This window comes from Bidens hawaiensis, unplaced genomic scaffold (genome assembly GCF_021521415.1).
Source record: "Bidens hawaiensis isolate Kalapana, Puna unplaced genomic scaffold, B.hawaiensis_p1.1 tig00015891_1, whole genome shotgun sequence".
NCBI lineage: Eukaryota > Viridiplantae > Streptophyta > Magnoliopsida > Asterales > Asteraceae > Bidens > Bidens hawaiensis.
The window spans coordinates 1-57,448 of NW_027492423.1; the positions used below are offsets into that span (position 1 = coordinate 1).

The 57,448-nt window shown below is 33.7% G+C and overlaps 4 protein-coding genes and 2 pseudogenes across 5 annotated transcripts; 2 read left to right on the forward strand and 4 right to left on the reverse strand.

Annotated features, from left to right (window-relative positions):
• Positions 1 to 4,897: 4,897 nt before the first annotated feature.
• Positions 4,898 to 5,394, forward strand: LOC143549995 (ethylene-responsive transcription factor ERF062 pseudogene; annotated as a pseudogene).
• Positions 5,395 to 6,934: 1,540 nt separating this feature from the next.
• On the forward strand, positions 6,935 to 7,737 carry LOC143550003 (uncharacterized). Its single transcript, XM_077040754.1, has 2 exons — positions 6,935 to 7,487; positions 7,550 to 7,737. The coding sequence occupies exons 1-2, from the start codon at positions 6,935 to 6,937 to the stop codon at positions 7,735 to 7,737; spliced, it is 741 nt and encodes a 246-aa protein (XP_076896869.1).
• A 4,328-nt stretch (positions 7,738 to 12,065) lies between these two features.
• On the reverse strand, positions 12,066 to 14,407 carry LOC143549990 (putative calcium-binding protein CML22; annotated as a pseudogene). The gene is made up of 5 exons (XR_013138242.1): positions 14,253 to 14,407; positions 13,770 to 14,012; positions 13,478 to 13,677; positions 12,322 to 12,497; positions 12,066 to 12,230 (listed from the first exon to the last, which is right to left on the reverse strand). The product of XR_013138242.1 is annotated as a putative calcium-binding protein CML22 (transcript).
• A 174-nt stretch (positions 14,408 to 14,581) lies between these two features.
• Positions 14,582 to 19,128, reverse strand: LOC143549991 (protein PHR1-LIKE 2-like). Its single transcript, XM_077040746.1, has 6 exons — positions 18,858 to 19,128; positions 17,439 to 17,515; positions 17,284 to 17,338; positions 17,103 to 17,181; positions 16,928 to 16,997; positions 14,582 to 15,131 (listed from the first exon to the last, which is right to left on the reverse strand). The coding sequence occupies exons 1-6, from the start codon at positions 19,042 to 19,044 to the stop codon at positions 14,745 to 14,747; spliced, it is 855 nt and encodes a 284-aa protein (XP_076896861.1). The 5' UTR covers positions 19,045 to 19,128; the 3' UTR covers positions 14,582 to 14,744.
• A 16,022-nt stretch (positions 19,129 to 35,150) lies between these two features.
• LOC143549992 (putative pectinesterase 29) lies at positions 35,151 to 37,723 on the reverse strand. The gene is made up of 5 exons (XM_077040747.1): positions 37,248 to 37,723; positions 36,530 to 36,689; positions 36,239 to 36,451; positions 35,797 to 36,044; positions 35,151 to 35,570 (listed from the first exon to the last, which is right to left on the reverse strand). Exons 1-5 carry the CDS (start codon positions 37,499 to 37,501, stop codon positions 35,399 to 35,401), a joined length of 1,047 nt encoding a protein of 348 aa, XP_076896862.1. The 5' UTR covers positions 37,502 to 37,723; the 3' UTR covers positions 35,151 to 35,398.
• A 1,672-nt stretch (positions 37,724 to 39,395) lies between these two features.
• On the reverse strand, positions 39,396 to 50,047 carry LOC143549996 (26S proteasome non-ATPase regulatory subunit 1 homolog B-like). The gene is made up of 13 exons (XM_077040749.1): positions 49,782 to 50,047; positions 48,508 to 48,571; positions 48,253 to 48,358; positions 47,969 to 48,080; positions 44,667 to 44,835; positions 44,099 to 44,547; positions 43,635 to 43,770; positions 43,290 to 43,535; positions 42,332 to 42,552; positions 41,994 to 42,252; positions 41,607 to 41,839; positions 40,466 to 40,967; positions 39,396 to 39,924 (listed from the first exon to the last, which is right to left on the reverse strand). Exons 1-13 carry the CDS (start codon positions 49,940 to 49,942, stop codon positions 39,598 to 39,600), a joined length of 2,985 nt encoding a protein of 994 aa, XP_076896864.1. The 5' UTR covers positions 49,943 to 50,047; the 3' UTR covers positions 39,396 to 39,597.
• Between the last annotated feature and the right edge of the window lie 7,401 nt (positions 50,048 to 57,448).

The window sequence follows — 57,448 nt, forward strand, 5'->3', positions numbered from 1 at the left end:
AGTGGTATAATGTCTCATGTTACATATGTAAAATAATAGGTTTCGAATCATTGCATATGCAATGTTTGGGTGATTTTAAGTGGAAAATATTTGTTCAAGAAAAATAGAGGCCTACAATTTTTGTAATTATTAATTTTAATGGTTGATTAGAAACTCATTATATCACCATGTTGCTTGTATAGCAAGAATAGTTATTTTTTAATATTATTTCTTTGTTAATTTTAATTTTAATGGTTAATGTCCCGTTTGTTTATATTATTTCTTTGTTATTTTTTTAATATTTTTGTTCCTTTTTATTATTATATTATAAAAGAAAGTGTGACATCCGTCAAATTTGAGTCTCGCGTCGTTTTCGTTTTGTAAACTTTTATTACGTGAACCCGACTCAACATTTTTTTTAGAACTTTATTTATTTATTATACAATATTATATTATATATTTTAATAACCAATAAATCGATGTTTGTCATATTATAGAGTCGTCAAATATACGTAAGTGTTTCAAACTAATTTTCGTTAAGTTGTTATAAGCTTTTAGAACTTTTAAACTCGTTTTAAACATTGTTTAAACTTAAGGGGGTGTTTCTGTAAATATGTATATATTTATATAAAACTTAAAATACCTAAACCTAATTCACAACACACAGCCGACCTCTCTTTCTTCTCACATGTCCGGCGTCGTTTTCCGGCGACCGGCGAGCTCCAGCGACCCCGATTCCAACCATCATCTCCCCCGTAACCCGACACCACCACCTCCACCACAACCAAACCTCCTTTCTTCTTCTCTGGATTTCCGACCACCGCCCCCTGACGGCTCGTTTTTCCGGCGATGCCGATTCCGGCCACAACCACCACCTCTCACCGCACACCACCACTCTCCGCCTCCCTGTAACCCAACCGACGCCGGCCACCCCGTTTTTCCCCTTCTCTGTCGTTTTTACGGCGACCGAAGATCCGGCCGCCGGTGTACCGTCGGTGCTCCACCACTCTCTTCTCTTTCTCTCTATCTCGCTATCTCTCTCGTCTCTCTCACTCTCTATGTTCGTCTCTCTCTCTCTCTCAGCCGTCTCTCTCTCTCTCTCTGGCAGTTTCGACTCGCGAACCTCTAAAGGTATATAATTTGGGGCTTTGGTATTATGAGTTTTTCATAAATTGATCTCCAGATTTAAATAGTTAATAGCGGGTTGTGTATCGGTTATAGTTCTTGCTTCGGGTCGGATGGATATGGAGTTATTTTTTTTATTTGGGGAAATGGATATTGTATTTTTATTATGGGTTTAAATTAACGATTACTATTTTGGTTCGGCCGGTTTATACGTTAGTTAATAAACTAGAGGTCTCGGTTTCGAAACTCATCCTAGACCGGTTTTGATATAATTTTTATACTTAACAAATTTATTGTTAATAATAGTATTATATCAATATATAAGGGTTATTAATAGTATTATTACATGTAACTTACTATTATATTTATTAATTGATAATATTATTACTATTATCATTATTATAAATATATAATTTGTTATTAATATTATTAAAAATCATATTATCATTATCTATTAAAATCATATTATTATCATTAATTATTAGCATAATATTATTATATCTATTTTATGAACTCGTTTAGAAATCGAACCCATTTCGAGTATGATATCATTATTACTAAATATTATTTACTATTATTACCATTTTTTTATCAACAACATTATATTTAATACCAAGATTTCTATTCTATAACTATTATTATTAGTATTATTAATAATAATTATTGTTATAATTATTATACTATATTAGTATTATTAAAAATAATTATTGTTATTATTATTAACATCTTTATCTTATATATATATACATATATATATATATCTATCATATCTTTTAAAATTATTATTATCATTAATAATATCATTATAAACTTTATATCAATTCATTATTATAAAAACCGAACCCTTGATTTAAAACCCGTCTTGTCTCTTTTAATATTGGTTTAGCTATTTAAAAGCCCAATAAAATAATATTATTTTTATTCTAATTATTGATTATTGTACGAGTCCCTAATCATTAACAAACTAACCGATAACCCGTTTAACAACCGAACCGTCTCGTCCAATGTTTCAAATGTAGTTTCAATTAAAGTTCAAGTTCATTAATATATTTTATTTATTCATTTTCAATTAGCTTTCAAGTCGGATTCGTTCGTTTCGTTTACAAGCTTTCTATTTGTCGATCATTTATTATTTCCCGATTCGTCAATCGAGGTGAGTACTTTCATAGCCCTTTTTCCATCTTTCGTTTTGGGGTGACATTTCATACTTATCAAACTAAATGCTTTAATTATTTGCATCTTAAACCCACAAACGTGATTGTATACCTTACTTGAATAATTGCTCGATTTGGTGTTGTATGCTTATTTGACTATGTGTTTACAGCTTTTGGATGATGAAACTATAAATCCTATACCATTTGGCAATGGCAAGGTGTCGTTAACGTATGCTATTAACGATAACTATAAATCCTAGACTACTCGGCATCCCCTTGTAGCTAGGTGGTGCTAATGTAAGCTTATTAGCAACTGTCATAAAATCCTAGACTAATTGTCAATAGCTAGGTGTCGCTAACTTGTTTAGCGATAACTATTTATTCTAGTTTATAGCTCTTATTTATTGTTTTGTATACAAGTTTTGTGGATTTTCATACTATACACTTATATGCTCAAACTTATGAATTGCTCACCAACCTTTGTGTTGACAAACTTTATTTTATGAAATGTTACAGGTTTGACTTTTGTTGACTAGAGTGCTTGACGGAAAACGTTACCAAGACCTTTAGGATATTAGCAAAACGAACAAAATAATTATTACTTGTATTCAGTTTGTTTGTGTAGACGAGAAGTGTTGTTTATCGATTTGTTGAAATAAAATGAGTTAAATGAATATTGTCACTTTAAATAGTGTCTTGTGTATTTGTCCAATCACGTTGTACCCCGGCATGTTCGCCTCTGGTCGGGGTGTGACAGAAAGAAACGTTTATTTTTATCTAATAATATAAATAATTGATAAATATATATAACTTTATTATTTTAAATTGAAAAGGGTGAAAGCAGTGGCGTTTGTGGATGTCAACTACCTTCCCAAAATTGGCAATCAACATATGAATGCCCCAAACACATCTCAAAAGCCATCTAACCAATAAGCTTAAAGATAATTAAGGATAATGACACCCAATAATCACTATTTAATTGTAATATTATAATAGGAATAGAGAGCATTATTAGCACGAAAATGTACAATAATAATAACCTTGAACAAACCTTTACTCGACACAGAGTTAAATGGTTCAGGTCATAGCGTTGACAAATTTTTTGACACAGTTAGAAAACACAAATTTATGACACGGTTAGAAAACGTATCTTAACAAGTTAAACCCGTTTAACTCATTTATAACAAGCGTAACATGTTTTACTCAGCGTATTAAATAGTTTATTACGCCAACATGTTACTTTATAATCTTTTTATCAAAATACTTAGTTTTATAAATAACTAAATATGAATTGTAATTTTTTGTTAGTTTTGTTTTGTCACGTTAGTTAGTTATATCTTTTTGTTATTCTTCATGTTAGTGAGTTATGCCAATATTCGTGCTAAATATATCACGCCATTCGTGTTATTAAAATGGTTATATTTAATCGTGTTAAACATTATTTGTCATGCTATTTGTGTTATTATTAACTACATTAACCGTGGTAAATGTTTAATTTCGTGTAACACGTTTATTAAACATGGCTATGTTAGTGTTTAAGAAAATATTGAATTTGTAAAGTTGCAATCTTGTTTAAGGATCCAAATTAGATTTCATATCATTCAACTCATTATTGATGTAGGGGTTTTGTTTTCCCTTAGTCGTGATGCTTATTTCTTATATTCAATTGATATAAAATCGAAACAAACCTATATTTATATGTTTTTTGGAACGGCGACTTTCTTGTGTATTAGGCTACCAAGTTCACCATTTTGGGGAGTCTTGTTGCTTCACTCTGGCCATACTATGTTGTCTTAACCGGGCCAATGATGACTTCAAAGTTTGGTTTGGGCGTTCCCCAGGAAACCATATCGTCGATTGCCACTTGACAGTCGTGTCAACACAAGAGTAAAACTCTCTGGCAGTCTGGCGTAACAAACTTACAAACAGTGGTATGAAAACTCGGGTGAGCTTGGGATTCGAACTTACAACCTCGCAAGACCTAGCTCAAATCCCTCATTGTCGATATTCACCAAAAGTGACACAAGTGAAGTTCGAACTTAAGTCTCCACTGGAGTACGCAAGCCTTCTACCACTAGGTCAAAAGTTGGGTATCGAAACATAAACATAAACATAAACATAATAATAATAATAATAATAATAATAATAATAATAATAATTAGGTTTTCATCATTAAAAAAGGTTAATTAAAGTAACCAGAAATTACATATGAAAACAAATATGTAAACATCATGACATGTCACATAAACAAATGATACCTAGACGTTACACAACGAAATTAACATTAATATAATCAGATGATTAGCGTACTCGCGGCCTCATTAATATTTAGTTTTCCTCGAACTTTATATAAACCTTAAAGTCCTCATCATCATTTCACACCATTTGATAATCCACACATTAATTTCTTCCATATTATTCCAATGGAGGAATATCACCTACACCAAATATGTTCTTATAATAATTTTTGTACGTCACAAACTTTACCCAATGTTTCTAATACTAATTTAGTGTTACCGGTGTTACCAAGCCCGAGTCCAGTACAGCCAGTGGCGGATTGGCTAATGTTTAGCCGAAAACTGACTAGTCGCTACGCGGGTGATCATTTTCGGTCGAGTATATGTACCCAAACCCGACCTATGAAGTACACGGGACGAAAGTTGTTTAGAGGAGTAAGACAAAGGCATTGGGGGAAATGGGTGGCGGAAATCCGGTTACCGCGTAACCGGACCCGCGTATGGCTCGGGACATTTAACACGGCCGAAGAGGCCGCGTTTGCGTATGACACAGCCGCGTATATTACTGCGCGCATTTAAATTTCCCGAATTTGAAAAGTCAGTTGAAGGTGAATTCGGGGAATGGGAATACCGCGGCTTTGTTGGAAGCGAAATTGAATGCGGTGTCGAAGCGGGTGGTGGATGTGAAGGTGGATGATTGGGTGGTGGATGTGAAGGTGGATGATTTGGGAGTACCGGTGGTACCGGAGGTGGGTTTGTTGGAAAAGGCGATAGGGGGTGGACCGGAGGCGGAAATGGTGGTGCCGCCGACGGTGGTCGGGGACGGGTTGCCGCTTAGTAGAATGCCGTCTTTGGATATGGATATGATTTGGGATGCTCTTCTTGTTTCTGATCCATAAGTATATGATGTTAAAACGTTATTTGTATGAATGAATGAATATATTCGACAAATACCAAAGTGACGAATGTTCAAATCTCATGAGTGACAAAAAAAGTCGTTAAAAAAATATATTCGATAAATAAAGAGAGATATTTGATTTAAAAATGTGACATTGTTACACTACTAAATGGTCTAAGGCAATAAATGTTGATCGGAAGGACTATTGCGCGGCATAATGGTGCCCCCCCCCTTTTGTTCTCTGCAACGTAGTTTTATGCGCTTTCATCTGAAATTTTTTATACGTATTGAGTCCTCCCACGAATTTTCGTCCAAGCTTCACCACTTACAACTAATATTTGATTAGTTAGTTGATACGAATGGTTTAAGGAACAAACAAGGCAGTTTAGATTTGGATTAACTTCTTCTCTAGGTTAACCGGGGATTACTTAATCTTTGCAACCATGGATCGAGAGAATCTAGAATCCACCTCGTGCAATCTTCGATCCAGAGAATCTAGACTTCAACCTTGGATCTAGAAAATCTAGTAAAATGTTTGGTTCCCACAAATTATATTTTGTGATATTGTTGATGTGAATCTTTTGCTGTGAATTGTTGTTGTGAATCTGCATGATGTTGTTTTTAATTTGTCATATTTGTTGTGAATGTAGGATATTCTTAAAAGGCTTATTGTTTAATTGATATATTGTTGAAGTAAATCTGCATATACTTGTGGATGTGTAATATTATTTAACCTCTCCTTGCTGCTATTTGTGGCCAAAAGAGCATATATTTTCAATGTATACTTCAATTTTAATAGAAGCTATTATTTAAATGTTTTAGTTTAATCTAAAATTTATATAACCCAAGAGTTGGGGTTAGAAATTTGAATATTAATGTTCTATAAATAACAATTAGTTAGTTATTGACTAGATTATTTAATATAATTAGTTTTTTTTAAATCAGTTAGTTATGTTATTCTTATTTGCTATTTTCTTTAACTCAATTCAGTTTTAGACCTGACTAAAAGTTTTCACTCTATTTGACCTGGTCCAATTTTCTTACACGGCTAAACTTTGTTCATATAACAAAATTTTCTGGATCCATCCCTTTACGCAATGTGTTACTTCATAGTTGATTCGTATAGAAATAGTTGGGGCAGTAGATGGCATGATTCTAGACAAAGAACTATCCATACTTTCTTGGTTCATTAACCAAAGGAGAGATCATTAATTAAATATGCTGATGCACATATAGTGAGCATGACCGGCCCAAAGGGAAGGCAAGAAGGCGACCAACCCGGGTCTAGTTTTTCGAGAGACTTATGAGTAATAACTGCTAAAAATATTATATATAATTTTGCTTTAAACAAAAGCTTACAAAATGACTTTTTTGGTGTGATAGAAAGAGTGTTAGTCCATGGAATCAAAGGTCATGGGTTTCAATTCCGAAGAATGTGTCTTGTTTGTTTTTTTTTTGCTTTGATCCACATTGGGTTTTGGAAATGCGAAAGTGATAAAATTGTCAAATTTTATCTCTAAGGCAGATCTCACAGAGTATAAATGGGCGGAAGCAATTTCACGTATATGTCGGATGTGGGTTTTAAATTCAGCAAAATTGATCGGGTTTTAGTATGCCATGAGTTCTTAAGCAAATGGTCAACAGCTTCTCTTTTAGCACTTCCCAAGTTATCTTCGGACCACAGGCCTCTGCTTCTATCATGCACAGATCTCAAGTTTGGTCCACGCCCGTTTAGATTTTTTAATTCATGGCTCAGAAACAATGATCTAATTGAGGTGATTACAAATGCCTTAGCGCAATACACACCACATGGTCCACCAGACTTTCGTTTAGCTACCAAATTGAAAAGGTGTAAAACATGGAGACAAAATGAACAGCAATTAGAACTGGGCAGAGCACGAGACCTGGGTAGATTATTGGAAGAACTTGACCTTAAAGCTGAAAAGTCAGCCCTAACCGAGGAAGAGATCAACACCAGACAAAAGAGTAAAATGGAATTAGCAGAACTTCATAAATGTAGATTATTGGATCTTAAACAAAGGGCTAGAATCAGATGGGCTATTGAGGGTGACGAGAACTCGTCTTTCTTCCATGGTATTATTAATTGCCACAAAAAAATTAATCGTTTGAACGGATTATTTTTTTAATGGTGACAGCGCCTGATGATTTAAAAGAAAATATAAAAAGTTTAAGGAGTCGTCTCGGGATAGACCAATATATTTCAACAACAGATTCTCAAGCTGACGCGGAGTCGTTGATTGAACCTTTTAGTAAAGCGGAGATAAAGCGAGCAGTATGGGATTGTGGTGGGGAGGACCAGATGGCTTCTCATTTGCTTTTATAAAGAAATTCTGGTCTACTTTTGAAAAAGATTTTCATACCAATGGCAGAATCAGTTATGGGTGCAACTCAAGTTTCATTACTCTTGTACCAAAAATGGGGGGACCCACAAGAGATAGAGAAATTCAGGCCCATTAGCTTAATTGGTTGCATACCAAAGGTGATATCCAAAGTGCTTGCTAATCGTTTACGATTGGTTATTGGGTTGGTTATTGACGAAGTTCAATCAGCGTACATCTCGGGTAGGAATATCACGGAAGGGGTCCTTATCTTGAATGAACTCCTATCATGGTTGAAAAAATCGAACAAACAGGCTATGGCTTTCAAGATTGACATCGATAAAGTCTTTGACTCGGTAAACTGGCGCTTTCTTGACTCAGTTATGTCACAAATGCGTTTCCCAAACAAATGGAGGTCCTGGATAATTGGTACATTAGCCACAGCAAGATCTTCGATCTTGGTAAATGGTGCCCCGACTTCCGAGTTTGACATTCAAAAGGGGGTTCGCCAAGGAGATTCGTTATCTCCATTCCTATTTCTAATCGCCATGGAAGCTTTAAATGTGGCTATGAAATCAGCATGCTCAGAAGGTCTTTACCATGGTATTCAAACTCCAAGGAATGGTCCGCTAATCTCTCATCTTTTCTATACCGATGACGCTGTTTTTGTGGGAGATTGGAGCGATACGAATTTCGACAACCTTAAACGCATCTTAAGATGCTTTTACCTTGTCTCTGGTTTAAAAGTAAATCTTCATAAAAGCATGTTGTATGCTGTTAAAGTGAATGATGAAGAGCTGAAACTTAAAGCTCAAGTGCTTAATTGCAAAGGAGGTAAAATACCATTCTTATACCTTGGCTTACCAATTGGAGCGAACATGCGCCATAAAAAACATTGGCAACCGGTTTTAGATAAGTTTGACTCCAAACTCTCTAAGTGGAAAGCGAAATCATTATCCTTTGGTGGTAGACTAACACTTATCAAATCGGTGTTAGGTAGTTTGGGCACATATTACTTCTCACTTTTCAAAGCACCGATTAAAGTTTTAAAAATGTTGGAATGTAAACGACGAAAGTTTTTATGGGGAGGAAATAATGAGAGACAAAAAATAAGTTGGGTTGCCTGGAAAAAACTTATATGTGCAAAAGATCGGGGTGGCCTCGGTGTTGGTAGTCTTCATGCTGCTAACACAGCCTTACTATCTAAATGGTGGACCTTATTTAAAGGTAACAGATCTTCCCTTCGGGTAAAGACGATATCAGCTTTGCATAATGGGCCTCGAAAATGGGGTTGGGTACCTTTTAAATCGACCCTTGGTGGTACTTGGAAATCGGAACCTGACCTTAATTTAAACTTCAAGAACCGATTAACAGTCCGTGTGGGTAAGGGAGATAAGACGTCGTTTTGGTTGGACCAGTGGGTTGGAGCGAACTCGTTTCAGGAAACCTTTCCAAACCTGTTTGCTTTAGAGTCCAATAAAGAGGTGCTCATAAAGGACCGACTCCTAAAGATAAATGGAAAGACAGAACCAATTTGGGGCTGGAAAAGGCAGCCTACCACAACCTTGGAGAAACAACAGCTTGAAGGGGTATATACTGTATTTTCAAATGTTCTTTTATCAGATGATATGGATAGTTGGTGTTGGAATAATAGTGAGAACAAGGCTGGTCATTTCACGGTCAAAAGTCTTAGATGGGAAATCGATAATGTTGGAATTCCAGAGATCGCTTTCAAAAGTTGGAATAACTGGATTCCTAGCAAAGTTAATTGTTTCATTTGGAGGGTCCTTCTAGATCGCATTCCTACTAGAATAGCTTTGAGTAGCCGAGGCTTAACAATGGAAGAGGTGAATTGCGGACTTTGTGGTTCCTTTCCAGAAACCGTAGAACACCTCTTGGTAAACTGCTGCTACGCTAGAAACATTCTTTCGGTTATTATGTCATGGGTGAAGTTATCGTACGCAGGAAATTTGGGCTCGATTCAACAAGTTCTAGAACTTCCAAAACAGCTTAAAGTCCCTAAGGAGTTAGATCAGATAATACGGGCCATTCTCGTGGTCACGTTTTGACTCATCTGGAAAGCAAGGAATGAGAAGATTCATGACTTTAAAGAGTGTACGGTTAATAAACTGATAAGTGACATAAAGTTGGTTTTCTATCTTTGGGTGAAAAATAGGAGCAATCAGGCCAGCTTAGAGTGGGACAAATGGTGTCAATTCAACTTTGAAAATTTCCCGTTGTAGTTTTTTGTTTCAAGTTTTATTTTTCCTTTTCTGTTTTGGTTCCGGTTGTATTTTCTTTCTTCTTGTTTGTTCGGGCTTCTAGCTTCTAGCTAGAAGGTTCCCTTTGTTTTCTTTATATACGAGCCTTTCAAAAAAAAAATAAAAAAAAAAGTGATTTTTGGGTCCTTTATTTCACTCGTCTCAAACCCTGAAATTTTAAATGATTCTTAAAGTCGGCGTGATTGAGAGTAAAGCTGAAAATTTGTGTAATTTGTTTAGGATTGAAATATTGGTTCTAATGTTCATATCAACAAATTACAAGGCTGAAGGAATATTACAATGTGAGTGATATTCATTGATTTGTTGGTCTCCATGTGCACCTCAAATTATTAACTTAAATGATACTAAAAGCTATTGGAAATTATTTCATGTGGCTGAATTGCTGACACTTGATGAGTGTTTGTATCTTACTACAAATAGCATTTAAATTGGTTGATAGAAAGACATGGTTGGACACAAATCATGGTTACTCATTTCGGTGCATTATTCATTGTATTGAAAAAGCTTAGGGCATCTCGAATGGTGAGTTTTTGTTAGGTTTTTGTTTGTTTTGAATCCTAGGTGGCTCCTAGGTGGAAGAGAGAGAGATGAGAGAGAGTGAAAGAGGTTTGAAATTTCAATACACTTGTTAGAGTATATATGAGAGGGTGAAAGAGAGAGAATGGGAGGAGAGAGAATGGGAGTGGGTGATTTTATGTGGCTTGTACAAAGCTCTCCAAACATTGGAGATGCTCATAAGGTGATTTGTAATTGTGGCTTATATGATCATGATCTTATTTGCTACTAGTCACCTCTAATACTAATAAGGTGATTTGTAATTGTTAAAAGCTTAGAAAATATGAAACATTTTGGTAAAACTGTTTTATAACAGTAAAGTTAGTATATCGAGTTTTATGACTTTTAGTTTTAAATAGAGACAATTAAACAGACAGTTAAAAAGCATGCGTAAGGTTATAAATAGAGACAGTGAAATAAAGTAAGAGCTTTAGGCCGCTATTTTTCTAAGGCCTCTAAATAATAATAAAAAAAGAAAATACTCTATGTAGGTAATTTGGGCTTTGGGCTCATTAGCGGACTAGGAATGGAATTGTGGTCTATAATTATGCATACCGCATAAATTAGAGGTGTCCAAAACCGGTTTCTGGGCCAGACCGGTTCGATTTATCAACCGGTTTAGGAGTAAACTTGTTCGAACCGATTAGATCGGTTCGGTTTGTAAGCCGGTTAACTATTAAAAAAACCGGGTTGAAGTAAAAAAACCGGTTTTTTATTCAAAATCGGGTCAGTTTAAAGCCGGTTTGGTTATTCATGTCCGAACCGCTATAAGAACTGTCGGTTTGGAAACCAGATTATTCCAAACCGGTTTTAGTTGATACCAGGTTGGGTTCTAAACCGATAAACGGGCTTGAACCGGTTTTCTTGTTCATCTCTTTCTTAGATGATATAAGAATCATATGGTCGAAAGCAAAATATTTTTCTTCTTTTTTTTTTATTTTAACTAAAGGGCCACAATCTTAGTACCTGCTTTGGGCCTCCGACCCTGGACTTGTGCATGTGAACCAGAGGCGCACAAATCGGGTATTTTTAGGAACCGGAACCGGGTAGGAACCGGTTCCGGGTATGGTCAACAAAAGTCAAAACCGGGTCGAGTAAGAACAAGTTCTGGGTATAGTCGGGTATTTGAACGGGTTTATTCGTGTTTCGGGTAGGGTCGAGTTTTGACAGGGTATTTCCGGTTCCGGATTCCGGCAGGTCCAGGTCGGTTCCGGTTTCGGGTACGGCTCCTGAGAGAAATCCTATACCAGGTCGTACTCGCGGATCAGGTACAGGTAGAAACCGGTTCCGGATCAGGTAATCCGGGTATTTTGTGCACCTCTAATGTGAACTATGAAGAAATGCATAATGGAAGGAAAAACATTAATGAAAATATGTAAAAATTTCCATGTAAACACATCCACATATACACTGAAAACCATTACTTGATTCATGTAAATATATAAACAAATCTTTCTTACATAACTAACAAACTTCACAGAGATACCAACTTTAAAACAAATGATTTCACAAAGCTAAACATTGCATATATTACATACTGACAATAACCTCACTCATTATCACCACTGCTTATATATCATGATCAATTCCAACCCAATCAATCAAAGAGAACAAGAACTCTCTAAAGCTCACCTTACCATCCTTATTCCAATCCATTTCTTCTGCATTTACAAAACAAAAACACCAAAAGCTTGTAACTTTTCGGTTCTTTTCATTCAAGAAAATATTTAATATCAAAATCAAGAAAATTACTGAATCTGGTCTTGGTGATACGTGTAGGTGATTTCTCCGTTGGGAAGTCCTCGTTCATAGCCTTCATCATGTCCGTCTTGTTTAGCTTTCCATCACCATTTTTATCAAGAAATAAGAAAGCTTCAATTATGGTATCAAATGTTTGCTTTGAGCTCTGGAGATCCCACAGTTGGTGTCTGTAACAAGATTTCGTTTACGTTGGATTTTGTTTACAAATTTTATTAACTGAGTTGAAAAAATGGTCAAAAGGTGGTTTGTGTTAAAACGGGTCATTTTGTTATGAGTTGGGTTGACCCATAGCGCGTCCGTTAATGTTTTAATATACAATTAGCGTGTCTAATATGATTAGAAAAACTATATTATTTCAATAATAATTTGTTTGATATGTTTTCCTTTTAGCTAAATCTTTTTCTTTACCCGTTACAGATAACCATTCAAAAGCAAGGATGCCAAACGGGTCGTGATCGTGACTTGGCGGGTTCCCAACATGAAACTGAAAATCATGTCAGACAATAGACATATGAACCCATACACGACACTAGTATTCGCGGGTTGAAAAGAACATGATTCGTTAAACTCTTTTCTATTATTTTTTGCATATTAGTACTTTTAAATTGCAATTTTATAAAAAAAAATGCAAATGTGTATAAAACAATGATACTTTAAATATAAAGCATTGTGTCAATTTCTATTATTTTGCCATAGAAAACTAATCATTCTTTTGCACGAAACACTTTTTTTATAGATAAACGGGTTAAACAGGCCCAAGAACCCGACCTGTTTAGCTATGTATACCGGTGGTTCAACCCAAAACTTTCGTGTATGCAAAGCCGCGAATCTGTGTTAGGTACGTGCCATGACTCATGTAAAAAATTTACAACCTTATAATCACAGGTAAATGGGAATAGGGTAAGTTTTTATATGGGTTAGGTTGACCCAAAACATTTTTTGTCAGTTTATAATTTTTTGTTTAATAAACGACTAGTATCGCTTATAACTTAGAGATTTATGTAATTTCAATAGAAATATAGTATCTTATATAGATTGATTTAGACAGTTATATGCATTCAAACTTGACCTGTTATTCTTTACCCACAGGTACCAACCAACCCGAACCAACCTATTCATATATAAATAAGTCAAAATGAGAATTTACCGCATGAGATGAGGAAGGACCGGCTAAAAGATAAATAAGGCACAACAGAACAATGAACTCGTTAAATTGTATCCCGTTGCTACCATCTATGTCACAAGACACAAAAAGATCTCTAACTTCCTCCGTGGTACAATCAAGCTGCAATTTTTGTAAGCATTTCTTTAACTCCTCATTATCAATGGTTCCATTTGAATCTTCATCTACAAAGGTGTCAACTTTTAGCAGTCAAGAAACTTTATAACACATGAAAGAAAGTAGCAAAGTAATAAATTAACAATCTTGTTAAGCGTACCGTATAATTCAAACACACTTTGAATTTCCTTTAATCCTTCTTTAAACCGAGGAAACCTCAATATTATGCTGTTCATGGACCGGAAAGTGTTGTGTGTTTGTTTGCTGTTGTTCTTGGCCTCCAGCATTTTTCTTTGAAGCCTGTTGTCTAGCCGTTCGTACCGGTTTGGTGAGTTGCAACAACATAATATTCCTCCAACTTTGTTGGACAGTGACTTGAGTGAAGAGCATGTGTGTGGTGTACCTTTAAAAGACAAAATTCATAAATCATCATATGGAAAATATTGAGAAAAAAAAAACAAACTTGAATAGTAGAACATATTCATTTGACTGATAGCTAAGAAACCAACATATGAGTCAATGATTTTAAGCAGAGATCTTTGAACCACAAATGATCAAATTTGTTGATTTTAACATATGCAGAGTTTCAGTAGGTTCATGAAACTATAAGATCAAACAATTAATTTTGAAATAAAAAACTTACCCATTGAAGCTTTGATGATTTCAGTAGAGGATGTATTAGTTTTGGGCCAAGAACTGCATACTTATCAGTTAAAAACTAAAAAGAAGAAAAAGAGACAAAGCTGAGTGGAATCTGGTTCTAGAAATGTGAAATGACTAGAGACTTGAGAATTAAAGATTGTTCCTTTTAATAATCTTGAAGGTGGATGGCTAAATGATAGGTAGATATAAAAAGGACCCACCTCTTCCAAGGAAAAAAGTTTGCATTTTTAGGTTGAAATTAAACAAATTTTACACCTATTTAGCTTTACATTGAGATTTAGATCTTACAAAGTGCAAAAAAAAATGTTAAATAAGTAAACAACAGCCCAAATTGATAAAAGATAATCAGTTGTTTTGCAATTTATATTTCACAAAACTAAAAGGCTACAACAGTTGGTTGAGAATGATCAATGATCACAAATTAACAATAAATTTTTAAAAAAAAATGACATCTTTACGACACGATTTCGCATCAAGATATCCAAACATCATCCATTCGGCTAGCCTGGCCCGTTGGGCTACTGAACACGGCTCGTTGCCTCTTTTTAAGACCAACTGCTTGTGGGCTCATGCCCGCAGGTGAATTCACCGGGCTATTATTTGATGTTAACCAACTGTCAACGCTGGGTGCGAACACGTTTTCAAAATAAGATGCAACTTCAGGAAGTGAAGGGATGGGAATGCCAGATGGCGGACAGTCGTTGGCTACCTTGATTGCAAGCTCTGAAAGCTCTTCCCTAGCTGCCTCTAACCCTGCGGTTGCAATTGCTTGATCATTTAGAGCTTTACATGCTTTTTCCAAGATTGACTGAAGATATTTGCCTTGTGCTTCTATTCGAAGCTGGAGACGACGTTGAACCTGAAAACCGATTGGTTGTTAATAAACAATAACTTTCTTTATGAAAATGTGAAATCTTGAACCAAATATGTCATATTTTAACAAATAATTAGAGTCTATGATTATACAAATATATTTTTTAATAATAATTATTATTTTGTAAAAGCTGTTGATAAAAAGGTAACATTTTTTTTTGGAAATCTAAGATCTTGAACCCAAGAATGTCAGCATTTTGCAAATAATGAGAATCAAATTTGATTATACATAGTATTTTATATATAATAATAGTTTTGTAAAAATCATTAATGAAAGATAACACTTTATGAAAATGTAAAACCTTGAACCAAAAAATGTCAATATTTTGCTATAATTAGAGTCAAGTTTTTTTTTAAGTAAAAACAAAATACATATAGAGTCAAGTATGATTATACAAATATATTTTCTCAATAAAAATTAATATTTTTTAAATATTTTACAAATTATTAGTCAACAGTTGATCCGTTTGCCTGATTTCTAATGTGCGAGTTTGAAGGAAATTTAAAGGTGGCAAATGCGTGTACAGGTAGAGGTGCACAAATCGGGTTTTCTAAATACCCGGGTTCGGGTATGACCGGGTATTGGTAATAATCGGGTAGGGTTCGGGTCGGGTATTGTCTCTAAAAATCATACCCTATGCATCGGGTTCGGGTCGGGTATAGAACCGGGTATTTGAATACCCTATTATCGGGTATTGAAAAAACTCTATTTACGGGTTTTTTCGTGTTTTTTTCCGGTATTTTTTTTATATAGATTGGATTTTTTTAAAAGTTTACACTTTTTAGGGGTATTATTCAGGTATTTTTCGGGTATACATCGGGTATTTGAAATACCCGGTTTCGGGTATTGGACAACCTTGGTTCCGGGTTCAGGTATTACCGGGTACAAATCGGGTTTTCGGGTATCACCGGGTACAAATCGGGTCCGGTTCGGGTTCGGGTTTTAGTGCCAAAATGCATACCCTATCCGTACCCTACGGGTAGGGTCGGGTTCGGGTATTAGAAAAACCGGTTCCGGGTATTTATTTCGGGTCCGGTTCCGGGTTCGGGTTTTTTGTCCACCTCTATGTACAGGTGGTCAAAACAAGTACTTTGTAGGGAAACGGTTGTGTTGACCCAAAATACTTATCATCCCGTCTTTCTTATTCTTTATGAATAATTATGGTCAAATGCGATAAAGAAAATATATTGTTACAATAACAATATACTTATTTCAATAACACGATTTAGCATGTCCTATGTCATCAAAAATACATTCTTGGTGACTTTCAACTTGTTTAAGCCGTTCAAACATCCAACTCGCTTGACCTTTTTTCCTTTTTAGCCTAACTGGCTAACCCTTCGAATTTTGTCCGTTTGACCCATTAGAAACTAAACATAACCCGTATCAAAGAATTCTATGGGTCAAGAAATGCCATCTTTCATGAAAATCTTGTAATTTTTAAAACCATTGGGAGACACGAGAAGCGGGCCACATTAATGTTAAACGTTATAAAGAAAATATAGTATTACCATAATAATATACTTCCTTTTAATAACACGATTTAGCACTCGGTGTGCATTAAATGTTCATTTTAGATGACTTTCAACTTGTTTAACCCGTTCAAACGTCCAGCCCGTTTGGCATGTTTCCTTTTTAACCTAAACCTTTTGATTTAGCCCGTTTGAGCCATTAGAAACTAAACATGACCCGAATCAAACTACTCATAAAATGGGGCAAAGTTGCCACCTTTGATGAAAACTTTTGGCAGACACAAGAAGCGGGTCGGTTAATACACTAACCTCTAACTGCTCATGCAATCTTCTTTGGACTTCCATTTGCACCCTCAAAGCTTCTGTAACTTGGAACCCACTGTTGGAAGTAACAATTAAAACAAGGTTATTAAACATAATCTCATATGACACGTTTATAAAAAAATTATTTTTAACTTTTTAAAAATTCATAAATTGAACATACTCATTTGAATCTTGTGGCAACATTCTCGTTGATGATGTTGTGGATGAACCCATGTCTTGACTTTCAGCAATACATGATGCTAAAATTGGAACAAGAATTAGTAATAAAATTAACAAAATTTGTAATAAAAATAGTAATTGTCAAATTTATGCATCATTCTCGTATGTTGTAAGATGATTACCATCTTTGGAATTCTCGGTTAACTCTTTGCAAGATTGTTTCCCCAACCGATATTTCTGCAAGAATATATACACAATATAAATTAAAAATTACAGACAAGAATTGTCAAACGGTGTTATAATTACTTATATGCCCTTATTTATAAAAATGACTAACCTGAAGATGTGACTTCAAATGATAAAGTGTGAGCCCTTTTACTCCCATAGTCCTCATAATTGTCTTTGGAGTTGCTTCTGAAATACCGTAAAAATAAATTTATTATCAAATAATAATCAACAACTATCACAAAATATCATCACTTGACAATCAAACATAAGATATTAAACGTCACGAATCATTTAAATAACCGTAGTGATGTAAGAATTTAATAGAGTAACCCTTATAAGTTATAATCACATGTAAGGGATGTTTGGATACGCGTTGAAATTAGTGGTTATCATCTATCTGACTATCTTATTATTAATAGCCAAAATAATATGATTTCATGAGTGTTAAATTACCTTACCTAACTTTAAGCACCCAACTATCTGATTAATAATTACAATTTATCTATTTTGGGACTCTTCTTCTTTTTCTAGTCACAATAATCACTTTAAAAACTAGCATCCATAGTCCAAACACAAAATGACTACTTCTCTGACATTTGATTCGAGGCGGCAACTTCCGACACCACAGGAACACGACATGGACATAATCATGTTTTTGGTTGGAATATCCAACACACATAAAATAGCAAGTTGTGTTCGGGTTGACCTAATTAATTTAACATGTCATGTTCAGGTTGACACAACCTATTTAGTAAACAAGTCAACCCACTAGCCCATCCATTTATGACCCGTTTAACCCATTTTTTACAACCCACTCAAAAAGTTTACAACTTGGTTGTAACCGCCCAACCCGCAAACTCGTTTGACGCATTTAGATAAATTGGTTGAACGGGCCCTGTTCGGGTTACATCATTTTTAAGTGTTTGTGGGTTAGAATTAAAGATCAATGTTTTTGACCCGTATACAAATACAGGTCATGTCCGGGTTGAAAAATTCAACCCGCCAACCCAACACGATTAATATTAGAGGTGAGCATAAAACCGTTAAAACCAAGATGGAACCGAAAAAACCAAAAAAACCGAACCGAAAAAACCAAACCAAATTAGAAACAGGTAGTTCGGTTTTGAACTTTAGCAAAAACCGAAATACTGGTTTTGGTTCGGTTTTGTATTTTGTTGAGAACCGAAAAAACAGAACCGAAATAACCAAAAACCGAAAACTGAAAAAACCGAAACCGAACGGTTTTAAAAAAATTATAAAACCGAAAGTTTGGTTTTCGGTTCGGTTTTAGTAAAAACCTCACCGAACCGCACCACGCACATCCCTAATTAATATCCCCATTCTGATGCCACTCCTAACCCCTACTGCTTTAATTGCTTTCCAAAATAAAAAAATTGAATAATAAAGATCAATTTACCATACATGTATCAAACATAATAACTAAATATTTAAACCCACAATCAGTTTCCCAAAAAGGTACCATCTTGATCCCAAATTAACTAATTTAAAGATAATTAAAGAAACTAACTGTCAGGTCCACCGAGCTGAGTAACCGCATCGACAAATCTCTCATGGAGCTCCGAAGTCCACCGGAGTCGGGGCTTCGGATCCGTGGTCAACACGAGACATGGATCCCCAACGAAAGTGGTAGCATCTAACTGACCCGAGAAGTCGCCGTGGGCTAAATTAGTTATGGAGTGGATCCCAGAATACATTTCGAAGTTCAGATGAAGAAGAAGAGTTGAAGTTAATTAGGGTTTGATTTTGAATGGTTTAGTGTTTAATGAAAGAGAAATAGAGAGAGAGATGTCGTGTTGTTGAGTTGTCAAAATCAGGCTGTCGCTTTTGTTGTAATATTATTTTAGTTAATATATGTATATTGAAGAAAGAAAGACACAACATGCTATGAGGAGTCCTGTTACTTTCTATACCTAGTAGTAAAACAATATGATTATTATTTTTTATAGACTTTTTCTACCTTTTAAATACATTTTAATTTAATTCTTACAATGATAATAACAAGAACATGAATATTTGTTTTTTTATTTATATAGAAGTATAGGTGACATAAAAGACGAGGGTAGGACGGGTTAGCGTGTCAGAACATATTCAAATCAGGATGGTTGTTTTGGTTCGGGGTAGAACGGGTTTTGACAATAATGGATAAGGGTCAAATTCGTGATCTATAAGCAATATATTGAGAAATGTTAAGGCAGACAAATAGCAATTCTGGTATGATCTTACCCATATAAAAGGTGATGATAGTACTTCTATACTACAAGATGAATGGTATGATCTGGATAAGACATCTAAGAAAAAATAATGTGAAAGCCTACTAAATTAAGAGCGATGCAAACACTTAATATGATGAAAGAATAAACATCATCAAAGCATGAATAGGTTTGTTAGCTTGTGAAACGCTAAAGTCGAAATTGAGAAGAGAACGCAACATATTGATCGAGAAGCAATAAGCTAGAAGATGGTGAGACGTATATATGTGGCGCTTGAGTAGGTCCGGTCATAAATTGCAAAATCAAATATTTGATTACTTATCTAGTTTTAGTGTTCACACGATTTATGTAAAACCACATCAATTTTCTCATGTTTAACTATGGTACGATAAATTCATTCAAACAATCATACAAGAATAAATATGATTAGTGTGATGCAACACAATAACATTCAATTGTACAAATAAAAAAATCAATTGCAAAACTTGAATAATCAAAATTTAACTTAAATGTTTAAAAAACCTCTTACTTAGCATAAAAAGAGAATAAACATGAGAATGTGTGTCTTGACAATCAACATGTATTTATACATTTTGATCTTGACACTTTTAATTTCATCATATCTTAAGTTGTGAAGTTACTTAGCCAAGTTTAACAGGATATGCATATGTTATGATTTCAAGATCTATCAATGTGATTTAAAAAAAATGATTTTATAATTCAAAAGGGGATAGTAACACCAACACAATTTGTTACCCATTTGCTTCTGTTTCGAATTTCGATTTAATCACTATGTTTAGTTAATAAATCGAATGAACAATATTTGTCGTTGTTTAAATCTTCATAATAATCTTTAATAATATATATAAACGAAAACCCAAAAATCCTACGTGTCGCGATGTTGTCGCTCCCCCCTTTTTGGAGTCACCAGATTTGCTTGATTTATAAATGGTGGCTTCTCATGCATTTGACCCGAATTCATGGGTATGGGTCTTACCAAACCCAGATATTCCTTAAACGGATTATAACATCTCCATCAATAAAAAATTATTCTCACCAAATTATTGATGTAAAAATACTATAAAATAGGATATACTAAAAATTAATATCTTATTTATTTTAAAAAAAGTATATATATTATTTAAATTTAAAAAAACAATTTTATAGTAAAAAAATAAACGGGTCTTGGGTCTCATCAAACCATAAGTATATTATTAACTTTCATAAATATTATTTATAACTAATAAACCAATTTTATAGTAAAAGAAATAAACGGGTCTTGGGTCTCATTAAAACCATATAGCTTTTAAATCGGGTTATAACATCTCATTTATTTGTGAAACAATTTATCACCAAATCATAAGTATATTATTAACTTTCATACAATAAAAAAAAATATAAATTCAAAAAATAAATAAATATTAGAATAAATAATATAAAACAACCCCGTAATACGGGGGATTAAAACTAGTTAAATATAAAATAAATCCTCTTTTTCATTTTTTCTTTCTTTAACGTAGTTCTCTTTTGAGTACAATTGTTTGTCTTTTTTTAGTCCCGAGCCAACCTCTATATTCCTTTTTTTTTTCTCCTAGAAAACTGTTGGCCAAAACAATCATTAATAGTGATGCTAGTTATTTACTATTAATTTTTTTATACAAACAACTAACACTTCTAATTTTGTAACAACATCGGTAAAATTTGTTCTTTCAAGACGTTACCCATGATCTTCTTATGAAGAAAAATCTTTGAGAAAATCTCCATGACCACCCCCTAAAATGGTGATGGCTATTTATAATTAATTTTTTTACATATTAACGTGATACTCTATTAGTAAGAACAGAAGAAGAAAAAAGATGATACATAATATAAATTTTATCAACGATTTATAATAAAATGTGATACAAAATTTTAACTGAATTTTAAATGATAGGCTGTTATATTTATATGCATTTTTAATGGTGTTATATTTAATCATGTGATAATGACATAAGGATATTATCAACTACACATATTTTTTTTTATAAACAAACTGATAATGATGTAACGAAACATACCTCTTAAGAAGCATTAGCCATTATGTATTACCTTATAAATATAAAAGTGGTGGACAAATAAAATTGTTGGGTAGCGAGAAGGCGTGTTCATTCACAAAAAATGCTTATTTTTGATGGCTTCATTTTGATTAATCAAAATTTACTTAATATCAAAGTATAAACATGAATAAACATTAATACGAGTTAGAATGTTTGAACTACACACTCATTCAATACTGCATTGATTTAATTACTATTATGTAACATTTTTCTTTTTAATTTTCAAGGATCGAACCTCATATACCAAAAGGTAGCTTGTGGTAAGTTACTTATGATACTAGTGATAACTTGGATCAATGGCAGTCATGCCTAATTGTGATAGTTATGAACATAAGTTATTGTCGATGGAGTTCGTGTTGACTGATCTTTCTATTGATGTAATTGCAAAAATGTCGATAGTTATAAATTTTAACCATCGGCTGAAAGTTTTCAATTTAAAAGTTATCTTAATATGACTGAAAGAGATAATTAAAATATTTATGAATTATTGAACCTACATTGAACATAAGTTTTCATATTGGCATAGGTTATTCACACACTTTTTTTGATATTCATACACCTTTTTAACACACATTTTATCTTTTATGTACATCCTCTCTAAAAAAACAAAGAGTGTATGAATAACAGTTCCCTTTCGTATTTTAGATCTAATGACATAATAACACTATGACAGGGTACGTCATGTCCTTGATATAAAGGCATATGTCATGTAGACTTGCAAAGTATTTCGTGTCACCCCTTTTATCTTTTTGTATATGTCACCTTAGTTTATATTAAGTTGAATCTCTTTATGTGCTCAACATGTGAAGCTAAAGAACACGATATGACTCTTCCTTTATGAATACCAGAATTCTTTTTAAAATACAGCACCTTTTACACATAATCATCATGTTCGTATATGTCCCATACTTATAACACCTCTTACCAAAATTTTAAATTAGTTTCATTATGCTTTTGTACAATGATATAATCATAGTGTCTATGCATCCGGCTTATAACTTGATTGCTTGAGTATTTTGTACGTCTTTAATTAGTGCAATGAAACAACTCAAACTCAAACACCACAAACAGACTGAAACAAAATATTACTGCATCTAACACAATCGCCTCCATTTCTAAGACGATAACTACCATGTGCTAGGATTTTCTAGAAACTGTAGAAGAACTTTAGGTATTATTAACGTTGTCTAGTCCTGTTGGCTTTGATTCAACGATTACAATGAATGACGTATGACCCACCAAACGTGCCTTGGTTAGACGATGTGTTGATGATGAAAACAATATACACAATTAGATGATTGGATTATAAGTACAACCATTGTTTTGTGTAAATCAAGTTACATAAGTAAAATATGGATTTAAAATACATGCACTTAAGTTTTATGGATTATTATATTAAGAATCAAGTTATTCTACAAAGTGAAATAAAAATGAGAAAGATGAGAAGCCATAATTAATTAACATGTGTCAAGTAGGAACCAAATGAAAAAGATATAAAAGTAATATTACACATTTTCTTTCTCCACATTCAAGTCACATGTTAATTCCCCCATCATTTTTAAACGTCTATAACTTTTTCATATGATATTTAGAAAAAAAAAAAATTCACCACAATAACAAACGTTTTTTTTACCTTTAATATGAGTATAATTTTGTCATATAAGAATAAAAAATAATTTACGTAAATGTGTCTTTTTGCTTACCATTATTTCTTTTTTCGTCATTGTGTCTTTCTGTTTATTATTGTGTTTTTTCGCCATTGTGACTTTTAACTGATCATTGTGTTTTTTTAAATACTAATAGCACCGCTATGTAATAATATATATATAATGAAAAATACCAACAAATTATCTAATACATAAAACGCATTGATGAATGCATATTCCACAATAACATGAAACGTAAAACACAATAATGAATACATATATTATAACAACACAATGGCCTGAAACGTAAGACACAATGGTAAATACATATAACACAGTGACTTTAAACGTAAGACACAATGGTAAATACATATAACACAATGGCCTGAAACGTAAGACATAATGGTAAATACATATAACACAATGACCTTAAACGTAAGACACAATGGTAAATACATATAACACAATGGCCTGAAACGTAAGACACAATGGTAAATACATATAACACAACGACCTTAAACGTAAGACACAATGGTAAATACATTTAACACAATGACCTTAAACGTAAGACACAATGGTAAATACATATAACACAACGACCTTAAACGTAAGACACAATGATAAATACATATAACACAATGACCTTAAACGTAAGACATAATGGTAAATACATATAACACAATGACCTTAAACGTAAGACACAATGGTAAATACATATAACACAATAACCTTACACGTAAATGGTAAATGCAATTTTTTCCATACCTCTGTGTAAATAACCCAATATTGGTTCACAGTCAATAACATCTTCACCATCTAGAGTAACAATGAGTCGAAGAACACCATGCATTGATGGGTGGTGAGGTCCCATATTTACTATCATGAGGTCTTTTCTTGTAGATGGTACAGTCATGGGTTTTTCCTGATTCATTCTTCCATGAATTGCTGAAAGCGAAAAGAAGTTCATCAAACTTTAAGCGAAGAATTCAAATTAACGAGTTTTTCTCTCTCGAATATCCAACCGCCCTATTAATTCTTTATAACGCGCTCTATTTTGTTTTGACAAAAAAGCCAGCAACCGTTGACGTTTTCCCAAAATTTTCCGCAGGCCTCTCTGAGATAAATAGTCTTTTTGTGCAATTCCAAATGTGAAGTAAGTCTCCGTATCTTATTGGTGAAACTTACTACTTGAAATTCAACAGATCCTCTGTTTCCTTTGTTTTCTTTTTGTTCTTTCAAAAGAATTGAAATAAACGAATTTTTTACCATAAAATAATTTGATACTCCCCTTTTTGCAGATATAGATTTTATTGATCGGTAATAATAATGTCATAAATTTTAATGTAGTATACACAACAATCATAATTTCTTTATATTCATTTTATCAATTAACATTAACCTATTTTTGAGTTCATTTGCCTAGTGATACAAAAAGATGATACCAAAGAGTTTATCTTTTTATTTATTTATAGCTTTAATTGATACGCCATTTCCTTATTATTTATCCTAAACTGGGATGTAGGACAGTACATGTGTGCATCGGGTTACTTGCATATAACATGGATATTTACAGATCACGGACAACAGAAAAAATGAAAAATATGATTGATAGAACAACAGAATATATAGAAAACTCAAAATTTTCAATTATGGATACATATATATCCTTAACATACTAAAGCGGCTCCCATTATTGGTGTCAAACCAATAGCGATTCATACAAGCTAAATCCTCTAATCGATAATTAGGCCAAAAAAGAACTTTAATTTAATTAAAAAAAATTTTATGTCAAAATTTCACTTTCATCCAAAAATTGACTCCAGTTTTTTATCCTGTTCTCCTTGCAAAATAATTGATTTCTATGCACATTATTTTGATTCTTTAAATTGAAAGAAATTAGAATTCTCAATTCTCTACGACGTCTAGACGATAGAATTTTTTCAGGAACAAGCAAATTAGAATTATTTTTGTCGCTATTTAGAGTTTTTCTTTTATGTCTTGGAATGGATTCATCAAAATGATTCTTAGCAACATTTTGAGGGTTTCGGTATCTTTGATTACTTTGGTGCTTACTTTTATGAACCAATGAAATACCTATGATTTGATACATAAAAAACTGTCCATCATTTTTTATAGATAGACGGGCAGGTTCCATAATCAAAATTCCCTTTTTAGTTAATTGTGTATGATTTAAACGACTCCTCATTATATCCAGATTCATTTCTTTCCTTTGAATATAGGATACAGTAATATTTCTTACATTTATGAGGCTAACCAGTAGACCGTATATCTGGATATTATTCATCATTTTTTGATTCAATTGATTCAAACGTCCAGTCCATCTTAATTGCAAAGGAAAATCTCCTTTAAATAATATGTTTAGTTTTTCAATTGATTCTAAAAAAGATTCTTAAATATTGTTTTGATTCTTTAATTCAAAATATTGTTTTGAATTGGATGGGCTAAAATTTAAAAAATCATAACCCTCCTCTTGCCTTCCCTTTATATTTTGATTTTCACTAAAATTTGGATTTATATTCAAATTAAAAAGAAGTAAGTTGCTTGGGATAAACCAAGGTTTCTCTTTATATTTATGATAAAGTATCACAAGCTCTGGAAAGAAAAAAAAATTTGGATTTGATATGAGGCGATTTAAGATTAATAATTTTTCATTCATTCCCATCCAATCAAAAAAGACCTTTTTGGAATTGATTTCGGAATTTGAATCAATCGGAAGATAAAAAAGACCATTATTATGAATTTATCCCCTATTTTTGTTTGGTCCTTATTAGGTTCAACCTGAATATTTTTATTCAATTTCCAACCCAAATATTTTCTATCTGTATTTTTTTTCATATATATATAATTGCTTTTTACTAGATAATTCTTGATAGGAATATTTTTGAGTATGTTAAAAAAAATTTCTTTCTTTCTGGTGGAATTTTCTTGCTTCTTATTTGTTTCTAATGATGATCTATAAAAATAGGCATTCTTAGTTTCAGAATGAATATAGTTATATGATAAACGATCATATCTAGAGTTTTTTTGAAAATTTTCTTTTTTATTTGGTAATAAATAGACTTTCGAGTTTTGTTTTTTTTTTGTAATAAAATAATTGGTCTTTTTCATAGGAATACCATTTCTTTAGATCCTTATTTTGAGACGTCTGGCATTTCATTTTTCTATTTCGCCCTTTTTGTGGGACTAATCTAGACCATGTAATCTGAGATAAATCGTATTGATAATGACCTCTTACCAGTTTTTCCAGGGATTCATTCCATAATTTGGAAGTTTATTATGTGTTACTTCGGAATCAAATATCCCTTGTCTTTCAAAAAAATCCTTTATTTCATTCTTAAGAAAAAAAGACTATCCATTATACTGAAGAATAGATCTTAACTTATTGAAGTGAATAACCTGGGTTTGTGATAATTTTAAAAATACATATTTTTGTGACAAGTAAGATAAATCAAAAAAAAAATATGTGACTTCCCCTTACTATTTCTAAGATTATCAAAAGCCTTTTTTATATTGATAGTCGAACTAAAGTCCATTTTATTTATTTTATTTTTCTTTTCTTGATTTGTTTCGTTATTGTCAATGTATTTCTTAATAATTTTTTTTGTTGATTCCATAAAAAGTTGTAGAGCGATTCTGCGCATATTAATGATACATAGAAAGATATTTATGTATATCTTTTCAAAGAAAAATTGAACTATTAATTCAATATTTTTTATTTTGAATATTTTCCAAATTTTTGGCGGTGATTTTCCATTATTATTTTTATTTATTTTTTTTATTTCTTTTTGATTTATGATTGTGTTTCTTTTATCAATTATATGTTTCATTTCTTCTTCTGCCTGTGAATAATTCGTGAAACCTGTAGATCGATTTTGACTAAGTGATTCATGAATTCTCGGATTGCTTATTATAGAATCCTTTTTTATTTTAGTTTCATTTGATTTGTATATTTCTCGCGGTATAAATAATGGAATTTTCTTTCCTTTTAAAAGTTCTTTTAGTATTTGTTTTAAAAATAAAAATGCTTTTTCTTCTTTTTTTTTATTTTTTTCTTCGAACTCTAAAATTAAATTTTCTTATTTTGACTTTATAGTCTATATCTTTCAAAATTGGTTCAAAAAAGGAAGGTGTTTTTCGCGGAGCACCAAAAGGATATTCCGTTTCCATTCCAAAAACTGTTAAAAAACAAGAATCAAAATCATCTTGTTTCTTTTTATCTCTATCAGAGAGTCGTAGCTTAGATTTGTGCCAAGGTTTCAAACGAGAAGGATATAGGATTTTGATCTGAAAACCTTCGCTGAACTAATTTTTAGGAAATTCTGTTTTGGAAAATTGGAGACCATCATAGCTACACTTTAAATAAATTTCTCTATTCCAATCTTGGAAATCCTCGTACCATTCCGGAGATTGTCGCAATAAAGTACGGCCAATATTCTTAGCTATTATCAATAAGGGTAATTTAATATATCTTCTAAAAATTGATTGAGCTACTAACAGAACACTTCTTGTTTTTTGTGCATATGGAATGTTCTCCCAGAATTCTATTGCGTCTTTCTGGTCGTTTTTTTTATTTGGAGTTGTTTATTTAAAATCTCGAATTTTGACTTTTTGCCCGACCAATCTCTAATATAAAAAAAAAGTTTCAGTAGGTCAGATATAGGAAAAGGAAAATCTTCCGTTTTTTTCCAAAAAAAGGGGGGAATGGGGATTTCCTTGAGACGGTCCCTAAATAATCATTTTACGTCTTTGAATACGGCTAGAGCTTTTAATTAAGGCTCGACAAAAATCTGGTTCTTCCAAATAACTTATAAAACCCGAATCTCTATTAAATTTTTTATAAAGATTAAAATTCTTGAAATTAGACTTCTTAAAACTTCGTGTGGAACGAGTTAAAAATGCTATATGTTTATATTTTCTTGTTCAAAGCTGGTGATCCAGCCCTTGCATTATGCCTTGTTCTTTTCATCGTTTAATCAGTTGGACTGGTCCACACATAGTTGAATCAGTTTTTGACTACGGGACAGTTGAGATTTCAAATTCTGACGGCCACAAGTTCAAAGTTAATGGACATCGATTAAAACCATACATCGATGGACCATTCGAGACCGTCTCAGAGGTACCAATCCTCCACCAAAACCGATAAACGTATTGGGAGTAGGGTCTGGCCAAGACCCTGATTAAACTAGGCATTGTATATAAATAAATAAATAAATAAATAATAATAAAAATAAATATATAATAATTGTGATTTGGATGTTTGTTAGTTGTTTGCAGTTTTACTACGTAGGTACACTACAGGAAAACAGACGAAACACAGGGGACGCTCTGTCGAAATTTCGTTAGCTCGTAGGGAAGTTCCTTTCCATTTTACCCTCCATATTTCATATGAATCTTATTATTAATCTTTTTATGAATCTTTTCACATTGAGGACAATGTGAGATTCAAGTGTGAAGAGGGGAATTACTTGACCAATTGCTTGCTCAACTAGTTATACGATTCTCTAATAACAAAATTTTTGTAGCAAACAAAGATTAGCTTTATAACAAAACCAAAAGAAAAATCCAATAAAAGTTTTTGCAAATAACCAACTACTAATCTACTATCACCAAAGAAAAGTGAAAAGGTAAAAAGAAGTTTTGTAATACCGAGAAGAAATTTATGTAAAATATGGCGTTTATACCCAATTCCTCCGTTACTGTGAGATAAACCTCATGCCATATAAATATTTTTTCGGAATCTTTGAGTGAGTCACATGTTTCGTGTGATTTAAAACTTGTCGCAGTTATTCATTTCAAGACCGCACGAAGCGTTGTATAAGGAAGAAGGTAATATTGTCACAATCCCATCAAACCTTTCTTCAAATCACAAAACCAAAAACCTTACCATACCACTTTATCTCTCTCACCGGTAAATACAACACTGGTCTTTTACCGATAGGCCCTAAAGAACTAGAAATGCATTCTTTCGATTTCAATTTCCTTTATTGCATACACTTCGCAAAAACCTAGGTTGCCTCCAGAACTTAGGGAAAGAATCTTTCTCATTAGCAATGAGGTGAGGAAAAAGTGGCGCCAAGATGAACAAAGGCCACCATTCTGTGGAATTTTCAAACACGTAATGAAGAGAAGAACAAAAAGATATGAACGATGCTTAGGATACGGAAACTGATCCCACGAAGGAAGATGTAGAAAAAGTCAAACTCAGTCTCACATGAATATACCGAACTAATGAGGGTGGGGGCTATTAGGCTCAAAACCGAACGATCCATTAAAGTTGGGAGTTATGTTCAAAGCAGGATTGAGGAAGAACTGATCCACATCCTCGACAAAACTGGTCTTGACGATCTGACCTTAAAAGAGTCACTAGTTTAATAAAAAAAGCAATCTGGAGAAAGGAGCTAACCGTTGAAGACATCTTAAGACTCCCCCGACATGCAACAGAAGTTGCATTAACATCCTCATTAACCTAAACCCTTGAACCACCACAAAATACCAAATCCCTACTCACACAAAACCAACCAATATTACCTTCTAATCTATGCAACCCTTCACAAAGGTGGAGATTTGAAATTGCTACAAGCTTATTTTTCACATGTTGCATTTTGACTAAGAGTGTTCACATACATACATCACAGGTATGATCAGATATAAAACCGAGTGTGAGTGAACATTGTGAGAACTTGACGCTTTGCATAAACGGAAACTCATAAAAACAAAATCACCTTTTTATATATCACTACATATATTCCTATGATTTAAGGTTGGTTATTTTGTTCCCATTTTCTTGGAACTCTATTGGGGATGTTTAAGCTATGGTCCTAACTTGCTATTTTTAAAGAATATTTATAAATAGCTTGCTTGAGTACAAGCAAGGTTCAAGTGTGGGTATGTTTGATGTATATAAAAATATACATCTTTTTAGCATCAAATAATCTCTAAAAACTGCAACTTCTATCGTATAATATAGTTAAAATAACTACTTATCATATTAAAATGTATTTTCAGGTGAATCCAAAACTCAAACGAAGAAACGAATGAAAAAACGAAGAAATAACAGAAGAAAACACAAGAAAACGAAGAAACACGCCCCCATGCCTCAAGAAACACGCCCCCATGCTTCTAACAAAAGAAAAGACAAAATCTGGAAGCAAAAGCACGGGTCCGTGCTTATCACGCACGGGGCCGTGGACGAGGATACAGAAAAGACAAAAAGAATTGAGCACATGTCACTAAAAAAGCACGGGGCCGTGCTTATCACGCACGGGGCCGTGGACGAGAATACAGAAAAGACAAAAAGAATTGAGCACATGTCACTAAAAAACACGAGGCCGTGCCTACCAACCACGGGGCCGTTGCCACCTCACACAAAAGATAAAACAAATATGGCACATGTCATAAAAATACACGGGGCCGTGATCTTCATGCACGGGGCCGTGCCTCACCATCCAGATTGCCTATAAATAGTGGCTCATGTTGCATTCATTAAGTGTTCCTTGAAAAGAATTATATCCGGTTTTCTCTTATAAAAACACACACTAACACTCACATAGAAGATTTAGTGAAGAGTTTGAAGGCTTGGAGATCATCACCATCAACCATCATCACCATCCATCATCATCATCATTAAGAAGGAAGCTTCATCTACATTTGGTTAGATTGTTCCAAGTTTAATCATGTATTTGTTATTATCATCCATCTTAATGTTTATCATCATGCTCATTATGAGCTAAACTCCATTTACCATCTAAAATCTATGAAGAAGATTATATAAAACATGTGGTTTAGTTTGGTAAAGTACATGGTTATCTTACAATTATCTTTTGATGAGAAATGTTTCACCATCTTAAAATACTAATTCAAAGTTGGTGATTGTCAATTATATTGGCAATCGTTCATGATCGATTCATGTTCTTGAAAGATATAAATACTTTGATACATTATCGAAACATGGATCCTTATATTGTACTTAGAAATGATGAGATATAATTTATGATGTATTTCTCTAAGTCATGGTAATCCGAAAATGGCTTTGCTTAGGATATCATGCTAGTTAAAGAAATCATATGTTAACGGAATGTGTAATTATAACCTATATAAATCAACCAAGGGGAGGTTGTGTGAGTTAACTACAACCACTCAAAGTTGTTAGGATTGGTATTTGAGAAATCAAAGTCAATTCTAATCATTCTACTTTACCAACTGCTTATTTACTTAAATTGACATTCTCGGGGTAGCATGCTATTAAGCATAGGATGGACTTGAAAATATGCATGCTATTATTCATTATGTCATAGAATGTGTTCACTCCAAAATGAGGATCATAATTCTATCATATATTATTAGGACAAGTCTATCACATGTTTAACTATTAATCATCAAGGAACAATTGAGTGGATTATAGATATTATATGGTAACCTTCACATAATTGAATTACTCGTTTAGAATCTCTTATCTTGGTCATCTATATATTATATATAAGTATTTACATTTTATAAAAAGTTCAAAAATTAACCCCAAAATGATTAAAACATCCGATTAAAGCAAAACAACGATTCATTATTAGAAACCTTTGTGCCCACGGATCGATACTTGGTTCTTACCAATACTATTCTATATATACGATAGGTACACTTGCCTATTTTGTGTGTGTTTAGTCTTTGTAGAAATCACTTTTATAAATTTAAAACACGATCTTGTGCAAAAGCAAATCATTCCATCCATCATATTTTATACTACCACACGCGCACACGCACGCATCATTTATTATTGTGTTTTTTCGCCATTGTGTCAATTTAACTGATCATTGTGTTTTTTTTTAAATACTAATAACACCGTTGTGTAATAATATATATAATGAAAAATACCAACAAATTATCTAATACATAAAACACAATGATAAATGCATATTCCACAATAACATGAAACGTAAAACACAATAATGAATACATATAATATAACAACACAATGGCTTGAAACGTTAGACACAATGGTAAATACATATAACACAATGACCTTAAACGTAAGACACAATGGTAAATACATATAACACAATAGCCTGAAACGTAAGACACAATGGTAAATACATATAACACAACGACCTTAAACGTAAGACACAATGGTAAATACATTTAACACAATGACCTTAAATGTAAGACACATTGGTAAATATATATAACACAATGACCTTAAACGTAAGACATAATGGTAAATACATATAAAACAATGACCTTAAACGTAAGACATAATGGTAAATACATATAACACAATGACCTTAAACATAAGACACAATGGTAAATACATATAACACAATTACCTCATACGTAAGACACAATGGTAAATACATATAACACAATGATCTTAAACGTAAGACATAATGGTAAATACATATAACACAATGACCTTAAACGTAAGACACAATGGTAAATACATAATTACATATAACATAATGACCTTAAACGTAAAACACAATGGAATCTACATATTACACAACGACTTGAACGTAATACATAATCAACATAAAGCAAATGTTGAGCACAAAGACACAGTGACAAACGAAATGCACAATGACGTAATCTTTGTTTTAATTTTTATATTTAATATGAGTATCAATTGAAAAACACAATGACCAAAATATATAACACAATGTATAGAAAAACTCAATTAAAAAACACAATGGACAACCAAATAACACAATACAAAAAAACCCACCAATTTTTTTTTATTTTTATATAACAATATGATATTCATATTAAAGATAAAAAACGCTTGTTATTATGGTAAAAAAAATTTCTAAAAAAACGTCGTATGAAAAGTTATAGACGTTTTAAAATGATGGGGGAATTGTCATGTGCCTTGCATGTAGAGAGAGAAAGTCATCATAAATGGGTTATTGCATTCATGCCCTTTTCATTAATTTTTATTTTCAAATTAATCTTCACCATACAAATCTAAAATCAATATATTAGATTACTTTTCATCCTTCTTATTTTTGTTGTCATTTGTATTTTAACTTTACCCTATTATGTTAATACCAAATTAATATTATATTGGAATAATGTGTGGCGGCTATTAATCTATTATCTTAACTTTTTATTTATCAAAGAAAGATTTTAAATTATAAAATGAAATATCTTTTGCGATAATTCATGAATAAAATATATTTGGTTGGTTTAATAAGTTTAGGAAAATATCAACATGTCAACAACCCCATGTGATTTCTCGAGTGTCTAGAGTATCTTTTGTGATATATTTTTCTTAAATCTAAAATCTATGAATTAAAACTCCCAAAGGATATTTGGATCCTTTATTTATATTCTTCACCTATCATTTTAATTCCAAAGATGATAATTTATATAGACAAAAATGAAATACATAGTTTCAATTGACGATATAGATATCTCACGTAATCATTATTCAATTAACAATCTTGTTCAAATATATGTGCAAAATAACTGAAGTAATCGAGATCACAACTTATATCAATATGCCGGGTATTTAAATACACGTTTTTTTTAAAACAGAAGTCTTTATTTGATTAGTTAGAGAGAACAATGCACTTATGCACATGTTGTCAAATGACGATTTAAATATCACACTTAATCATTATTCAATTAACCATCTTGTTATTATCCATATCCATGTTTTTCAAAACGAGTAAGTTGACATACAGCCTATGGAAACTAATTGATTATTTACCACATTACCATTTAAATGGACACAACCAATGAACCAATTAATTATTTTGACCTAAAAAGCCATTAAGAGACACATAATTAACCTAGAAAACATTTCTTTTGGAGAAAGAGAACAGAATTCCAACAAAATGTATTAATAAAGATTAAAGAATGAAAGAATTCAAAACTGAGTTTAAAGATCCACATCGGATACACACCCCAGTCCGAGACAAATAAAAATAAAACAATAAATAAATAAATCTAAATTGGGCCTTGCAATATGGATCTTAAGCCCAAACTATCCAATACCACTTTTTCAAACCTAGCCCATGAATGGCCCAACATTAACTTGTCACAAAAGGTCATCCAAATAAGGTTAGTTCTTAAAAAGGACGGCGTATCAGGTCAATAAAGGTCATTTTAAAACGAGCTAGGCATTTAATGCGTTAATTATGGATAAAAATAATATTACTAAATACTCTTTTGACAACAACAGATTTAGAATATTGCATTCATCAAAAGAGATTCTCGGTAACTTTCAACCCTTTTAGCTACATTTTTATTCGACTACGTGAGTAAATTACAATCGTTCTTTGCTTTGTCAATAACAGATATAATAATAGAGTTCAATAAGTATAATTCAAACAATTTTTTCATATCACAAGTTGGTGTATCTCTAAAGAGAGAAACAAGACATTACTACTTTTCCAGACAAAATCGTGAAACATATAAAACTACGTGAGTTCCTACGGATAAAGACAAGATTGAAGAAAATCACTTTAGAATGAATCGATTGGTGTAATTTTAATATCTTTTCACTTGTAGGCTGTTGAAGATTTTTTTCTTTTTGTAAAAATTGCACCTTAATAATATTACTAATTTGTATGAAATTTGTCATCAAAAAATAGTAAAATAAACGGGTAATAGTTTATATGCATGAAGCATGATACATAGAAGTCACGGGCGTACCTTACCCAGTAGAACAGGGGTCGGTGGACCTCCTGTGAAACAATATTTTTAATAAAGTTATAATGTAAAATTTCTAACCGACCCTTGATAATATTTGGAAATAGCCAACTGAAAAACAAATCCGACTTTTAAAAAAAAGTTAAAAAGTCTAAAGCCTACATAAAGTTGAATAGATTGCAGTTGAACATACTCCTCTTTTAGGTGACAACTTTCAACTAGAAATTCATCAAATCATAGCATTCATAGCATTTCAGTTCAAAGTTCGAATACCATTTACAACCGAAATCATCGTGTTAACAAACCGATGACCGAAGACAAGGATCGATACCATCTAACAATCCTTTTAAAGTTACAATCACACTAAAATCTAACAATTTTCAAAAAGACATTTCAAAGTAAAAGAAAAACCAATTAAAACAGTTAAAAAAGAGTTCAAGGTAACATATTGAAAGCTTGCTTTTTCATCCAACCTTCGTCATCGATGTACGACATGCTCGTTAACCGCCGTATCTCCTCCTTGCTTAGCTTGCTTTCCCAATATACTCTTTGTGATGTCCCCGATCCTTCGCCCCTACATTCATCCTCAGCAAACACCAAATCTTTCCTGTTTCAACCAACCCAAAAATCGTTTTAAAAAAAAAACATATACATGTGATTATATGGCTAGACTAGTTTTGTGATGGGTCAAAACATGTCATTTTATTATACAAGACACGTCATGTGGGGCTCACTGCGTCCACAATAACTCAAATGAAATCTTTATACTAAAATTAAAGAAAAATATATGGTTTCGGATTAAACCGGATAAATAAGAGAGAATGAGATCATACATTGAGGTGCCAATGAAGTCACCATCAAGCCATCCTTGAGGAACCACAACGTCCGATAAACTCGAGTTATAGAATAGAACCTTGGCATACCCACGCCACGGTCTACCCAAATAGGTTGTGCCGTTTCCAACCACATTGCAATCTTTAAACACGAAACCGTTGTTGTCACTAGCGCCCTCCCTCGATTGGGCAGTGATAAAACCTGGTTGGGGACTCAAGAATCCCGCGATCACAGAAATAGTACACCTCTAAAAAATATAAAATAAATTAAAAACAGCTACACAATTAAAATTACATATTTCAAAACAAAACACTTTAAAATGTATTTTGACACAAACAATGATGTGTTTGTGACAGTTGTATATAAAAAAAGGTTAAGCTAAACATCACATGTAATAATAATAATAATAATAATGTTGGTACACTATTCAATAATAATCACCTCATATATAGATCGACCGGAACCCATAATGAAATCAACCGCACCTCGTATCGAACACAACTTAAAGTAATGTCTACCCGAGTCATCCCACACCGTATCTTGAACACCCATGAAGCCACATCGATAAAATGCCGATTTGTCACCGGAGATCTTGGCCGCCACCGCGGGCATGATGGGATTGCCGTTATGTCCCAAAGGGTAGTTGTAATTATTCTAATTAAACAACATTAATTAGTTAATTAATGAAATTAATTATAAAGTAACAATATTAAAAGAGTGATGTGTACGTACAACAAAAGTGATACTCTTGACGACCACCTCGTCAGCTTCAGAAATAAATGTAGCATCGGTTTCAACGGATTTATGAGAACCCCAAACAACATATGTATTTCTTTTACCACCTCCTTTTAGATATATCATAGGCTTATTATGTGGGATTTTAACTTGTTCACTGCACAAATAATTAGTTAAATCATAAACAATATATATAAAAAACAAAATATTTAAGGGAAATACATAAATATAACATATTGAAAAATGAATCTAAAGTTTTATAAAAAAAATCAAACATGAATCTAAATTGTCAGAACTTTATACATGAATAATAATGAACGGTCAAACATTATGATAATATCATTAATCAAAAGGTACACACAAGAATAATTTTGTAAAATCTATAAATTTAATATTGTAATGAAATAATTATATTTTAACATGAGAGAATTTTTTGAAATGATTTTGAAATACTATTGATAATCCATTAAAAATAATAAACAAATCAATAAAATTAAGATGAACCCATAAAAAATAGCATTTAACATGAAGAACAAAAGATGTATCTTGTCAAACATAACATCATAAATCAAGGTTACACACAAGAAATAGTTTTGTAAAACCTTTTAAACTTTAATTTAATCCATACAAAAATAAAATTATATATACATAAATAAATAGATTTTAAATGAATCCATAAAAATAATATTAAAGATGAAAAATAAAAGAAGTATACTTGTAAACGCCAGTTTTGACATAAACACATATCCATTGCATATTATCAAAAGGTATAGCATCAATAGCTGACTGAATGGTAGTAAAGTTTCCTTGGCCAGATTGATCAACAACAATTGTTTGATACTTTGCCGCCGTCGTTGCCGTCACTGCTTCGACACTAACCCAAGACGGCTGTCTTCTTCCACCACCTTCTGATCTTCTCAAACAGATCAACAAAACAATAACAACTAGAAATCTTTCAAGAAATCCCATTTTTTTGGAGTGTAAAATTTTGATAAAAAAAAACTCCAAGGAGATTTGTTTGGAGAAGAATAATAGGATTGGTGGTGTGGGAATGTATGAATGTTAAGAAACTTGAAAGGTTTTTATAAATGTTAAGTGAATAAAAACGATTACTTACTTGTTTTAAAATGATTTAATGAAGATTTTTTCACGCCGGGACATTTTATATTCCTGTAAATAATGTTTTTCTTAAAATGGAGAATTTTTATTTTTATTACCATTCATAGCTTTAATTAACTCTGAATATCTATATTTTGCATCACTAATTAATACCTCTAGTATTTATTTATTGCTATTATAAAAAACTGTTTGATGTTTCAATTTATGTTAGATGAGTTTCACTAACCAATGAATTCATCGGTTATTCACTTATCCCTCGGTGATGGCATGGTTCGTCGGTAATCTTTTGATAAAGGTTCGTAAAGAAATCATGTGTGGATTAATTTCTACCCTATAAATCACCAACAATTGTTAGATGATTAGTTCTTTTGCTAGTGACAGTTTCGCTGGTAAAGTTTTCCTGAAAACGTTTATTTTAGCATAAAAGTTAAATAATTTGTGCACAACAAAAGACACATTGCACAAAGTAACAGTTAAATTTACGTCAATTTAACTTCATTATTTTTTTTTTACTTCAAAAGTATAATTCGAACATAAAATTATTATTTTCATTGGATACTTCTACAAATATGGTAAATGTAAATTTCAGAGGAGTTATCATTTTCAGTTACCTTACAAAAAAAGAAAAAGAATAATTTCTAAATATAGAAGGGTCTTTTGGTTTTGACTGTCAGTGCGTGTTTCTAGTTTTAGGTAAATAAGAAAAAAACGAGATTACAATAATCACCAAGAATAACTATTTTTGCATATTTGTATTTTAGTTTGCCTATCTAATTAGAAATTTTCCTCTATAATCATCAAAACTAATATATCTTACGTATTTGTTTTATTTACGTTGTTTAAAAAATTACTTTATATTAATATATAAATGTCTTGCAATATGCAAATTTGAATCGTTCTTTTTTTATTTACGTGTGATAGTTTTACGAGTAATGAGTTACTATTTGTTTCATGTATCCACTTTATGTTGGTGAAAAATGATATACATTCAAAAACATTTCCTATGACAAATAAAAAAAGGTGGAGTGCATGAGGTGATATCTCATATGACATGAATATGACGAATAAATATATATATATATATATATATATATATATATATATATATATATATATATTTTAAAGAAGAAATAAAGAAAGAAAAGAAATGATTTTATAATAACTTTCATATGTTTCAGAAAAGAAACTTTAAAATATAGCTTATTTTAGAGTTTAGACCATAAAAGAAGCATTTAATCATAGCTTATTTTACACCATAAAAGAAGCTGTAATCGTATGTAATCGTAAATCGTGTGATTTAGGAATAAGTTGATGGAGATATACATGAAAGGAAATCAAATATGTTACTGGAAAAACCAGTTTACTCGATATTGATTTATGATTTACGTTTCAGTTTAAACACAAAATCTACGACAAGAGTAAAATGAGATTTGTTTTAAAACACCAATATTTTAAATCAAAATAAATACCGACATAAATTTTAATACCTAAAATTTTAAAAACATCAATATTTCACAATCTTTTCATTTTTTAACATCAAACTCTATCGTTTTCAGTTCACTGGTTGTCGCAAACTTTATAAATAATATGATCAGTTCACTGGTCGTCACATAACATGATATAACAAATAATTTGATACAACGATACATTTGATTTGAGTTTTAAAGTCGTTTCAATCTAACGTTGATTTCAAAAACACGAATCTTAAATACGAAACATGCATAATAAGAAACACACACAGACATGATAGCCAAAAAAGTGATTATAGTTAAGGCTTAACATGAAATGTAAAGAGTTAAAAAAAGTAACTAAACAAACACATATATGATCAGTCATGAAAAAACAACCAATGCGAAAATAACTACACTTGATTCAGTTCTAATGTTTCCAACTCACCAGATGCAACAGAGTCGACTCGGATCATATCAAACTGACTAAAACAGTGATCATGAGGTGTATTCAAAGGGCTGGGGCGGTTGAGGCTCATCATCCACAGCCATGGCTGCAGTAGACCCTGTTTGTGCAGGAGCGGCTGCACCTGTGGTGGTTGACGTGGGTGCATCGGTTAGAGCCAACACTTCTGGTTCGGTTGGGCGAAGGTCTTTCAAGAGAACAAAACCAGATGCAGCTGGTTTTACTGGTGCGTATCTGCTGTCTTCTAGAAACTTGATGAACTTCTCTTGTGCGAGAACCACTCTTGCGGGGTTGGTTAGAATCTCGAATGTTGGTTCGGGTTCAGCCTTTTTCTCCTTCTCGGTCACAGCGCCATCCACCTGTCAGATGCATCGTAAAAGATTTTACATTTTGTTCAGGAACAGAATTTTGACCACGGTTTACTTGAAATCGGTTGACTGGTCAAATGGAATGAGCAAGATTTTGACCACGTCTAATGCATCAAGCTAATCAACCTCCTAGACCGATTTAATCATATGAATGAGATATTACTTCTATAATATAGTTTTTGTAGAAATTTTAAAAATAACAATTAATTGCAAAGTTCATAAAAAACTATTTGGCCCATTCAACCTAATATTTTTACTCTCCTAGACTGATAATAAAGTTCTTGTATTATTTATGAGTGTGCATGAAACCGTATTGTATCATCACTTCCCAACCTCCTAGACGAATTTAATTAAACAAATTAGATAATATTTTAATAATACAGTTTTGTAATTGCATTAAAAATTCTATATTTCTATATGAAAAATACCTTTTAATCTAACCAGTTACCCTTTTGACCCTTGCTAAACGCTAAAAGAAAATTTAATTTTTTTGACCCAGCCCATTTTGACCCTTGGGCCCGAAAATCCATACCTGCATTGAGTCAGCATCCTTTTCTTTCCCTTTGGCGGAACTTGATGAGTCAGCAGCAGCAGACAACTTTTCAGCATTGGCTTTTTCAGCTTCCTTCTTGGTAGCCCTAGCTTTGGCTCTTGCTGACGTGGACAAAACAGCTGTGGGGAGTTTCACAGCTGATGCAGCAGTGGGGACGGTTGTTGGTCGAGGGTACTCAAACAAAGACGGTTTTGCATGTGATAAAAATTCAAATTTTGGTACTTTCAAGTCATAGTTGAGTCCGATTAAAGCTGTGGGAGAGAAAGCTAAACTAATAAAGTATATGAGTGGGTACCAGTACCAAAACTGACTGAAAACCGCAAGTCCGATAACTGCAGTCATTTTGTCATGTTTGGTTTTTGAAAGTAATTTTATTGAAACATTCCTTCCCCCAGCATCGAGAATTCCAGACGCCAAAATAGCTCCCATCTTGCTCATAGTGTCTTCATGTTTATCAAGAATAATCTTTTCCAGCTGTCGTCTGTTGAAAATTTAGAGCATGTGACAAAAAGAAACAAGAAGAAGGTTGCTCAAAGTGTATAAATTATGCATAAAACCTCAAACCATTTTTATTATATCATTTAGATTATTACTAAACAACTATCTTTTCTGGCAACTATCTTTTCTGCAATCATACTTTGCAAAGACTTTATAAGATTGAAAAGATAATTGGTTACCAAAAAGAATTTCATTATGCATAAAACCTACTATATTATTTCAAATCGAACACTGTATTATTAAACTGATGATTTCTGTAATCATATTGAATTAAAACGTTAACTCAGGTCTAATTATGTAACATCCTTATGCATTCCAAAATGTTTCAACTAAGTTTCATTTTCATCCACAAAAATTAACTAGAAAATATACTTTTGTACTGGTCTTAGTTAAGATTTTAAAAAACTTTGTTTCGTTTAATTTTATTATTATTAGCTTTTGATCAAAATAATGTTTAAAGTAGCGACTACATTATTCATTTTCTTCATGTGTAATCCAAAAGATTTATAATACAAAAGAATTATATGAAATAAGTTTTTTAGGCAAACCCCACCTGCTTTGAAAGCCCATTTGACACCTTTAATAAATAACAATGCAGACATATATGTCGAGAAAAGAATACCTGAAGGTGCCAACACGAGAGTCACTAGCTTCACTGGTTTGGATCATGACCATGGCCATTGCAATTAAGGCACCTTGACGAACAAAATCAGTTACATCGGACGTCAAAGGTTCTAACAAAGATATGGCTTCACTTAGCCCAGTACCAGCACATGAAATGCCTACAGCCATGGCGGCACCATACCGCACATGCGGGTTGTATGACTCAGACAATAGAGCCACTGTTTTTGGTGTCTGCAGTAAACATGAAATAATTATCATATTTAGTCAACCCAACCCATAATTAAAATTTACCCATTTTGCCACCTCTACTACAGATGCTTGAACCACTATTAACAAAAGGAAATAACAATAAAAATAACTAGAAACTAAAGAAAACAGTTCAAACCTGTTCTGGGTCATTGTAGAGAACAAATCCAAGGGCCAAAACAGCAGTCCGTCTGACATCATCGCTGACATCAGACACAGCAAAGTGAAGTAATTGGCGAATAGCCTTGTTATTTCCAGTTCCTCTGTATGCCATTGCTAATGCATACATCCCCCCATAACGTAGTATGGCATCTTGATCCAGAGTCATCTGTTCAATTAGAGTGTCTGCTTCTTCTTCTCTTCCATAAACCGTGAGTGCAATACCTAATGCTACCCCCCTACAAAACAAAAGTTTGCATCATTAACAATTAAGAAAACCATAATAACAAAAGGTTTAAGGATGTTTATTTAACTTACCTTATAATTTTTTCATGTTGTGTTTCATGAGCATACTGCAGCATATCTCCGGCATTCTGACTTCCGGTCCCCACCATTAATAAGCCGATGCTAATGCCTGCAGCTTCACCTGCAACAGCACTGTCAGTGAAGAGGACACTTTTCAACTCTTCATAGATATCATTATCAGCAGTCCCTAAAGCTGCCAAGCCAAGACCTAAGCAAGCACCGTGTTGAACCACCTGAACCAGCCAATGTAGAGAATAAACATAAAAGATGTAAATACGGGATCAGTTGATAATCTGAATGTAAATAAGAAACATGAAAATCAAACAGATCCATTATCTTTTTAACACTGATTCACAATGTCATGTTATGAATGAAATCAAACACGCAAAACTTTGAATCGAAGTTACAAAATTAGTAAAATAGTTAGTTTCTCACACACATACATATTACACACACACACATAGTCGTTCAGTACAGAATCAATTTTAGGTAGAGAACTGGATGAACCACATACTCCACTCTCTCACTCATATTATATCAGGCCATCCGTATGTACAAGTGTTTATTCAGTTCGCATAGTACTCTACTTAAAAACTGGTTTATCTACAAACATATACCTACATGCATGTAGATATATACATATGTATTATATACACACACATATACAAACATGGATATATAATACATGTGTGCATGTGCGTGTATGTATTGTGTCTTATGAGAAGCTAAATATTCACGAGATGATGAGAAGCAAATTGATACATATTGAAGCGCGTAACAAAATTATGAACAAAGTTTAAAATTTATGGATTGCTTAATCCTATTTATACATATATACTCATACACACATATAGATGATATCTGGTAAACATAAACAGATTCTAATCCAAGAAAGTAGATTTTGTGCCTGAATATACATGTGTGTGTGTGTGAAGAAGTTTATGATTTTAAAAGGTTATTAAACAATTACCTCCACATTGGTATTGCGTAAGCTCTCACTTAAGAACTGTTTGATGCCTTCTCCATGGTTTGCATGAATTAAACCCAAAGCATAGAGGGCCCCGCCTTCAGAATAAGGACTACCACCACCGGACCCACTTTGAGGAAGGTAAGGAGCCATGAGTGATCTTCCTTGCTGAAGATGGCCTCCATGAATAACACCTAGCCCAGCTGTTGCACTAAATTTAGCCCAGTTTGTGGCTCTGCTCAGCCAATCCTAAAAGCATATGTAAAGTACAAGATGATGATAAGATTTAGAGTTGGTAAAAATAACTTGATAATAAGCGAGAACAATATAACAAAAAACATTATATACCAGATTTTCCCTTAAAAATGTGTCCACAGTTGTTCCAGCGTGCATAAGGGCGTTGGCATATATTGTTGCACTGTGGCAAACACTGTTTCTCATCTCGATTGATTGCTTTATTGTCTTGAGAATAAGTAGATCCGACCTATATAAGACAGAATATTATAAGAATCTTACAGAAACTAGCAATAAAGACCAAACAAAAGAAACAAAAAAACAGTTCAAAACTTGAAAATTCAAACAGTTCCAAAGTCCATTATTATGACTGTAAATTTTGAAATAACATGATCTTTGTGATCATATACACTAGTATTTTATTAAAAGAAGGAACTGGACAAAAAAGTATTTCAGGGTCAACTGGTCAATAAAACCCATACTGAAAAATAATCCCATATGCCATGTTGTTCGGCCCGCCCATTTTGCCAACTCTAGAAAAAAAATGTCTAGATAAACACAAGGAAAAGTTTGCTCACTTGTTATGGCTGTATAAAAACTGGAGCTTCAACTGAATAGGAGTTTCACCCGACAAAATTCCCTTCATTTTAGTCAACCTTTCAGCATAGGTCACTTCAGCCGGGTCAGATTCAGGCCCTGTAGCAATAAGTGGTTGGGTTTCATCAGCCATTTGAGTGTCCTCTGACGCAGAAGGATTTGGCTCCGTGACAGCTGGCACTTCAGGTTTCAACTTGGGACTTGACAACTGATCTCTGACTTTCAATAGAAAAGCTTGGTGCTCGTTTTCAATCAAGTCAAAAGCAATTTGAAATGCCATCAATGCATCATCTTTGTTTTCAGATCTTAAAAGTTTCTCTAATATGCTTGCAACACCGTCAGGTTGATCAAGAAACATAAGACATTGGCAAATGTTTAAGTAATCTGGGGATGCCAAATCTTGATATACCTTGACAAGAAGAATAAGAACCTACCCATTTTCCACACGAGTCAGTAAAGCAGAATCTTGAACTTATTCATCAAATGTAAAAGAAATTATGCAATAGGCGTTAGGCACGTATGGTAAGTATAAGATCATAATCATATTACCTCGCGGCGATATTCTCTCCTATTGACAAAAGCATTGGATACATTCATGCAATACGCCAGAGTTGCATGAACATTATCACTGTTTATAATTGCTTCTCTGAGTTTATCCAACCTTCGGCATTCAATTGATGTTCCAATTGCTTGTTGATACTTTCCATCGGTTATACACCTTCAAGAATTATAAAGAAAAGAGAAAAAAACAAGAGTATGTTAAACACATGTGTAGATTCAGCCCATTTCCCTAATTAGGGTATATAGTTTGAAATTTCATTTAACATCCCTCCAAATTTCAAGTATCATAATTGCCCTTTAAAACACTAAAACTCTCGGGGTCACAACAAGAAAGACAAGTGGGGACTCAACTCATATATGGGAAGCTATGGAGACAAAGATCATCCAAGTAGCAAATGGGGACTCAACTCATATGGGAAGCTATGGAGACAAAGATCATCCAAGTATCATACTGCATACGCGGGCTCGACTAAATGGGGACTCAACTCATATATGGGAAGCTGTGGAGACAAAGATCATCCAAGTAGCAAAGGAGACTCTCGGGGTCACAACAGGAAAGACAAGTGGGCATAAGGAGTCTTGGTGGTAGAATGACGCAGTGCAAGACAAGATAAGGGACAAACAATGATGTTTTAGGGAGCTAATGAGGTGCACGAATGAGGAGGAGCGAGTGGAATTAAGAGACAACTACAAAACGGCCAAGATAGAGGCGAAGAAGGCAGTGGCGAAAGCAAAGAAGGCGGCCTTTAAACGGATGTATGAAAGTCTAGAAACAAAAGAGGGGGAACATGCTATGTTTAAGATTGCCAAAGCCAGGGAGCGTAGAAGGCAAGATCTAGGACCGGTGAAGTTCATAAAGGATACAGATGGGCATGTACTGGTCAAGGAGCAGGACATCAAGCTAAGATGGCAAACCTACTTCCACAATCTTTTTAACAATGGGAGAGCTTACCAAGAAGAACATGACAACACAAACTTTCAACGACAACAATCGAATAACTGCTACTGCCGACGGATCACACGAGAAGAGGTGAAGGACGCACTTAGGAGGATGGGAAGGTCTAAGGCGGTTGGCCCAGACAACATACCCATCGAGGTGTGGAAGTGTCTGGGGGAGGAAGGAGTCATGTGGTTAACTACTCTGTTCAATAGTATTCTCAAATCAGGTAAGATGCCAGACAAGTGGAGGAGCAGCGTTGTAGTTCCTATCTATAAGAACAAAGGAGACGCCCAATGTTGTGGTAACTACCGAGGAATCAAACTACTAAGTCATACTATGAAGCTATGGGAAAGAGTGATTGAGGTTAGACTTAGACGAGAAACTCAGGTTACGGTCAACCAATTTGGCTTCATGCCGGGGCGTTCCACCACAGAGGCAATACACCTTATAAGAAGATTAATGGAAAAGTATAGGGAGAAGAAGCGTGATCTACATATGGTGTTTATTGACCTAGAAAAGGCCTACGACAGTGTGCCACGACAGGTGCTCTGGGAGTGCTTGGAGGGTAGAAGAGTGCCCAGGAAATACATAGAGATAATTATAGATATGTATACCAGGAGTGAAACAAGTGTCCGTGCGCCAGTGGGGGATACTGATTTCTTTCCTGTAGAGGTAGGTCTTCACCAGGGGTCAGCGTTGAGCCCGTTTCTTTTTGCAGTAGTCTTGGATGAGTTGTCAAAGTCGATTCAGGGGACTCTCCCGTGGTGCATGATGTTCGCAGACGATATTGTGTTACTTGCTGAGAAAAAACAAGATCTAAACATGAGGCTTGAGGAGTGGCGAACAACCTTAGAGACAAAAGGTTTAAAGATTAGCCGATCTAAGACGGAGTACCTACACTGTGATTTTGGTGGGATAAACGACAGTGAAGACGCACACATCACAATTGAAGGGCAGGTGGTCCCGCAGGTAACGAAGTTCAAGTATTTAGGATCATTTGTACAGAGCGATAGGGAATTAGACAGTGATGTGACCCACCGAGTTCAGGTAGGATGGTGTAGATGGAAAGCAGCCACAGGTATATTGTGCGACAAGAGTTTCCCGACTAATCTAAAGGGAAAATTCTATAGGGTGGCAGTTAGACCTGCAATGCTATATGGAACAGATTGTTGGGCCATCAAGAAGGCACAAGTGCGGAAGATGGAGGTAGCAGAAATGAGAATGCTACGTTGGATGTGTGGGCACACAAGGCTAGACCGAATAAGAAACGTTGTGTTTCGCGAGAGATTAGGGGTGGCGAACATAGCAGACAAGATAAGAGAGTGGAGATTGAGATGGTTTGGACATGTAAAGAGAAGACAGACGACGAATCCTGTTAGATCCGTAGAAAACATTACTATAGAGGGGAGGAGGGGTAGAGGACGACCGAAATTGACTTGGGATGAGAGGATTAGGCATGATTTGATAGACCTAAACCTCTCCGAGGACATGGTTGAGGATAGGAATTCGTGGAGAAGTAGAATTAAAGTTAAGGATTTTTAGAGAGAATTGAATACCTTAGGGCTTAGACTTAACTTATTTAGGTCACATACCATAATGGTATTTCCCTTACATATATTATTATTATTATTATTATTAGCTTTTATATTGCTGTTAAACTGTGACCTTATTATTAATATTATTATAATTAGTAGTAGTTTTTATATAACTGTTAAACTTTGATTTCCTTTATTTTGCTTCATACACATGTACTTAGAGCCGAGGGTCTCTCTGGAAGCCACCTCTTTATTCCTTTGGATAGAGGTACGGTGTGCCTACATCCCACCCTCCCCAGACCCTACCTATAGCTTTGTTGTCGGTGGGATTTTACTGGGTATGATTGATTGATTGATTGATTGAAAACACTAAAACTCTCGCTTTCTAGAATTCCAGAGTAAAACAAAATCAGTTACTTATAACAGTGTCTAATTAAATAAACAAAGAGAGCATTATGCGTTGAGTTGATTCATAGCTGGTTGGTTCTATTTTATTTATTTTGAAATGACCCAAAAGAGTGAAAATAATATTACAAAAGTTCAAAAAGGATAAACAAAAACTCAAAACTTTTAGAAGGGTATATATGAAATGAATCCTTAGTACTAAGAAGTAATTTATTCCCTACACATAAAAGGAGATATTTTTTGGTTAGATTGTTACTGATATCTAGGGTTTTTAAGAAAGACGATTGACCAAATGAAAATTGGTCAACCACTTTCTTTGGTTATTAATTATTTTGGTTCAACAAACTTGCTTTGTTGTATCGGAGACTATGCAATCCTCTGAATAAAACAAAAGGTGAAAGCATACGTACTTATCAAGCAATCTCTCCACGATTGCTTCCAACCTAGGGTCCACATTATCAAGCGCTTCCTTTAATTCTGCTTTCTTTGATCTCAGAGCTGCATACTCATCAATAGCTTTGCCTGACAAAAAACACAACATATGAAAAGATCATGGGTGAGGGACGCCACAATCAGAAAATATATGTTTGGTAACTAACACCAATATAAAGTAGCAAGCAAATATGAATATATAATGATGTAAATGCAATCAAGAGCATATAACACAAAATTTCATTTGAGAAGAAGGACTAACCAAGAAGAGTATGAACATAATCAGAATCCTCAGAAACATCAAATAAATTGCCAGCTCCAAGGGCATAAGATAATGAGTCGTTAAGCTCACTCAAGTAATAGAAAACCTGCAAAGAAGAGAGAATGAGCCATTTTCACATGTTATAAACATAAGTAAAACACATGATCAATTCTGTTAATTGGTCTAGAGTTTCCAATAACCTTTTAAGCACAATCACCAAAAACCAATGTATCAAACTTGTTTAGAAACATATACCTTTGAAACAAGTAAAGCAGCCAACTGTCTTTGATCAAACTCTTCGTCTTCATATAAACTCTCGCTGGATTGAAAAAAGAAAAAGCCAAGATATATCAGTAAATAGACTGGAGAATACTTCATTGACGCAAAAGCTTAACAAAACTATATAAAAACATAAAACAGTAATAAAGAGAAGGCTAAAAAAGATGAGTTGAACATGAAAAGTAAATCATATGAACAAAAGACCAATCAAGTTTTGAGTTTCAGGTTCTTTTGATGCACTTGTTTTAATTCTAACTAGTTTTAAAAAGAAAAAAGTGTTTTTCGACTCCTTGATTCTTAACATAACAGTAATTATAACCAGGGAGGGTTCATGTACAATATAACCTTAACATGAGAAGATAGAAAACACTAGCAGCAACAATACCAATATACATAAGCAATGTCTTAAAATAACAAAGAAAAAACCTAATAATAACAAGAGAATCAGAATCATCAACAAAATAATAAAAGCAATAACAACAACAAAGTATAAATCAACAAATACTTATAATGTCTCACAATCAACAATCAGCAAACACGAGCAAAAAATAACAGCAAACACTTATAAAAACAAACCAAATAAAACAGCAAATTAGCTCTCGCTATTTTCATGTTAACAAGTATTTGTATTCAATCCTAAAACAAAAAATAACAATAACTTTCTACTTAAGCCACAACGATTATACCAATAATGTAAAAATAACCGGGGAGGGTTCATGTACAAAATAATCTTAACATGAGAACGTAGGAAACAATACCAATAACGTAGAAAACAATACCAATATAAATTAAACAATGTCTTATAATAACAAAGAAAACAACCTAATAATAATAATAACAATAACAAAAGAATCAGAATCACCAACAAAATAATAACAGCAAAAGAAAAAAATCCTAATAATAACAACAATCAACAAATACTTATAGTGTCCCATAATCAGAAATCAGCAAAAAAATAACAGCAAACACTTATATAAACAAACCAAACAACAACAGCAAGTTAGCTCTCACTAATTTCATGTTAAGAAGTATTTGTATTCGATATTTCGATCCTGAAACAAAAAATAACAATAACTTTCTATTTAAGCCATACCGATTACACTACTAACACGTTTTCAAACAAAAGTACTTGCAGAATTAAGCTCATGTAGTACAACACATAATAAACCTAACTACGGGATCTAATAATAACCTAACCTAACATCTAGGGCTAAAATAATAATAAGATAATGAAAAGTATTATTAATTACATAGTAGTGACACTGGTAGAGATCTCAGGCCAGAAGTAGTCGACGTAGGCGTTGAGATTGCAGAGAGCGTGAAGCTTCAGCAATGGATTCGACTCGTGAAGCATCGCCAATAGACCGGCCGCCGAGCTCACCATATTCGCTGCTACTGATGCTGCTGCCATGCTTCAATGCCGATTCGATTCAATTTCAATTCGATTCGATATACACAGAGGATCAAATCACGGTTAGGGTTTGGATTGAATTTGAGTTTTTTGAGTTTTGAAGGCGTGATGTGATATTTATTTTTTATTAATATTCGTTGGCTTTCTTTGGGGAGGGGTAAGCTGTATGTATATTTATTATTATTCCCCTTCTACTTTTGTTTTTGACAACTTTTGCCCATTACGAATAGAGGTGCACAAATCGGTTTAAAACTCAAAACACATTTGAATTGAAACCGGTTCGGTTTGGTCAACAAAATTCAAAACCGGTGTATGATCGGTTTCGGTTCAAGTTGAAACCGGTTTATTGACTATGTACAATCGGGTTCAGTTCGGGTTTTGATCGGTTTTGGTTCGGGTTTTGATTGGTTTTTGCTTAGTTTTAGCCGTTTTCGGTTCGGTTAACCGGGTTGGAACCGGTTTTGATGGAGAAAATTAAAAACCAGTTCCGAACCTACGGTTTCAATCGGTCCCAAACCGGAATCTGCATAATTGGTTTCAAACCGGTTCGGTTTCGGTTCGATCGGGTCGGTTCTGTTAACCGGTTTATTTGCCCACCTCTAATTACGAATACGATATAAATGAGTCGAGACGAGCTCATCTGTACAACTAAAAATCTTATCTATTCTTGTGTTGTATTGGTGAATATCAAATATACACTAGTCACTAGTGTGATCTTGTGACTAGATGTCGTCTGGTTTGGTGATTTGAGAGAAGAGTGATACATCTTGAGATTAGTGAAATAAAGAAGGTGATTATTACCTTGGATTAGTGAAACGTTTGTACGAGATGATCATTGTATTTGAACTAGTTAAACGCTTGATGTGTCAGTTTAAGAAAACATATTCACACTCTTGTCCTCCCTTTATAGTTTTCTACGGTTCTCATCCCATCGCTTGTGGGTTATAAACGTTGTGTAGTTCTCGATGCTCGATTAATGTCGAGTAGTTACGATACTACCACGTATCAACATGACAGTTTCGGTTGTTCATTTAAATCCAAATTTTAACGCGGTTAAATTTTTTTCAGTACAAGAATAATGTACATTTTTTTCTTTCAGTTTGTGCAAGACGGTGAGAAAAAGGACAACACGTGTAACTTGAATCTTTTAGTAGAAGATTGAGGCGCATTTTCGGTCTCACTTTGAAATGATGGGAAAAGGATAACACGCATACTTTTGTGTTTGTCAATTTTTACCCATTAGGTTTTTTATTTGTCGTTTTAAACTTTTATATCATATACCAAAGTAGAGACGGGCAAGTTTGTACAACCAGAAATCTTATTTGTTCTTGTGTTGTATTTGTGAAATATTCACTAGTGTGATCGGGTGACTAGATTGTGAGGGGTACGTCATTTGTGTTTGGTGATATAAAGAGGGGGTAATCACTATCTTTCATATTAGTGAAACGAAGAAGGTGGTCATTGTATAATGTGACATTGACATATCTAGAATAAAATGTTATGGGTAATGTTTAAAATTTTTTTTACTGTGTTTCATACAATATAAACTAAACATAAAATAGAAACAAAATAATAAATACATTTAAACACATGGGTTGCGGATTTCTCATCTTCGGTTTTTCGAAAGCTTGAAATCAAGTCATTAAATCTTCTTATGTTACTTTATCAAGTGTTTCTCTTTCAACAGCACAAATAAAAGTATTGTTTAAGTACTCATCACCCATTCGATTGCGCAAATATGTCTTAACAAGCTTCATTTTAGAAAAACAGCTTTCAACGGTTACGGTTGCAATCGATAGAACCGACGCTAGCTTCAATATTTGATAAACCAAATGAAAAGTAACGTGTTTTCCGGTTCCACCATTACACGAGCAAGGTCACACATTCCACCAGTTTTGCAAATTTACTCTCTCCCTTTAAAGTATGATAAAAGGTCGTAAGATCACCCGAAATACACCATTTTTCTTCATTACTAAAGTCATTTGGATACATCTCAAAAAATGTCATTATCTTAGATATGTCAAACCTAGGAAACTAGTCACGAGGATGTAAATCGGACATATTTTCTATCAAACTAGTTGAGACCTCACTAAATATGTTTCCAAATTATTAAATTTGCATGTCTAAAATCGTATTAAAAACTTCAACCTCAAAATGATGTCGTTTAGTAATGACATTCTTTCGGTTTATTCGATTACCATAAAATTCTATCATATCTAACATTTTAATGTTGTTTTTTTTCACAAAAATATGTCACCCTATCCAACATCTTTTTTATACCCGTTTTGTCTTAAATTATTCAATGCTCGGTTTGTCCCGCTTATCAACTTAGATGCTTATAATAATTCTTGACTCTTTTTTTGAAGATGTTTTGATAGAGCATTTGTGAGGCCTAAAAGAATCTTCAGATTCATTATCACCACGAAATGATAAACTCTTTTCTTACAAGAATCTCAAACTATGAGCATAACCCAACAATCAATACCAATTTGCAATCGTTTCTTCATTACTACACTTACATTCGCCTCATGCTCATAAAATCGCTTTTGGTTCAAGAGATTGTCATATTTTTGCACCGACTTATTATGAACACTATTAACTTCCCCAACATGGTCCTTTAAGACACTCAGTTTACTCCAATTACATAAGCTTCCACTTACAAAAGCCTCTCTTCCACCTTGATTACCAACACTTTCATTAAACAAGTAACAACATAAGCAATATGTTTTTTCTTGTTTAGTGCTATACTCCAACCAATCATATTTATTAAACCATTTTACATTAAAACATCTCCGGCTACTAGAATAGATTGTCCATTTAAAGGCATGGCCTCGTTGTTTAAAAGCTTTTTTTAAGAAGATACACTCTTCTTATGTCATCTATTTGATTAGGATGATAACTAGCAATATGTGGTCTATCAAAAGGATCTGAAGGAAGATCATTCAAAACGATTGTTGAACGTATTGAAGGTCTTAAAACTGACAAAATGTTTGGACCAATATTATTATTTTCTTGCATATCATTAGTTGAACTTGGACCAATATCTTCATTTTCTAACCTTTTATTAATTGTATCATATGCAATTGGTTTTGCATAAGGTTTTGTACTACAAATTTTTCCTAACACATTTTAACGTGTGGATTGATCATGATTCATGCATGATGATAAAAATTGGAGACGAGAACAAGAAAGTGAGAGCCAAGACCATGTTTATAAACAGAGATGACAATGGACTTTGAAAGCCCATGTTTACCACCAATATGGGTCCTATTTGCCAAGCTCGTAAAGTTGAAAAACATGGGAATTATTTAATTTCAGGAGCATTATATAGCATTACAGTTATAGTGATAATTATCATAAAAAGCGCCACATAAATAAATAAATAAAAGTTTTTAAATTAAAAAAATTGTTATAAATTAAAATAAATAAACACTACAAAACATATTCGGTACAATACTTAAAGATTAAATAAACAAAAATTATGAGATATGAAATGTTAACTTTGGAAAATATAAAAAAATAAAATAACAAAAAAACGTTTTAGATTCTCAAGGATAAAAATAGTTTTTATTTTTTATTATATATTGCTAAAATGTTGCAATTTTTAAATAATGGTTTGAAAGAATTACATAGTATAGTCTATCTGATTTACACGCATTGTGGATTTGATACATTTTTTACTTTAAATTTTCACCTTTAATCAAATGGTTTTCAAAAATAAAGTAACACCTTTAGACCTAGACCACAACGTAAGAGGTTGTACCTTTTTGTAAATGTGTTACTTATTAGAAAATCACTAAACAAAAGGTCTAATCCCCAAGGAAAAAAAGAAATAAATAGGTATGAAATATGTGATACATGTAAACCAAATAAACCAACTGTATATTTCATAATAAAAATTGTAACAGATCAATATAAGACAAAACAAAAAAACACTAAAATAAATAAATAAATAAATAAAAGGTGATTTGATGTTTTGAGAGGGTATAACAAGTATAAAAGTATGCATTTAGCCCAAACCAATATCAAACTAGAGTGACAACCACGGAGATAATCTAGACATCATGAATGGGTAATGGTTAGTTGGTTACAAATGTCGTAACTCATAGGGACAACGTAACAGGTGAGTTTGACCATGGGGTGTATTCATGTGGAAATGGTGTACGGAAACTATCACATAAATGACATTTCCACATGGTTTTCACTAAAACCACAAAAGGAAGACGTGATTTCACTTTTCACACCATGTGGAAATTGACACGCCATTAAAAATACATTTATTTTTCAAACATTATCATTTAAAACATTATATAATCTGAAAGTTAAAAACATTATATAATCTGAAAATGAAAACATTACATAATTTGAAACCTTACTTAGATAAGTAAACGAACTACAGTCGTGTCATTTGAGAATCTTCGCCTTTGATAACTTTTTGACATTTTCAAGTTTCGACCCTTAGGTGCTCCGTGTTCAAAACTAACACTTTAAAATACCTTCAAATTATGCCCCTTTTAACTCATTTTGGATGTCGCTTAGTAAACATGCTGTGGTAAATACAGGAGTAAAATTAAATGGTTTATGTTGCACCATTAAGAAAACCAATCAACAAATTTTGATAGTGTCCACGCTACCAAAAGTTTGTGATGAGATCAAATGTTCAACAAGTTACAATATATTTTATATGAGTTTAAGCTCGAGCATGAGCTAAGAATAACTTAATAAAGTTCGAACCTGAACATCATATATTGAAGTTGACTAGATTCGTTAGGCAACTTCAATGACTATTGTTAAAAAATAGAAGGGACTATTGTTTAAAAGATACAGGTGGAACTATATATGATCTATATGATATATACCTAATAAACTGCATATATAAAAGTGGAACTATATATGATCTATACGTCTATACCTAATAAATAAATAGCCGGTTGTGCCACACTGCCACATGTTACAATTTGTGAGCCCGAAGTTTTTTTTCCGTTTCTCTTATTTGAATCCTTAAACATAGCAACTTAGGGGGTGTTTGGGATTGCTTCTTGAAATTGCTTATGGCTTTTTGGAGAGGCAAAATGTCCAAAATGCCCCTCCAAAAGCACCTAAAAGCTCCAATTACTTATGGCTTTTTGGAGAGGCAAAATGTCCAAAATGCCCCTCCAAAAGCACCTAAAGGCTCCAAATTGGAGCCTTTAGGTGCTTTTGGAGGGGCATTTTGGACATTTTGCCTCTTCAAAAAGCCATAAGCAATTTCAAGAAGCAATCCCAAACATGCTCTTAAATTACTTGTATGTAAGTTCAAACATTTTTTTTTATCTCAAACTCAAAATGTTGTTTTCAATTCCTAAATCTTAATTACTTAGTATTTAACATTTTTTATTTAAGTCGTGTAATATGCAAGTTTCTAACCAGGGGCGGATTTAGGTATGTGGGTGCGGGTTCACGGGAACCCACTGAGTTTCGGATTTTATAGAGAAAGCCTATGTGATATATGAAAGTGAACCCATATATAAATTATGAGTGAACTCATAGGTAAATTGGAACCATGGTGTAGTGGTAAACACACTGCAGTTCTATTGTCAGAATCCAGGTTCAAATCCCTCTTTCATTGGTATTTTCTTAATTTTTTAACTGCTTACCTAATTACTTCTATTACCCAGCTCTCTCGTTACACCTCTTTCAGTCATAGGTAAACTTTGGTCATCCAACTAAATGAAAGTGCCGGTCCTAACCGCACAAATCATGAGAGGAAACCGAACCTATTGACAACCGCGTTCGAAATACTTTAGAAAATTTCTAACAGAAGGATGAGGAAAACATCCACGCAGGTTAGATGTAGGTAAAGTTTAGCCATCCTACAAAGTGCAAGTGACGGTCCTACCCTCACAATCACGAAAGAGGAAGCAAAACTTCAACCTATTATCTACCACGTTCAAAGGTTAACTTATTCTAAACACTTAGAAAATTTCTAAAAAGATGAGGAAAACCTCCACGCAGGTCAGATATAGGTAAAGTTTAGCCATCCTACTAAGTGCAAGTGACGGTCCTACTCGCACAATCACGAAGGAGGAAGCAAAACTTCAACCTATTATCTACCACGTTCAAAGGTTAACTTATTCTAAACACTTGGAAAATTGCTAATTTAAACTAAAGTATGCATGAGCAAGTCATATAACGTTTATAAAGCAAGTCATCCAGTGAAAGTAGCGGTCTTACCCGCACAAAGATTTATATTTCATAATATTCATTACAAGAAGGGCCGGGTAACTACCCGCCTACAAGAATATAAATATATACAAGCTAAACCTATCCTAACAGTGGGAAGGGATCTTCAGGATCAAGCTTCAGGACCACTTCCACTTGGACCAGCACCATCAGTAGAGCGTGGCGGTTCAAGGAAAGCTTTAAGGATAGCTAGCCCATCATCAGCAGCAGCAACTTCGTTCACATTCTCCACCACCGGATGCGGGAAGGCGGCATACTGATTCACTGCTTGGTCATAAACAGCTTCAGTATCCACATCATACAAAGGGAAGTTGGAAGGCGGGATGCCTTTCTCAACGAACCCTAGACCAAGCAGGAAGCCGGCCTTTTCCCCATCCTCATGAGAAGCGTTGAGGGCTGCGCTCATGGCATCGTCGTATGATGTGTCCGTGAAGACTCGATGCACAACCTACAAAAAAAATATATATACAAGTATCAAAACATTTTCTATTTATAAAGAAAAGCGTGAAGACATTATGAAGCTAAGCTTACCTGAGACAACGCTTCTCGAAGAAGCCATTCCTTGGTAACCAGAGCTTCCTGGAGGGCAGCTTGAGCTTGGTTACGGGCGCGTTCGGCTTCACTTTTGTTAAGGTTGGCAAGAAACACTTCTTTAGCCGCAGCCTCTTCAACGCCCTTTAGCTTCCGCTCAGTATGATCAAGCACCCCCCTCTGGTCCAAGATCTCTTGGAGCTTCTTGGCGTCTTCCATCGCCAAGGCATCATGAGCCTGTTGGAGCGCCTCTAGTTTGGCTTTAAGTTCCTCATTCTCGAGGCGTAAAGGCTCAGCAACAGCTTCAGCCTTGGTGGCCCTCTCGGTTGCGTTCCATGCAGTTTCCTTAGCCAGCCGAAGCTGTTCGTTAACAGCTTGGGCAGCCTTGGAACGGGCCTCGAGACGGGCCTGAACTTCCACCTCGAGGGCCTTGAAGGCCTTCTCCTTTTCCGCAGCCACTGCGGTAAGCCTCTTGTTCTCCTCCCGGACAGCCCGCGCCTGAGCTACTTCTTGGATGCGAGCTGCTTTTAACTTGTCGTTTTCACGACAAAGCAGCTCGACGCGCGGCTGCATCCGGGCCAGGAGAATCCGCAGCTCATTGGTTAGCCTACCCTCCTGGTAGCTAGCCATTGCTTCCCCCAACGCACCACTGGGAGCTGCGTGACGAGCCCACTCCACGCACTCCACAGGCGTGCGAAGGGTTGTTCCTCGGCGGATGTTCCAGCGTGGAACATACACTTCATTGGAATCTGA

Bases quoted from the DNA above. Each gene is read 5' to 3' on its own strand.
- LOC143549992 (XM_077040747.1), bottom strand. From the start codon at position 37,501: ATGGGATTTCTTGAAAGATTTCTAGTTGTTATTGTTTTGTTGATCTGT. The intron at 36,690-37,247 runs GTATACTTCTTT...TTATTTGTGCAG, and splicing joins GTCAAAACTGGCGTTTACAA to TGAACAAGTTAAAATCCCAC. The intron at 35,571-35,796 runs GTATGATCTCAT...TGGTTGAAACAG, and splicing joins GACTTCATTGGCACCTCAAT to GAAAGATTTGGTGTTTGCTG.
- LOC143549996 (XM_077040749.1), bottom strand. From the start codon at position 49,942: ATGGCAGCAGCATCAGTAGCAGCGAATATGGTGAGCTCGGCGGCCGGT. The intron at 48,359-48,507 runs GTATATGTTTCT...TCTTCTTTGCAG, and splicing joins CTGCTTTACTTGTTTCAAAG to GTTTTCTATTACTTGAGTGA. The intron at 40,968-41,606 runs GTATTCTTTTCT...AATTTTCAACAG, and splicing joins TCTCGTGTTGGCACCTTCAG to ACGACAGCTGGAAAAGATTA.
- LOC143549991 (XM_077040746.1), bottom strand. From the start codon at position 19,044: ATGTATTCTGGGATCCACTCCATAACTAATTTAGCCCACGGCGACTTC. The intron at 17,516-18,857 runs GTTAGTTTCTTT...ACGGTATTTCAG, and splicing joins TCAGCTCGGTGGACCTGACA to AAGCAACTCCAAAGACAATT. The intron at 17,339-17,438 runs GTTAGTCATTTT...ATATTCTTGCAG, and splicing joins ATTTGAAGTCACATCTTCAG to AAATATCGGTTGGGGAAACA.
- LOC143550003 (XM_077040754.1), top strand. From the start codon at position 6,935: ATGGGCGGAAGCAATTTCACGTATATGTCGGATGTGGGTTTTAAATTC. The intron at 7,488-7,549 runs GTATTATTAATT...TAATGGTGACAG, and splicing joins GAACTCGTCTTTCTTCCATG to CGCCTGATGATTTAAAAGAA.